This window comes from Neofelis nebulosa, chromosome 14, assembly GCF_028018385.1.
Source record: "Neofelis nebulosa isolate mNeoNeb1 chromosome 14, mNeoNeb1.pri, whole genome shotgun sequence".
Lineage (NCBI taxonomy): Eukaryota > Metazoa > Chordata > Mammalia > Carnivora > Felidae > Neofelis > Neofelis nebulosa.
Genome location: NC_080795.1, coordinates 36,143,580 through 36,215,668, shown reverse-complemented (window position 1 = coordinate 36,215,668; position 72,089 = coordinate 36,143,580).

Below are 72,089 nucleotides of genomic sequence, written 5' to 3'. Positions count from 1 at the left end.
ATTTATTTCTGAGAGAGAGAGACAGACAGAGTGTGAGCAGGGGAGAGGCAGACAGAGAGGGAGACACAGAATCCAAAGCAGGCTCCAGGCTCTGAACTGTCAGCACAGAGCCCGATGCAGGGCTTGAACCCACAAACTGTGAGATCATTACCTGAGCTGAAGTCGGACACTTAATTGACTGAGCCACCCAGGCACCCCCCCCCCCCCCGCCCCGCAACTTCACTTTCAATTTACAGTTGTCTAGGTCTGAAGTGAGTATCTTATAGGTTTTATACACACACACACACACACACACACACACACACACACACAGGTCTTGCTTTTTTTTTTAATCCGTTCCATCACTCTTGGTCTTTTCATTGGAGCATTTAGGCCATTTACAATCAAAGCAATTATTAATAATAAAGTATGTACTTACTGCTATTTTGTTACTCATTTTATGGTTGTTTTTGTAGTTCTTCTATGTTCCTTTCTTCTCTTGCTCTCTTCTCTCATGGTTAGTTGGCTTTCTTTAGTAATATACTTGGATTCCTTTCTCATTATTTTCATATCTATTACTGGTGTTCGATTTGTGGTTACCATTTGTCTTGTATGTAACATCTTCTGTATACAGCAGTCTATATTAAGTTGATGGTTGCTGTGTTTGAACCCATTTTTTACTCTTATCCTCAACTGATGTTTTAAGTATATATCATGCTTTACATTCTTTTATTTTGGGGGTCCCTTGTCTGATATTTATAGATATATTTATTTTTACTGCTTTTCTGCTCCCTACCTACTCCCACTTGTGGTCCATTCTTTCCATTCAAAGAGTACCTTTTAACATTTCTTCTAGGTCTAGTTTAGGGCTCATAAATTCCTTTAACTTTTGTTTGTCTGGGAAACTCTATCTCTTCTTCTATTCTGAATTATAGCCTTTTTGGATAGAGTATTGTTGGGTGTAGATTTTTCCCATGTAGCTCTTTGAATATATCATGCAACTCCCTTCTGGCTTGCAAAGTTTCTATTGAAAATTCTCCGGATAGCCTTATCAGTTTTTCCTTGTATGTTATTGACTTATTGTCTTCTTTTAAAATTGTTTATATATCACTATATTTTGGCAATTTGATTACAGTATGTCTTGGTTGTAGGTCTGCTTTTGTTGATTTTTATGGGAATTCTCTATGCTTTCTGGATCTGGATATCTGTTTCCTTCCCAAGATTAAGGAAGTTTTCAGCTGCGATTACTGCCCCTTTGTCTCTCTCTTCTTCTTCTGGGATTCCTATAATATGAATAGTATTGCATTTGATGGAGTCACTGAATTCCCTAAGTCTATTCTCATTTTACATAATTCTTTTTTCTCCTTTTTGTTCAGCTTGATTACTCTGTCTTCCAGGTCATTAATTCATTTCTCTGCTTCTTCCAGCTTGCTGTCCATGCGTAAAGAGTGTTTCCAATCTCCTTTATTGCACTCTTCATCTCTACTTGGTCCTTTTTTTTATCTCTGTGTTAAGGGTCTCACTGATGTCTTCCACTCTTTTCAAGGCCACTGAGAATCCTTATGATCATTGCTCTGAATACTTTACAGGCATGTGACTTATATCTGTTTCACTTAGATCTCTGGCCAAGGCTTTGTCCCATTCCTTAATTTGGGACAAATTTCTCTGTCTTCTTATTTTGTCTAAGTTTCTGTGCCTGTTTCTCTGTGTTAAGAAAGTCAGCTACACCTTCTGTTCTTGAGGGTAATGGCCTCTAAAGTGCCCTGTTGTGTAGATTCCCCTGTTCCCTAAGGCCTGATGCTTCTGAGACTATCTCCAGTGTGCTGCCTTTGCTCTACTATTTTGCCCTGGCTGCTTTACCCTTCAGGCCAGTTGTCTACAGAGGCTCTCATTGCCTGTTGTGGGCAATGTTTGGTCCCTGGACTGAAAGTGGCATATTTTAACTAGGTGCATTCTGGTATGCTCATGAAATGAGACCTGTTGCCACCACTGCTGGAAATAAGGCTCTACAAAACTCTTGGGTTGGGAGACATGGTGTTGGCAGGGGTTTGGGCCAGTTTTCTAGGGTAGGGGGCCTGCCTCACTGGGACTAAGGGAAGCGTGACTGTGAAAGGTGGTTCCACTTGGGTACTGTGGAGTGGGGCTTGGTAGAAGCAAGTTAAGTAATGAATATAGGTGCTGTGCTGGTGTCTGCAAGAGGCTCTGTTTATGCTGAGGGGTGGGGCCTGGAAATGGTGCCTGCCAGTTTCTTTGTTCCTGGAAGGGTCTTTTTATGAATGCTTCCTCTCTGGGACATGCTCCAAGATGAGCAAATAAGCTTCTCAATGTGTGTTCCAGGCACTCTTCAGATTACTGTTTCTATCCTATGTGTCTATGAATTGTTTGCCTGCTTTCTGTCCAAGAGCAGTGCAGTGCCCTCTAGTCTCTGTCTAAGCCAAGCTTACTGACCTTTAGAGCTCCAGGCTTTAAGCTCTACTGACTGCCACAACTCACAAAATTCATCCCTTCTTGCTTCCCAAGCCAATTGCTATGGGGATTTTTTTCTCTGTGTGCTGCCCCATGGTAATCTGTCTCTCACTCTTCTATGCAACCACAGCTCCCTCCCTGCTACAGCATCCATGATCCTTTTATCTCCCAAACCACATCTCTGCACTTCCTACCTTCTTCAGTGTGGCCTCTTCTTTACCTTTAGTTGTGGAGTTTGTTCTGCCAGTCTTCAGGTCATTTCTAGCGGATTTAGGATGATTTGATAGATTCCTAGTTGTACTCATGGGTGCGGTGAGCCTAGGGTCATCCTACTCCACTGCCGTCTTCTGAGAAGAATCCTCTCTCTTTGTTTCTTGTAAGTCTAGCTGAAAATTTGTCACTTTTTTATTTTATTCAAAAAAATAACTTTTGTTTCATTGGCTTTCTCTACTGTGTTTCAATTCTCTGTTTTCTTTATCTCCACACTAATTTTTTTCCTCCTTTTCTTAGACTTGGGATCTAGTCTATTCTTCTTTTTCTAATTTATTAAGGTATAAAGTTTGGTTATTGATTTGAGATTTATTTTTTTAATGTAGTCGTACACCACTATTTCAGTCTTTGAGTAAGCTACAAAGGAAGAAATACAAGAATATAAAAGATTTCAAGAATTTTAAAGGAAAATATTTTAGAGAGTTTTCTCAAAGAACACCATGTAATATCAAGCTATTTGTTATATTTTGAAAAAGTTGCTTTTCTGCTTGAATTTTCTGTAAGTATATCATTTTGAGTCACATTTATGGTTCATGAAGTTATTTTGAAAATAAAAATTTTGATAGTTCTAAAATCAACTAAGGAATATATTAAAATCATCATCATCATTACCCAATCAGTCAAAATGTTAAGAAATGTACCCTTTTTTGGGCTTAACATGCTGTAACATTGATTATAGTGAGTGAATGAAAATCAAGGCAAAGATGTGCCGATCACAGAAGTTAGAGTTTGAATGGATTGAATTATCACTACATAATGGTACTGAGAAATAACACTGGTGAAAGGATGAGATTTGGTTGTTGAAAAATATCAGGTTAGGGACTGAGTGGCTAATAGGATGATCCATATTCTAGGATGTCATCTTAATAAAAACTGGAATATGTTTATATATATTTTTTTTATTTTATTTTAGAGAGGGTGAGCAGGAAAGAGAGGCAGAGGGAGCGAGAGAACGAGAGTCTCATTCTCAGGGCAGAGCCTGATTCAGGGCTTGATCCCACGACCCTGGGATCATGACCTGAGCTGAAGTCAAGTTATATGCCCAACCATGTGACCCATCCAGACACCCCATATTTGGAACTATAACTAGTTCCATAAACTATTTGCCTGTTCATGTTTTACTGAGGCTCTGGTGAACTTTTCTGGAAAAAAAAAAGCATGATGCCAAAGAAACAAGTATGGTCCCCCCAAAAATATTGGAACCTTGCCAAAAATTAGCCATTTGACCCCATACAAAAATTAAACCTTAAAATTAATTAATGACTACTGTGACTATAGTCACTCATCTCAGGTATTTCTTTTTTCTTTGTCACTGACTACATCTTTTCCAAATAATTTAGTAAGTCAAAACCATAGGAGGTTTATGACACAGTGAAAAGGTCAGCTGCTCTTAGCCATAACCAATGTTCAGAGAACATTTACCTCTGTTTGCAAGATTAATAGCATGATACCCAGTTAAAATTATGTAAGATAGACTGTGTTATCACAGAATCCTGATGCCTGGTAAACATGCTAAGTCAGAAAAGTCATCAACATGAACTTATCTTCCTCATCCATGGTTGCCCAGTAACTTCTGATGTTAAAGAGTCATTGTTTAAAATCATCACTCATCTTTTCCAATTCCCAAGTACCTGTCTGCTAAAGAAATGTATTTTATAAACTGGTCATCTGTTTGTCATTTTCTTACTCAATATGGCAAAATGCCATCCTTGGTCAGAGCCAATTCATTAACCAAAGTTTCAGAAAGCCACGTGACATGTAAACATATTTAAATCCTCTACTCTTTGAAAGCTCTACATCTTAAAGAGAAACTTCATATACTTCTGCTACTTTGTCACCATCAAGCAACCACACAATGTATTGTTCCTCAGTTTCCTCCTCTATAAAATGAAGGGGTTAGACTTTATAACATTGTAGAACCCCTCAGGTCCTATATGTTGATGGTTCTTCTCTTTCTAGTTTCACTGAAGTTTTATTGTTGACTTTTTATTATTTTTTTTTTTTAATTTTTTTTTCAACGTTTTTTATTTATTTTTGGGACAGAGAGAGACAGAGCATGAACGGGGCAGGGGCAGAGAGAGGGAGACACAGAATCGGAAACAGGCTCCAGGCTCCGAGCCATCAGCCCAGAGCCTGACGCGGGGCTCGAACTCATGGACCACGAGATCGTGACCTGGCTGAAGTCGGACGCTTAACCGACTGCGCCACCCAGGCGCCCCTATTGTTGACTTTTTAAACTGAAAGAAAGTCATTAAGGACCTAGACAGCTGTTTTAATTGTTCATGTTCATTGAAGAAACTGGTTTCCTTAGGTACATACCATGGTTTGGACTTCCGCCTTCCAGTGTTGGTTGAAAAACAATATGTACTTAAATGTAGTATATTGTCAAGGCATCAGACTTACTGGTCATGATGCTCTTTTGGTATCAAATTATTATAAGGCTATTTAAAAAGATAATGCAATGGAATAATACTTTAGACTAATTTTGGAAGAAATAAAGACACTGTTTTTAATTAGAGTACTAGCAATTCAACTATGTCATTGACAAAATATAAGCATGGCTTATTGGAATGAGTGTGGATTTGGGTTTAAAATGGCTATGAAATTTATCTCCACCTCTTAACAGCTTTATAACCTTCGATTTTTTTTAATTTAGCTTCTCTGAGTCTTAAGTAACTCGTCTGTAAAAATATGTAATAATGGCTAAAATAATGTTGCACAGTTTAAATTAAATAATATATGTTTATCAAGGAGTTTTTTTGTGCAAAATCCCAAACAATTCTAAGATCACAACGACTTAGAAAAACAAACATATCTTGTTCAGATTACACGACGGATGCAGATTAGCTGGAGCTCTAGTGAATATTGTTGGGCTTCATGAGTAGCCACTAACTAGGCAGGTTTTTCTCATGGAGAGGGCAGAAGCAAGAGAGATAAAATCAACCACCCTTACTCCTTCTGGGTGTTGCCATATATTCTCCTGCCCACATTTATTGGCCAAAGCAAGTTACATAGCCAAGCATGAGGCAGGGAGGAGTAATCAACCTACACAGAAGCATGGCAAAGATAAAGAAGATTTAATAATTATTAACAAATAGTAAATTCTACCATAGGCTACACTCTTGATTACAAATATTTACCTTCTTCTCAGTCTCTCTCTCTCTCTCTCTCTCTCTCTCTATATATATATATATATATATATATATATATACACACACACACACACATATATATATACACATATATGTATATATATATTCATCTTCTTCACAAGACACCTCAAAAATGTTACCAAATCAAAGCTTGACCCTCAAAGTCTAGGATCTTGATCGACATAATTTTCATAAAATTCAGATCCTTCTAATTTATGGTGCCCTATATAACCAACATGTAATTGTAGAACAGTGACATAAAACAACAACAACAACAACGACAAAACACAAGCACTCCCATTCAGCAAGGGAAGTAATTGTTGGTCCTTAGACATTCTAAAATGCTACTGGTTAAAATGACTCTTTACTTTGGTTAAGGGATAATCCTTGATTACACCCCTGACAGCGCCTCCCCAGTTTATTGTTCCCTATGGATCCTGTCCTCCCTCTGAGAGGTCCTTCCTTTTCAACTAGCATCTTTGTCCACCTCTATAAAGATTTTTGGAGAATAGGCCCTCCTCAGTCACACAGTAGCTTTTTCAGCCTGCTTCTTGCCCTTAGAGAGTTGGATGTTCAAGTGTTGTTTTAAATCTCAGTTACTATATCTTTTAAATCCAAATTGACAGCACTTAGGCACTTTCGTAATATTAACCTAATTGATTCCAGTGACCTCAAGTTATCAATAGCTATACCAATAATTTCTGAGACATGTTTGTCTCTCTGGACTACGGTACATGTCTTTGAAACCTGCCAAACTTCAGTGAGATAACACCATTGTTCTTTTTATCTTGAGCCATTTTGTCTAACTAAAAGTATGTTCTGGAGCCACAATAATTCAATTTTAGACCTTCGTAAAGAACTTGGAGGACACATCCTAAATTGAATCGTTGTCCTCTAGAAATACCCATAGTTTGGATTTGTTCTGAGACTGTCACTGAAATTTTAATTGGGGATGAAAAATAGATGTACCTTTCAAGTTTGAAAAGTCACATAAGTTCTAGATTTTCTTTTTGTACTTCTATATTACTGCTTGTAAACAATTCTTATCTTACTAATATCTTGTAGAAGCATATCAAAAGCAACTAATGAGAACCAACTCATTCTAACATTTTGTTTCAAGAAAACTCTGTGTCAAAGGCTATAGTTTTGTTAGAGTTTTATTACCTTTATACAACATTTACCTCAATTCTCAGTCCAAATCTAGAGACTTGTATTTTAGATACTTTTGTTACATCATCATCCAACTTCAAGTATAAATTTCTGTTTTTTTAGCGTTTTTTTTTTTTTTTGGAACACTAATAAATCCAAATACCAGAGATTTAAAATAAATATGTATTTCTTGGTCGGTTCAGATGAGGTCTAGTGCTCATCAAATTTCAACTGAGCTCCATTCATCTTTTTACTTTAGAGCCCAGGCTTAATAAGTAGTTATTATCAAGGACATAATGTTCTCATGGTAGAGAATAGGAGCAAAAGAGTTGGAGAAAAACAACACAATTGCATCTAATTTTTCTGTTGGGACATGGAATATTATCATGTCTGTTCCTATTCAATTAGGCAAAGCAAGTCACAAGGCAAAGCCTAAGTCATTAGGAAGATATACTCCCCGTATAGGAAAACATAGCAGCAGAGAGGAAGAATTAATAATTTTGAGCAATCAAAACAATCTACCACAATGTGTGGTATAAACTGTTTTCTGGAAGACCAGATGCTAAGTGTCTAACAACGGTAGCTATTACTATATTATCATAACATTAAGTTTAAATTTTTGGTATGAATGTAGTATGCATACCAAATTCCCAACTACTTCCAAATTCCCAATTACTTAATAACCTTAAGTCTATTATGTGGAGGCTTTCAGTAAAATAATTCAGTACTAAATAAAACATGATTTGGAATGATATCTATCAGACTAAAGTACAATCTTTTTCTTTAAATGAATTCATCTGTAAAGGTGTGGAGCTTAAGAAGTTATACCTGTACTTTTTAAATTCAAATAATAGCATTCTGGTAACTGCTGGTAATACTTTATTTAGAGAGAATACAATAGAAGGAAGACAGCAAGAACTTTAGGGTTTTACATAAGGAATTGGGGCCTCTTTCCTTAAATGCATCAGTGGTCCCCCACGTTATATTTGTGTTTGAGAGATAAGCCAAATGCCATTACTCCGACCTATAGTAATTTGTATTTTTAGCAAAGATAAAATAACCAACACTTGCATTTTTACATCTATGATATGAACCAATAACCCCATGAAATTGGATGAGCACTAAACTTCTGTAAAAAAATGATTAGTCTCATGTTCTAAGAAAAAAAATAATAAAATATGCAAATATTTGAAGGAAAATATTTCTTTCTTCTAAGTTGTGAATTAAATTTCTTTGAGAAAATGTTGAAAGGCACACATTTTCCACAAAGATGAGAAACTGAAGTTGTCTTATTTATTGTTTTGAACTTAGTAGAGAGTGCTAAAAATGTTATTCCATATTTCCCCCTATAAACAATGTACTTCCTAGCATCTTATCCCAACCTATTTCATTTCTACATGCAAAGAGAGTAATAGTGTAGATAGAGTCTGAGTGTACCAATGGTGATGTCAACTACACAGTATGGGTTGATTTAGAAGTGTAACTCGCATACAAAAAAAAAAAAAAAAGGCGGGGGGAAGAATTGTAGCTGGCATGCAAGCCACTGCATTCTAAGAATTTTTGAAGCCCAAATCAAATCTGATTTTTCTGAAGCAGTATGTTTTCTTGCCTGAGGCATCAAGCATTACAGCATCACATTATTTCCAGAAAGAATATTTGAAGAGAAGTATTTTTGAACTTCAATAATGAGTACATGCTCAGAAATCTTAACGTAGAAATTCTAATCCTCATCTGTTGCTATATGTAGATGTAGTTTATAATTAAAAATGTTTATTCTCACCAAAAACATTAATGAATGCTATGACAACTCCTGTTTACTAATTATATGTTGATAAATACAAGACAAAGGTTTGCTACAATTTTAAAAAATCTATGTCTCCTATGTGATACACCTCCTCCGTTCTATTGCGGTAGCAGGTTATTACAATAAAAATGAGAATGATGTCATAAGTATTATGAGTTTAGAAATCCCCACTTCTAGAATTTATTTGGCCTCTTTCCTGCAAAAAAAAAAAATCACTGGAAAAAATGTGAAGAAATAATGATGCAAATCGAGATTATTCAAAATTACCCCTAGACTTAATAAATTTGGCAACTGTTGAGCGAAACTGCAAATAATATGGCAATAAGTGTTATATACTGTCTTTTTAAGAGCCAAAGTAAAATTTAGACAAATTAATTGCTTAATAAAGCATTTAAAATTTCCAATTAAATAGACTAAATACATGTAGTTTATTTATGATGATATAACTATATGGTTAAATGACAAGAATACTTCTTGAGGAACCAGCAATATAATTTAACTTTACCAACTCCAAAGTGTTGGTCTAAGAAGAGCTTAGGGCCTTATCTCTTATACCTTTTACTAGCTCAAAGATATCATTGAAGGCTAAGGTCAGCATTTCATCTGAGGGCTGGGGATGAATCCACATATGTATGAGGAACAAAGAAATCACAAGCTGTTGTGTATACGGGGTGGCACTTTCACAAGGCTTGCCTCAGTGGATTGAGTCTTTATAGAGAAATTTCCACACGATTAGTAATCTTGTGATAGGCTTTTACTTACTAGGATACTTTTTCCTGGGAAAACCAAAGTGGTACTAGAATGAAGCTGAGGGAGAAAGAGGCTTTGAGAGACATCATTGGTATGTTGTTCTAGAATTGGGGAAGAAAATGTATTTCCAGTTGGTATACTTCTTTTTTGGTACTGAAATTATAAGATGCTAAGGACTAATAGAAAAGGGTTGAGAAAACACAGAAAATCCCCATCTTCATGTGGTTCAAACAGATGCACCAGAGTAGGAGCTTACACAGGGCTTTGCAGGTAGAATGAGAAGAAAGCCTTGCAGTTCTTGTAGAAGTTAACATTTTCCCAAATGCTGTTGTATAACTTGATGCCTCAGGATGAAGGATGGTCCTACAGATTAAGTCCAAATATGCTATAGGGCCATAGAGTTAGGAGTAGAGCTTTATATACATTTTTATTTATTTGAGAAAGAGACAGTGTGAGTGGGGGAGGGGCAGGGAGAGGGGGAGACAGAGAGCAGCATGCTCCTTGCTGCCAGCACAGAGCTGGACGCGGGGCTCGAACCCACCAAACTGTGAGATCATGACTTGAACCTAAACCAAGAGTCGGACGCTTAACTGGATGAGCCACAAAGGCTCCCCAGGAGAGAACCTTAGGTGTGGAGTTATAACAACTGGAAGACTGATTACGAGTAGAGAGCTCTATTTTTGGATTTGCCTTCTTGGAATCATCTTCGCTCTGAATAGCCCAGTACAAAAAAAAAACTGTACAGAATCTTTTGGAAAATCTAATGTTTTGTTCCCCACTCATGCATTCCTTCTTATCTGAACTAGGTGGAGTCAAGTGGCACGGTGCCGTTATCTCCATTCAGTTGCTCATTATTTGCATGACTTTCCTACAATTGTGTTCTCTTGGTTGCCTCCGTTAATTGCTTTAAGTACTCCAGATACCTTTTATTATTTTTTTCTTACCGCTTTCTCATTTTATGTGTTTTTAAAACCATATTTTATTTTTAAAATGGTTTTAACTTCACAGCAAAAGTGAGTGTAAAGTATGGAGAGTTTCCATATGTTTGCCACTCCTGCAAGTGCAGCTACCAATATCCCATACCAGAGTAGTATATTTATTACAATCAATGAACCTACATTACCATGACATTGTCATGCAAAGTCCGTAGTTTACATTAGGGTTCAGTCTTGGCGTTTGACATTCTTTGAGTTTTGACAAATGTCAAATGTTCTTTTTATAGTAATCTAGCCACACTGATACATATAATGTAGGTATATGAATATTCCACATACGATTTTGAACACGGTGATAACAAAAATCACAGACATTCATAGAAGAACTTTCCTCTTGTCCTTTTCGAAGGGCTATTCCCAGGATGAGGGGGAGGGGAAGGAATTGGATGGATTCTGTGAAAGATATACAAACTTTCTGTGATAATTTACTCGAGTCAAGCTTGAATTATGGCATTGTTTGGCCCCCAAAACTAGTCACTGTGGTAGGTACTTTATAACTTCAAAAAGTTTAAGATGTTTTGAACCAAAAGCCTTTTGTTCCCTTTTGAGTTTCTCCAGACTTCTAGGAACAACAGTTACTGGGTGGATAAATCCTAGTATTGGTATCTTTCTTAAATCCCCTCCCTATTCGTTTCCTTATTCTCCTAAAATACTTCTATTCATTTTACAAAATTCAGTTCGTATATCACACTATTGAGGAAGCCTTCTCTTATTACTCTACCGTGACAGAGTTAATCACTCCTTGCTCTCTGCTGTATACATAATTACATTAGCACACCACATAGTAATTTCTTTGTTTATAGGAACATCTCCTATAATGAATTTCCTTAGTTGAAAGAAGGAGCTCTCATTCATCTCTGTATTACAGCACAAAGCACAATGTCCTGTCCACTGTATGTGCTCAATCAATATTATTTTTTTTATTTGAATTAGGTAATGTTTCCACCACAGCTTGTTTTTTCATTCCCTTTAGTTGACACTTATCTTTATTTTCCCATGTGGTTTTTCCATTATAGCAAATTGAATCACAGAATCATATACAAAGAAAACATTACTATTTGATCCAGTATTTATCACAATTATCCATTCAACTAAATAACTCAAGAAAATTAAATATGGTCCATTAGTTAACTTAGTCCAATTCATAATTTAACAACCCAGAACTACTTAAATGTCTCCACCAAATGTTAAGGCTTTGAGATTTTTACTATGCACTCATTTTCAAAATAGCATTTGATGGGGATATCTAGTGGGGCTTGGGATTTCAAGACTTCATGGTAATACGACCACACTCGTCTCTGCTCTAGAGGCAATAATCTGTTCTTTTCCTTGAACTAGTGACCAGTCTAAGTTAGTCTTATCAGGTTTGGGGGAGGCGAGAAATGAGTTAGAATTACTATTGTAACCTCTTTTTCTAAAAATTGGTCTCTATTATATCTTCGCTCATTTCTGCTTCATCATTGTGATCTAAGCCTTTTATCAAAATAAAATTTTCAATGAATTTATATGATTCTCATACACACACTGCAAATATATTCTTAGCGTGTTTTTTAAATGTCTTTCATTTATTAAACAAAGGAAACAGCAGCATGATAAACCTTGCTGAAAAGAAAATCCAAAGAATGCAGATTTATATAGACATTCACTTTTAAAATGGTGAAGTAAGTTTTCTTTGTTTCAATGTTTATTTCTTTTTGAGAGAGAGCATGCTCAAGTGGGGGAGGAGCAGAGAGAAAGGGAGACAGAGAATCCGAAGCAGGTTCTCTGCTGACAACAGACAACCTGATGCAGGGCTTGAACTCACGAACTGCAAGATCATGACCTGAGCCAAAGTCAGATGCTTAACCAGTGAAGCCACTCCGGCGCCTAAAATAACTTTTCTAGTAGATAAAAGTTGTTCACTCTTCCAAGCAGTAAAATCATAACCTCTGAGATTGTGTTTTCTACTAAAGAGAAATCTACAATTAAATATATAACCACACAGAATCTGGATCCTGATCAACAATAAATACGGTAACAAATACGGCATACTCAGAGAAGTAACCTTTGGGCGAGCATGTTGGACAGTACTTCAGTCTGACATGGAAAAGCATGCAGTTATCCTTTTGACTATTTCCATATTTCAGGTCATTTTCTTAATAGCTTTAATCCCTCTATGAGTCCATTCATTGGCTCACGACTGAACTTCTGGATTCCTAGCATGCCATGTACAGCTATAGGAAATAAAAAGGTATACAGTAGTCATTTTCCCAAAGTCATCTAACAGTGCCCTGACATGACTGCTGCTGTATTGCTTCTTAACATATTAAAGGCATTTGTTTGCAGTGTTTCCCCCAAGAGATTATAGCCTTCCTCTTTTAGATCTTATGGAACATACCATTAATCTTAGTTGTTTTTGTTTTTGTTTTTTTTTAATCTCTGCCTTCCACTATATCTATCTGCCTACTTCTACAATGCCTCTTGCACCTTACAGGATAAACTTGTTTGGGTTTGGTAATGAAAGGTGAGGAAGAAAATTCACTCAACTAATTTCTCCATTTTCCTCTATCCTGTGGCTAAGATGATACAGTTTTCAGGTTCCTTTTCCTTCCTCAATAGGATAGTCTCTCTGTAAAATCTACAATCAAGTACAGCAAGGTTGGCCATAGGTGTATCAGTGAAAGAGGTTTGGAAATTATTACCCTTAATTCTCATTCTCTTTCCAAACTCTACCTTTCAAAAATTTAGTCTTACCAAATAGAATAGAAACCAGTCTTGAGTTAACACTTCTTATTTTAAGACATCTACATCTTTAAAACTTTAAACCATTGCCCCACCCCTTTTTTGATGCTTTCATGATCAATTCTTACCTTCTCATTAAGACAAAAATGTTGTTTTACTCTGGTCTCTTTCTAGGCATCTTTTGCCACTTTCCTCATTTGCTATTCTCTAATCAAAGTGAAATCTTGCATTTCTTTCCAAATTTAGCATGCTGATTTTTTTTCTCCCAAAAACTATCTTCCCCTAGCAATTCTGGCTAAACCTTGGTCTTGTTTCTTGTTCAGCTTAAGAACGACTTCCAGAATGTCTCTTGTCTCTTGTGTGCTTCACACAGTGTGGCAAATACCATTTTTCAAGTTGTCAAAACATTTTAAAATTTCTGTTAACAAACAACTCAAAATTTGGTCTTAAAACAACCTGGGCCCCATTGAATAAGATTGAATCATGACTTCAATCTTATTCCTTTGATCCAAGAAGTCACATAGCTCACCAGTATTTAAGAGGTCACACAGACCCCACCATATAAGGGAGGAATATAAGGAATTTATGGTCATGTTTATAAGGATTTTGTAGTCATATTTAATAAACTACAATCTTAATATCATCAGTTGCCTATTGGGTTTTTTGTGCCTTCCACCAGAACATACACTATTTTAGAAGTCGTCGTATTTCAGATTGGGACATCTCTATTGTGTAACCTTCAAGCTAATTCTCTCCTGGTTCATGAATAGTCTAGTCATAAGCCCATTGAAGGCATTCTGCATTTCTTTTAAAATGATTTTGATTTCTAGCATTTCTTTTTGTTTCTCAGAGTTTTCATCTCTCTTTTGATATTACCCAACTGTTTTTGCATGTTGCCTACATTTTTCCATTAGAGCCTTTAATATATTAATCATAGTTATTTAAAAATTATTTATTTAATAATTTCAACATCTGTATAATATCTGCCTTTTCTCTTCAGACTACTTTTTAGTATGCCTTGGAATTTTTTTGTTGTTGAACACTACACATGATGGGGCACCTGGGTGGCTCAGTTAAGAGTCCTACTCTTGATCTTGGCTCAGGTCACGATCTCATGGTTTGTGTGTTTGAGCCCTGCATCAGGCTCTGCACTGACAGCATGGAGCCTGCTTGGGATTCTCTCTCTCTCTCTCTCTCTCTCTCTCTCTCTCTCTCCCCCTCTCCCTCTCCCTCCCCATCTCCCTCTCTGCCCCTCCTTCATTTGTGCCCTCCCTCTCAAAATAAATAAAGTTAAAAAATAAAACTACACATGATGTGTTGGTTAAGAGAACTGAAGAAAATAGTGCTTTTGTGTTGGGAACGTGTTAACTTAGCTAGAAATTGAATTGCCCTTACTATTTTCTGAAATCAGGGCCTTTATATTCCTTTAGAATCACTTTTATTACCTCTTTGACTTTGGACTTTCCTAAGTATACCTCTTCAGAGATAGACTGTCTTTCAGTCCTTTCAGCTGTAATCCACTCTTAATGTTTTAGAACCCTGCCGGTGAGAAGGTGTGGGAGTCTATAGTCTTTCAATTAAATCTCGAATTTTTTAGTTTCTTGAATTTTGCAATGTATCTTCTTTTATACAAACTCCCTTAAGTAAAACAAGAAGGCTTGGGGTGCCTGGGTGGCTTATTTGGTTAAGCCCCTGACTTCAGCTCAGATCATGATCTCGTGGTTCCTGAGCTTCAGCCCTGCATTGAGCTCTGTGCTGACAGCTCAGAGCCTGGAGCCTTCTTCAAATTCTGTGTCTCCCTCTCTGTCCTACCCCTGCTTGTGCTCACTCTCTCAAAAATAAACAAACATTAAAAAAAAACCCAGCAAGGCTAGAAGGGGCTGAAGTAAGATGAAGGCCCTTTCCTCACAATTCTCACACCTCTAAAACAAGGTGCTGCGGAGGATGCTATTGTTAAGGTAAGGAGAATGTCTTATGTGTATTTGATAAGGACTACTCTTGTCTTCCAGTGCCAGAGTGCAAAGATCTTTTTCCTTGAGAATCTGGTGGGATTACTGGAAACCGTGCTTCTCCCAGGACCGCAACCACCGGGAGTTTCTCACTGTCACACTAGTCCAGCTTAATCTCTGGTGATTCATCAAAATTATTATATTTGTGTCCTTACCACTTTATACCTACAGAAGCTTCTATTTTAGAAAAGCAAATCTTTGCTTTGGCTCTCCGGATTCATCTCTCTTTCCAGATTTAGGGGTAGGTTTTTGCCCTGAAAACTTTATGCTCTGATGCATTGAAAAAAAGTCATTGATTTCTCCGTTTGTCCAGCTTTTCGCCTTCTGTAAGAATGGGATTGACAACTTCTAAGCTCTTTACAGACATGAGCTGAAGCCAGAAGTCACTGCAAAACACTTTTTTGAAAATTTAAAAATAACACTTTATATTTTTTAGTAACACATGTATATCTGAAATAATATTTGGAAGAATATACATTAGATGTACTAGGGTGCATATTATTGCAGTAAGGAACACAGATTGAGATGATGCAGTATGAAGAGGGAAAATAATCAAAGGATTCCAAATATTTTTTTTTTAATTTTTTTCAACGTTTTTTATTTATTTTTGGGACAGAGAGAGACAGAGCATGAACGGGGGAGGGGCAGAGAGAGAGAGGGAGACACAGAATCGGAAACAGGCTCTAGGCTCCGAGCCATCAGCCCAGAGCCTGACGCGGGGCTCGAACTCACGGACCGCGAGATCGTGACCTGGCTGAAGTCGGACGCTTAACCAACTGGGCCACCCAGGCGCCCCAAAGGATTCCAAATATTTAAAAAAAAAAACTGTGGGCTTTATAAATGTGGAATTGTGATATTTTTTGAATTATGATCTTATAAGCATATATTGGGGGTGGTTGATACATGAATTCTATAGAGTTATTAAATTTATGCCATCTCAGGTCTTTCTGCCATCCTCAGTTTTGGCTCCATACAAAGGCTGGCTTGAGCTCTTTCTTATTATAAAATATTGCCATTAGCCCTACACACATTCTCAGAAACACACAGAACACCTCTGCTTGGTTTTCTTGGCCAGATTTGGGTCCCCTGGAAATACACGATACTGAATTATGCAGAAAGAAAAAATAATCAACCTTAATAATTCCCTTAGTGTGTAGCACACAAAAGACATGTACAGAAAAACCTGGGGGACTTTATGTAGAGCATGCTTACTTTCATGCTGTGCTCTAAACTCAAACTCAGCCTGTCAAGTCTAAACTTATCATCTGACTCCTTAACAAGGTACCCACGGTCCAGTACTTATTTCCGGCACTACCTATTTTTCGATCTGTCATATCATTGGGTTATGGGGGGGGGGATTCTATACTGTTTCCACTTTTTTTCTCATCTTCTATATCCAAAATGTATACCTTTTTAATATTTCCTTCAGTTTTCCCCCTGCTTTTACCTTTTCATCTTTCTACACCACACCAGTTCTGCTTAATCTTAATCATAGACCACCAATGCAGTCTCCTAGTAGGTCTGGCTTCACAAACATGTCACCCTATAATTTCGTCTTTAATTTATCGTTTCCTTCTCAAGAGCCTAAAACAACCTCTGATTGCCCCAGCAGCTGGCAGAAAGTCCTTTCCTAGGTTTCGGACTAACTTTTCTATGCTTTTTCAACATGTAACCCCATTCCATCCCACTGTATTTGAAGGCATCTTGCTTAATACTACATTCTTTTCCAGGGTCTTTTGGTCTTTTGGCCCCAAAAGTGTAGTAATCATGTTTTCATTTTTATTAATCAAAAGCCTATTTCTGTTACAAAAAATAAAAATCCAAATCTTATCTACTTATAAGGATATTTTTGGTAGTTCATTATCCTTCTCTGCAGCTCCCATCTCCTCTTTGTTTACACATAATTGTATTTATAGCCATGAGAAGAACTGAGATGGGGAGGGGATGAATTTTTATGGATCACAGTGCTAGAATTTACATATTATCTTATTTAGTCTTAAAAACAGCCTGACATGATAATATGATTATTTGGTATAGGAACAAACTGCATGATTGTATAGGAAGTAAATATCACAGCCAGAATGCAAATTGTGATCTGACAGAGTCTAAAATATCGTTTTGAAAAAAAAAAAAAAGAAAAGAAAAGAAAGGAAGGAAAAACTTCTTAGCATATCTTTTGCTTTTTAAATTCATTTTGGTTAATATATTGTGTGGTATTGGTTTCAGGAAGAGATTTTAGTGATTCATCACTTACATATAACACCCACGGCTCATCCCAACAAGTGCCCTCCTTAATACCCATCAGCCATTTAGCCCATCCCTCACTCCCTCACCCCTGCCACCTCCCCTCCAGCAGCCCTCAGTTTGTTCTCTGTATTTAAGAGTCTCTTATGGTTTGCCTCCCTCTCTGTTTTTATCTTATTTTTTCTTCCCTTCCCCTATGTTTATCTGTTGTTTCTTAAATTCCACATAGAGTGAAGTCATAGGGTATTCTTCTTTCTCTTATTCCACTTAGTATAATACACTCTAATTCCACCCACCTTGTTGCAAATAGCAAGATTTCATGCTCTTTGGTCACCAAGTAATATTTCCATATTTATCCATTCATCAGTCAAGGGACATTTGTGTTCGTTTCATAATTTAGCTATTGTTGATAGCACTGCTATAAACATTGGGGTGCATGTGCCCCTTCCAATCAGCATTTTTATATTCTTGGATAAAGACCTAGTAGTACAATTGCTGGGTCATAGGGTAGTTCTATTTTTAAACTTTTGAGGAACCTCCATACTGTTTTCCAGAGTGGCTGCACCAGTTTGCATTCCCACCAACAGTGCAAAACTGTTCCCCTTTCTCCACAACCTCACCAAAATCTGTTGTTTCCTGAGTTGCTAATTTTAGCCATTCTGACAGTTACAAGGTAGTTTTGAGTTGTATTTCCCTCATGATGAGTGATGCTGAACATCTTTTCATATGTCTGTTAGCCATATGGATGTCTTTTTTAGAAAAGCGTCTATTCGTTTCTTCTTCCCATGTCTTCACTGGATTCTTTGTTTTTCGGAGGTTGAATTTGATACGTTCTTTCTAAATTTTGGACACTAACCCTTTATCCAATATGTCATTTGCAAATATCTTCTCCCATTCCAGAGGTTGCTTTTTAGTTTAGTTGATAGTTTCCTTTGCTGTAGAGAAGCTTTTTATCCTGATAAGGTTCTAATAGTTCATTTTTGCTTTTGTTTCCCTTGCTTCTGGAGACATGTCTAGTAAGAAGCTGCTGTAGCCTAGGACAAAGAGGTTGCCTGTTTACTCCTCTAGGATTTTGATGGTTTCCTATCTTACATTAAGTCTTTCATCATTTTGGTGTGTGTGTGTGTGTGCGCGCGCGTGTGTGGTGTAAGAAAGTGGTCCAGGGTCATTCTTTTGCATGTCACGGTCTAGTTTTCCTAACACCATTGGCTGAAGAGACTGTCTTTTTTCCACTGGATATTCTTACCTGCTTTGTTGAAGATTAGTTGGCCGTACATTTGTGGGTCCATTTCTGGCTTCTCTATTCTTTTCCATTGATCTATATGTCTGTTTTTGTGTCTTGATGACTACAGCTTTGTAATCCAGCTTGAAGTCCGGAATTGTGATGCCTCCAGGTTCGGTTTTCTTTTTCAACATTACTTTGGCTATTCAGGGTCTTTTCTGGTTCCATATGCATATGTTTCTTTCTCTCAAAAATCTGGTTTCACTTTTAGGTGTTCTCAGGCACTGTCTTCATTTAGTCTTATGTCTTCAACTAGATTAGGAGGAAGTACATGAAGAACATATCTGATTAACTGTACATATATGATTAGTATTCATTTGCTCTGTTTGACAACCAGTTACTTAAATGTCGTTTCCTCTTCTTGATAGTGATTTCCTTAATAAATAAACAAAAAAATGAATATTTTCTCTTTCTCCACTAGTTATATAAATGAATGAATGCATTTAAGCAAATATTTAAATAAGCAATGAAGGATATAATCTTAGCAAAGTAGATTTTAGAAAAGTGCTTCTTGACCCAATATTAGGTAATAAATACCAATTGATAATGACTTGGTAGATAAAAATGTAAAATAAAATTAGGTCATTTAAACCAGATGAATTTTTTTGCACTTCAAAGAATGTTGGTAATATTTAAAAACAAAATTCCTATTTTACAATGTGTCCTTGTATGTACTTCATTCACTTTTCTAACTCCTTTTGTCTTAACATATTTCTGCTATAGAAAATTTATTTGATAAATCTCATGTCATAAAGCTATACTGAATTTACCAGTAGCTCACTTAAGAATAATAGCTTATTTTCCGGACTTCAAGCTGTATTACAAAGCTGTAATCATCAAGACAGTATGGTACTGGCACAAGAACAGACACTCAGATCAATGGAACAGAATAGAGAACCCAGAAATGGACCCACAAACTTAAGGCCAACTAATCTTTGACAAAGCAGGAAAGAATATCCAATGGAATAAAGACAGTCTCTTCAGTAAGTGGTGCTGGGAAAACTGGTCAGCGACATGCAGAAAAATGAACCTGGACCACTTTCTTACACCAGACACAAAAATAAACTCAAAGTGGATGAAAGACCTAACTGTAAGACAGGAAGCCATCCAAATCCTTAAGGAAAAAGCAGGCAAAAACCTCTGTGACCTCAGCCACAGCAACTTCTTACTCAACATGTCTCTGGAGGCAAGGGAAACAAAACCAAAATGAACTATTGGGACCTCACCAAAATAAAAAGCTTCTGCACAGCAAAGGAAACAATCAGCAAAACTAAAAGGCAACTAACGGAATGGGAGAAGATATTTGCAAATGACATATCAGATAAAGGGTTAGTATCCAAAATCTATAAAGAACTTCTCAAACTCAACACCCAAAACATAAATAATCCAGTGAAGAAATAGACACTTCTCCCAAGAAGACATCCAGATGGCCAACCGACACATGAAAAAATGCTCAACATCACTCATCATCAGGGAAATACAAATCAAAACCACCATGAGAAAATACTGTCAGAATGGCTAACATTAACAACTCAGGCAACAACAGATGTTGGCGAGGATGCGGAGAAAGAGGATCTCTTTTGCACTGCTGGTGGGAATGCAAACTGGTGCAGCCACTCTGGAAAACAGTATGGAGGTTTCTCAAAAAATTAAAATTGGAGGTACCCTATGAGCCAGCAATTGTACTACTAGGCATTTATCCATGGGATACAGGTGTGCTGTTTCGAAGGGACACATGCACCCCCATGTTTATAGCAGCACTATCAACAATAGCCAAAGTATGGAAAGAGCTCAAATGTCTATCAATGGATGAATGGATAAAGAAGATGTGGTATGTGTGTGTGTATGTATACACATATACATATATACATGTATGTGTGTATATATATGTATATGTATACATATACATATGTATACCGTGTGTATACACACATATGTGTATACATATGTATATGTATATATATGTATATGTGGATATATATATATATATATATATATACACACACATACACACATATACACAGACTGGAGTATTACTTGGCAATCAAAAAGAACGAAATCTTGCCATTTGCAACTATATGGAACTAGAGGGTATAATGCTAAGTGAAATTAGAGGAAGACAAATATCATACAACTTCACTCATATGAGGACTTTAAGAAACAAATCAGATGAACATAAGGGAAGGGAAGCAAAAATAATATAAAAACAGAGAGGGGGACAAAAACATAAGAGACTCAAATATAGAGAACAAACAGAGGGTTACTGGAGGGGTTGTGGGAGGGGGGACTGGGCTAAATAGGTAAGGGGCACTAAGGAACATACTCCTGGAATCATTGTTGCACTATATGCTAACTAAATTGGATGTAAATTTAAAAAATAAATTAAATAAAAAAAATGGCTTATTTTTCTCTTCATTATTGCCTTTACATACCAGTAGCATGTATAAATATTAGCCCTTTTAAATCAGATTCATCCTATCTCATTGACTGATGACAGTGTAGCATAATATTTCTTACCCCAAACATTTAAAAATAAGCCAAAGACAAAAGTCTCAATTTTGTTTTCAGAAAAACTGGAAGGGTCAAATTATGGTAAACTCTTCTCAGTTGGAGTTTTGGTTTTAAATCTCCATATTTAGTGAATGGCCACGGTGACTTACAGTGGATGTTTCTCTGTATGATCTAAATCCACTAGTGAAATATGGTATTGCAAAATGTTAAGACTATGCAGAAAGGATTAATTCTCTAAAATTATGTACTTCCATTACTAGTAATAATGTAATAAAATAAGGTTTATTGCAATAGTATGGTTAATATAATTGCATACCGAGGGAAATTAATGACTAATTTTCAAAATGTGTTTTGTTTTTTTTAACATAAAGAAGATTTAAAATTGTTCTTAACTTTAAATACCACTTGTGAAGCTGAGTGATAAAATAATAGTGAAATTACATAACATACATAATCTTTATAACTCTTCCTGAGGCTCAAGGTGACCACCAACCAGCTGTTATTTTGTAAAAAAGAAAAACACTCTACAATAAAAACAAAAACACAAACTTTGTTTTATGCCAGGGAATGTATCTGTGTTGTCTTTTGTGACGACTGAATCAAGGAAACAATGTGTAATTCTGCATATAATATCTAAAGGCCAACATAAATTGTATCATGTATCCCAGAGAGGGAAACTGTGTAATTTCAGTCTTATAAAGTCAAGCTTCTTTAGGATTTGAGTAATTTGTGAAGTGAAAAAATATTCTTGAATCCTTAATGTTACTTGTTGACATTTAAAGAATCGATATGACTGAAGATGATAAGGCATATATGTTAAGTGGAGAATGTGAGTCTAGGTAGCATTTTATCAGTATTAAAGAATAAAAAGTAAAAATTGGCTTGGGTAGGACTTTTGGTATTTCACTGGGAATATACCAGTCTGGAAATAGCATTGTTCTCACTTTAACAAAGAAGAAAGCAAATAATCTCCAAAGTATAACTTTTCCTGAACCCAATATAGGACAGGAAACTATGGAATTGTGACCAAAAAATTTTTTTGAAGTAAATAGGACAAGTAACATTTGTCAAAGCTGGAAGGTAGGAATATGAATATTTGTTCAATCATTTGCTATTCTTTTTATATATTTAAAATAGTTCATGAATAAATAAAAGTCCTAGGGTCCATTAGGACCAGGAGAGATTAACACTAGACCCAGAGATGGGAGGTTTTTGTCCAGAGTCTGTTATGAGTGGGACCTTAGACGTCTGACTTTATTTGTACCACCTTTTGTTAGTTCCTTCTTAACTCAGGTCTCCTTGCTTTAGTCAGTTTTCCATGCTTTTTCTAACTTTTCCCATTGTTTGATGATGGCTGTTCTAGAAGTAATGTTACCTTGGAATTTGATTTTTACCTTTTTTGTGTACATGTTAATATAATCCTAATTATGCTTACATCTGAGTGCAGTATATTCCAATTTGAATAACTACTGAATAAGAGGTTTTGGATTGTATAACATTGTGTTGTATTTGAGGCTTATGTAGAAAATGGACACCTATACATCTTTGTCCAAGTTATACGGACTACATACTATATGAGAAAGTTATCGTAATTAGTAATTAATTTGGTAGGATCAGCCCATATATGAGTATGCATTTGAGCTTACTCAAATGATTCTTCACTGATTTTCACAGAACACTAGGCATATGAAAAGTTCCATTGCATGCCATTTTGAAAAGGAAGCAAAGGAAAAAAAAAAAGGAATATGAGTAAAAGTATTGAGCATTTCCTTAAGAGGAGCAAGGAAATAGCAATCTGATTAGGAACTATGATGTAGTATACAGCTGCTAGATAATCTGACTTCCTTAAAACACTTTGACAGCTCTTTTGACTATTCCTATAATGAAGACATGGGTTTTAGCAACTTAAATATTTCTTGAAGTTTGCAGACAGTTTGCCTCACTAGGCAAAGCTTAAATAATCCTTTTATTTTCTTAAATTCCAGGCTTGCTGGAGGCAAATACCTTTTCTTCAGAACTTGTTTCCTTCTAATAGCTACAAAATATTTGTAGAATTTCACCATTTGCTGTTTGTTCAATAACATTAACCAAAAAGAAAGAAAGTGAAACAAGCAGTGTCTAAATGCCATTTTTATGTTTGTAGCCAACATTTGCAACACTATCACAAACTGCAATTCCAAAAACAGCAATCTTTTAAAATAATGCTGCAAACCACTGGGTCAATTGCTGCTTTTATAAATTAAAAATGAATAGGAATTCTAGTTTATTTGGGAATTTTCATATTAGAACATAGGACAGAGGCTGAAATTATTGCAAAAGGTAAATTCTACAAAATGTGGATAAAACCATGTATTTTTTGCATTCCTCCAACCAGCCAGCTATTTCCTGAAGTGAGAATATTTTATAAAATCTTTTTCAAATACTCAGTCAACTCCCAATTATTCCAGCAGTGATAATTTGAGGGACCACTGAAAACTCTGAAAATCACCTTTGCCTCCTACCCCCAATAGTTTGACCTTTTAACCATTATTCCTTTAGAGAATTTATATGGAACACTGTGTCGGCTTGTTTATACATGTAAAATATAACAGGGCAGGTAAAAATTTCTGAAACAAAACTCATAAGGCACAAATTATAACGAAATGATTGAAAAAATTGCCTATACCAGAATCAAAATTTGGGGCATAAAAAAAAAAAACACATAGGAGAACATGTTGCAATACATTAAAATGTCAGATTATTTGTTTTAGAATTTAATTGCAAAGCCATACTTCTCCCTCCTAGCGTTTTGGCAGAAGGCTTTAACTAGCACTTCATCCCACCCCACATTAAGTGTTCCTATTGTAAAGGCTGGTGTTAAATTTAAAAATAATACTGCCAGTTATTTTAACAGGAAAATTCGGTTTATTCAGGGATAGCACAGAATTATAATCTGGGTCAAGCAAGCGATGGCAAAAAAAAAAAAAAAAAAAAAGGCAAATCCATAGAACAAAGGACAGATGAAACAAAGGATAGATGAAAGTGAAGTTGGGAAGGCTGTTGGGGACAAAAAGTCCATTGGAGTAAACTAGGAGTTTTACTTATAGTGGCTTTCCATTGGTTGAGTTGTGGCTGTCTCTCATTGGCTGGGCTGTTGCCTGGGAGATGAGGAAAGACTTTCTTCCTCCTGCTGGGGTAGCAAAATAGTATCCATGTGCAAGGTCCCGCTGTTCCTTTTGGATTTGCAAATGAGGAGTGGTAGGGCACCAGAACTCTCCCTGTTGAACCCCCTGACTCCATTTTAATGAGATTTCTCTTTATTATTTTCATACCGGCCTTCAACCAGCAATTCACAGTGCTTTTCTTTTGCTTTTATTAAGGACATCACAGATTCCCAAACCTGTAGCTGTCTTAACCTAGGTCTGTCTTCAAAGATATGTTTGCTCCTTCCAGCACATGACCCTACATAATTGAGAACAGCTTTAAGGTCCACCCAATCTCCCAGATTATAGCACTGAGCCTGATTTCAGCTCACGGTTTTGAGAGGAGTGTGTGTGTGTATACAGGAGGTCATTTTTAATTTTCATTACCTCTGCAGCAGTTGCATTCCACGATTAGATGGTGGCCCAACTTTTTGTTTTAAATGTTTATCTCTTTTGAGAGAAACAGAGCAGGGAAAGGGCAAAGAGAGGGACAGAGAAAGAATCCCAAGCAGGTTCTGTGCTGTCAGCGCGGATCCCCATGCATGGCTCGAAATCACAAACTGTGAGATCATGAGCCAAAACCAAGAGTTAGACCTGCCTGTGGCTTAACCACCTGAGCCACCCAGGTGCCCCCATAGTGTTCAACTTTTGATAAAGAAACTTACTTAGTTGTTGAGTGTGGTTATAGCATTTATCTTTTAAGTTTTTCTTTTTAATATTTTATCTTTGTTATATATTTTCATATATATGTTTTACTCTGTACATTTAGAATTTTCTCAAAGGATATATTTATCACTTACAAGTTGTTTACTAAAAATTCAGTCTTTTTTTTTCCTCAAACTATTTCATGTCTTCCAGAAATCATGTCATTATTATTTAAAACATGAAAGATGTTAGTGAAAAAACTAACCCTTAATTACAATATTCATTTAAACTAATATTGAAACAGAAAATTTCAAGTCTTACCCTCCTTCATTGTCTTCATTTTTCTGAATAAGCATTTGTAGTACTCAGCAAGAGTTGGCATTTAAAGTGAATAATTCTACTGGATGTTATGATTCTGCTGCTATTTAAAGTAAATGATTCTTTGTAATTTTAGTGACAGTTGTGTCAATGGAATGCCTGCAGGCCAGAAACCCGTTTGATATTTCTAACAGGAAGCGCTATAGGAAATTTAACATAAAATAATTGAATAGTTTTAAAAACAGAAAAGCTTTAAGAAACAGAAAGGTCTTGGCTTATTGATTCTGCCTCTTCTCCCATTATACTGTACCAATAATTTTAATTCTCTATCTGCCTTTGGAACATTTACAGTAAAAACATTTTAAAATGTGCTCATATTTATCACTATTTAGAATCAATAGCATATTCTTACTAATATCTGTGAGTGTGCTGGAGAGTTTCATTTCCATCACTAAATAATATGTAGGGATAGAGACAATACAACACACTGGTAAAAACTCGGAATTTAAATCCTGCTTTTATCAATAACTATCTGTGTGGCTTGAGCAAATAAAATTATCCTTCCTAGAACTATATCAGAGGATTACATAAGAGAGATGAAGGTAAAACACTAGAAAAATATCTTACACATAGCATGGGCTTTATACATAATACCATTATTTTTATGGGAATTATATCTTATTATCTTTAAATCCCCAAATTATCTATTGTACTCCCATACATATAATTGTTGATTAGATTTTCTCTCATTAGATCTTTTAATTTAACTTTTTGAGAGGGAGAGCTTTAAGCAGGCTTCATACCCAGTATGGAGCTTGACATGGGGTTCAGTATCACGACCATGAGATCATGACCTGAGTCAAAATCAGGAGCCGGATGCTTAAACAACTGAGCCAACCAGGCTGTTTTTAAACAAATTTTTTTAAAACAAATTTTTAAACAAACATGTTAGCTCTTTTTAAACAAATTTTACAACTTTAGAATTTTTATTTATGGGTTCTCAAAAATATTTCAAATGAAAACTAGAGTAAGACATAATCATTAAGATGATAATATGAAAAGGATACCAATTATGTTGGCATAGACCATCTTTTAAAGATGGTGATACTATGACTGCAGGGTGTACAAGAGGTGATAGTTAACATATCCAAAAGTGTGAGCAGCGAATGTCTCTCTTTTGCATTATGTGCATTTAAAACATTTTGGTGCTGTTGATTTTGAAATAAGGTTTCAGTGGTTTGCCTGATTCCTTGATCGTTTCTAAGACTTAATATTAGCTAGGATGAATATTTTTTTCTAAGTAGTGAAATAGGGTGACTGTATTTAGTTCACTCTTTAAAGAACTCTTTCAACTTCAGAACAGTACACAGAGAAACAAAGTTTAAGTAACCGGACAGCTAGCCCCATGGAGAACATTACTACTTCTGTTTTTTTTTGCATGAATACAAAAATGTGCAGTCCCTCTACGGAAGAAAATGATTTCTTCTTAAAATAGATACAAATTTCCAAGAACATTAGAATCACAGTCTATACTTTGCTCTTATCTTGTATACTTCACCTGAAATTTCAACATTTTAAAAGGAGGTTAATAGGTTTATTTTCCTGTTTTCTTGACCATACTTTCTATAGATATTTTCAGAAACAACTCATTACTTCTTAAGGCTGATTATTTGGAAACTAAATTACTTTCACCTGTGGGGTACTGATTTTTCGTATTATAGTCATGATAGTTTTGAAGAAATCATCTTTCAAATCCCTACTGTGTATATGTATTCTTTCCAAAGATCACTCCATTTATGAATATACTTGAAGTCTCCTATTTTCTTTGCATGGCTCCATTCATCATTATCTTACCTCACTTTGTAAAAGCCATATGTATGTTTCACCTTCCACAGGCCTAAGGAAAATATAATCTTCTATTGGGATATACAATCGTGTCACTAACAAAAGCACAGATTGGGATAGGTCATGCTTGAGAGAGTTGCACAAGAACTGAAAACCAGGAGGGCTTTTATTGTGAATGAGGGGCAACCTGTCTTTCCAATCCATCTCTTTGTTTGTATATATATCTTGCCATTCCTCAGTGCACATATGTTAAAATTAGATTTCATAAGTGAAATGCCTGTCCTGGTGACTCATGAACATGCTTTTTGCATAAAGAATAGTAAGCTCGATTTTCCTGAATATTCTGACAATGAGAAATGGCCTTGCCTATTAGTTACATGGTAGGATGTTCTTTAAATTGTGGGAGTTAAACCCACAATTCCAAAGTCCTAAGGAATATATATATATATATAATGTGTATATGTATGTATATAATTTCTCATTTATATATTGATATATATTTATTTTGATCTTTTTAAGGTGGTATATATTAGAAAAATACAGTATTTCTTATTTATGGTAAATTAGGCCATGTTTCTTTCTTTTTTCTTTTTTTTTTTTTTTGCTATAAAACAAGTCGCCATAAACACCCTTGTATATATCACCCTGTGTACAAATTAAATATAGGGAGTACACTTGAAAGAATGCTGCATCATAGTGTTTGAACTTTTCCAACTTTATACTACATGTTTCAAAATTGTTTTCAAGCAGGGTTATTATCAAGTTACATTGCAGACTCTACCAGCGTTTAAGAGTTTCTATTTATTCACGTCCGTTTGATGTTTAGTATGCCGTCATTAAGTTACGTGTTTTTAGCTCTGAGTCCACCTTGTGATGCTGTAGCTGGGACTAACATCTCATTTCTGCTTTGGCTGATAGATCCCTGTTAGACTCTGCAGGCAGCACTTACTAGAAGTAACTGCAAGGATGGAGAAGGAAAAAGCTCTTGCTCCTTGTATGCTACTTATTTATGTCAACATCAAAAAACAGTTCACCCTGGTGGCAGCAATTTGTTCCCATTTTAATGTTTATATCCTAGTCCCCAAACCAGCTGTATCATGCTTCCTCAGCAATAGCAGTGCATCGAGAACCTAAATCCCAACTGCTCAGAACCTACCTCTGAGTTCCTCAGGTCCAGCATCCGCCAGCCTCCTCCCCTGGGGGCCTAGGTTCTAGTGCTACAGGGTCCGCTTCTTTGGGCACCAACAGGAGGCAATTCCTCTTCAGATATTATTCCAGTGTTTTGGAAATGCCTGCTTCAAATAGGTTGTAATACCCCAGAAGTGTTCCGTTGGTTTTTCAAGCCCTGGAGTGCCAACTTCTTCCAGAAGTTGTTACTTCTATGAAAACTTAATATTTTCCATTTGCCTTTTAAGCCCTCCGGTATCTAATTAAACAACCCTTTATATTAAAATGTCTCTAGGGCTGCCTCAGTCATTCGAGCATCCAACTCTTGACTTTGGCTCAGGTCATGATCTCGTGGTTCACGTGATGGAGGCTCATGTTGGCACGGAGACTGCTTGGGATTCTCTCCCTCCTTCTCTCTCTCTGCCCCTCCCGTGCTCTTGCACACACACTCTCTCTCTCAATAAATAAGTTAATAAAAAATAAATAAGTAAATAAATAGATAATGTCTCTATTAAAATAATCAACATATTTTTCTGGGCTTATGACTGGAACCTGACTGATAGAAATGATATATTAAACAGTACCCTAATTTTGTTTAAAATTGCATTTCTTAAATAATGCAGTTGAGGAACATCTCATATGAGAATTGCTTAATTTTGCTTCCTTTTGTATGCATCTCTTGACCAGTTCCTTGCTCATGTTTCCTGCTGATTTGTTGATCATCTTTATTTGATAGGCTGTGCGAAGCCTTTTTTTTTTTTTTTTTTCTTGTATAAATGCTTCAAATGCTGCTTGTGTTTTGAGGCATTATGAGGAGAGGGCATTCTCTGTTTTCATTTTGATGTAGTCAAATTATGTGTTACTTTCTTTTATAATTTCTGCTTATTCTTTCTTTCAATATCCTTCCTGAAAATGAATGGTTCCAGTGGGATGGCAGGCCAAGATAATGTAAAAATTCTGGTGGTATAAACATACAAGTGCTAAATAATCTTTAACAAAAATTATTTTCAATGCATGGCTGAGTCCACAAAAAAGAAAGCAAAGTCCCCAGAGTCAGTAACATAAAAGAAACAGCAGGCAGAGAGCTAAGAATGTGAGTTGAAGCTGGGTCCCAAAACAGGCTGTTGTTGTTAAACCTGAAAGGATTGTTTTTATATTTTCATTTAAAACATTATAAAGTATTTTTAAATTAAATAAGTATAAAGAACACAATGAATCCCTATGTTCGTATCACCCAGATGAAGAATTGTTAGATTTTTTTTTCACTTTTATTTAATGTCTCCGCTGTTTTTAAGTGCAGGCTCTAGACATAATGTCATTTAATCCTTCATTCCTCAATGATGCTCTCCAAAAAAAGGACACGCATCTTGACAGCAAGTGTAGAGGCAAAATAGGTGAAGATGAATAAGAGGTACAAACTTGCAGTTGTAAATTAAGTCACAGGGATGAAAAAGCGCAGCAGAGAGAATATAGTTGGTAATATTTTGTGATGTAAGATGGTGACTATACTTATCCAGGTAAGCACAGCATAATGTATAGAATTATTGAATCACTATGTTGTATACCTGAAACTAATATAACTTTGTATATCAACTATACTTCAAAAATTGTTTTAAAAAGAAACACAATGGAAACATATAACTCCGGAGAGACTATAACTATCAGTCTAGCATTTTACAATCAGATTAGCAATTATTTAAGAAAAAGTGAGAAATAAAGACATTTTCAGACATATTTAACCCTAAACTACTAATAGACCCTTACTAATAGTAATTCTATTAAACAATATATGTCAGGAAGAAAACAGAGTCAAATCTTGTTATTTGTGGTAGTTTATATTCCATAAATTGCCAGGAACACTGGACTACCAAATACTAAACTTTTGCTCTCAGGAGAAATAGAGACTTGGGTTCTTTCAGGCCTCTGGGCACATTATTTTTTGTCAGTCAAAATGCTATTTGTGTTCTAGAGGTTTGTTTGTCAAAGTTCTTATAAAACAAGCCACCTCGTGTGTGCCTTCCATACAGCCCTTTCCTGTATAACACTTAGCAGCTATTTTTAAAATTCTTCTGCAGTTTCCTCATCTGTAGAAATTGCCTTATCTGCATGTTTCACATTTTTCATGCTTTCCCATCTTTTGAAACAAGAAATGTTTAACGTTTTTTACCCCAAGTAATGTGGACCTGAATTTTTGGGGGTTTCAACCTTATAACAGTGCTGTCTACCATGTTTTTTTCATCATCCATCATCTCATGAAACTACACAACGAGTTGCTTTTCCATCTTTCCCCTAGCTTTATTATGCACTCTGCACATTATGTTAGCACTTTCCCTAGTGGCCTCACATACAGATGGGCAAACATCCTCTTCCTGTTTCTGGTTGGACAGTATTGTTGATTTATTACCATTGAACTCACAGCCATTGGCACGATCATTCGTGCCTAAAGGAAGCTTATCTAACGCAAGTATTTTATCCATGAGGCACATCACAGCCTCCTTAGGTGAACGGACACCAGCATTAGCGCTACACTTAGGGACTACTTTAAACAGTAACATCACCCAAATAATTGCATTAAAATGTTAAAAACAGATCACAAAAAGGCAGGCACGAGAGCAGAAGTAAGAAGGCAGGGCATCCTCTTGTCTAGCCTCACCTGGGAATGCATATGCTGGCATTTTTTTTTTTTTTTTTACCAATGTGAAATGCTCTATTACTTTTGGTATTACAAGTGAATTTCAACCTGGAGGCAAATAGTGATGATAAATTTGTTCGAAGGAAGGAGGGAGATGCAAGCTGTTAACTGAACAAGGCATTAGCTACGTTAAACCATAATAACTATAATAATTTTATTAAAAAGAAAAAGTTGTAATTAAGTTATTGTGAAACAGCATATAGATGTAATAGGGGAAATCAAAATTAACATATCTTTTCTAGTAGGGTAGTGACACTTAAATAAGAATGATGAAGTATTATAATTACTAAAACAAAGGATATAGACTTACATCCAAACAATATAGGAAAGAAAAGGAAAATAAAACCTAATGATAGAAGAAAAAACATGGCAAAGAGAAAGCATAAATAACAAGCTAAAAACAAATACAAACATATATAATGACAAAAATGTTTAAAACAAATATAAGTATATGAAAAGTAATGAAATATAAAAAACGTATAATAGAACAACTTGTGCTGTTTATAAATAAATGGCACAAAAGTTAAGAAATAAGGCAAAAATTACAATTGTACTCAAGTACAAGGGCCTGAGACAAAAGGTCTTAAAACTTCTTATATTGTTCTTTAACCTCAATCTTTTTCTTGTGTACTGGATTTCCAAAAAGCTTTCAAACATGCTTTAACTTCTATCCTGTTAAATTACCACCATCACTACCCACATACTCTCAGAGCAATGTTTTTCAAATTTAGCTGCACATTAGCAACATTTAGGAAGTTTTAAAAATGCTGATGTCTGGGCACCACCCAAGACCCATTAAGTCAATATCTCTGGAGGAGGAGCCTTTACACTGCTATTCACATTATTCTAATTTACGGCTAAGGTTGAGAAATACTGCCTTATAGCTACAACCTTATCTGTTTCCCTCGGTGAACAAGCTTTTTTAAAAAGATGTTTACACATTGCGCACACTTATGTGATACCCTGAAAAGGACACAATGTGGCTGAGAATATATAAGCTCAATATAATCATACAAAATCATGAGACAAATTCAAAATGTAGAAAATTCTATGAAATGAGGGGCACCTGGGTAGTTCAGTCAGTTGAGTCTCTGACTCATGATTTCTGCTCAGGTCACGATCCCAGGGTGGTGGGATCAAGCCCAGCACTGAAAAACTGTGGACATGTTAGAGATGAAAGAAATTAAAACAATATAACAATTACATGTAATACCTCCCCCTAAACTTGATTTTGTACTCTGTAGAGAAAAGGAAAACAGTCCATGAAGGACATTTTTAGATCAACCAACACAATTGTCATATGCACAGGGGGTTAAATAAAGGTGTCAATGTAGAAAAAGAAAAAGGAAGGAAGGAAGGAGGCAAAAATTATATCAGATAAATTCTAATAAAATAAAGTTGGACAATATTAATATCAAGAAAAATGGAATGTATAAGTTATAAATAATAAAATTCACCAAGATGATTAATCATGCACTTGTATTCACTTAATATAATCTCAGAAATTTTTAATTGCCAATGAAAAGTCCTTTATCACAAGCTATTGAACGTTTAAAGACAGCAGTGGTTTACGGAAGTAAATGATCTAACCATACAGTGATTATTTGGTTCAATTGAAGAGGTGTTACCTTACATAAAAGATTATTACTAAGTTCATTAAAAAATAGTTATTGTGTATCTGTAGATTTTTAACAGACCAATAACAGCAATTAAATATTTTGGGTTCAAATGTTACAAACATTTAGTTGTGGCCACGGTGTTTTAAAATAGGGCTAATAGTTTTAAAACTCTCATTATAAAGACATGTATGTGATTATAGGTAATAATGTGTGTGTGCATGGGGAATAGAGGAACTAGTAGGAAGAAAGCAAATTATTTTAAAATTTTCATTGAGATATAACTGACATATAACAGTTTCAGGTATGCCACGCAATGATTCAACATTTGTATACATTGCAAAATGACCATTACAAGTCTAGGTAACATTCATCACCGCACAGTTAAAAATCTTTTTCTTGTGCTGAGGACTTCTAAGATTTACTCCCTTAGCAACGTTCAAAGATGCAGTGCAGTTTTATAATCTATAGTCCCCATGTTGTACATTACACCCATGACATCTCTTTCATAACTGGAAGTTTGTACTTCTGACTCCATCCGTCTTGCTCCCCTCAATTTGTTCTTTGTATCAAGGAGTTCTTTTTGTTTTAAATTCCACATGTAAGTGAGATCATATGGTATTTGTCTTTCTCTGACTTACATCATTTAGCATAATGCCCTCAAGGTCCATCCGATTGTTGCAAATGACAGGATTTCATCTTATATGACTGCACAATATTCCACTATATATATGTACCACTTTTTCTCTACTCATTTACCCACTGATGGACAGTTAGATTGCTTCTCAATCTTGTCTATAATAAATAACACTTCACTGAATATGGGAGTGCATATATCTTTTCAAGTTATTGTTTGTGTTTCCGATAATCTCAGAATTTACATAGCAAAATAACAGAATTTCAAGGGAAAAACAGCAATCTTTAATACTTTTATCAGAAACTGAACTAGCAAGCACACCAAAATCTTGTAGTAAATAGAAGATATGGATAACATGCTAAAAAAGCCATATAATGGGGCGCCTGGGTGGCGCAGTCGGTTAAGCGTCCGACTTCAGCCAGGTCACGATCTCGCGGTCCGTGAGTTCGAGCCCCGCGTCAGGCTCTGGGCTGATGGCTCGGAGCTTGGAGCCTGTTTCCGATTCTGTGTCTCCCTCTCTCTCTGCCCCTCCCCCGTTCATGCTCTGTCTCTCTCTGTCCCAAAAATAAATAAAAAACGTTGAAAAAAAATTAAAAAAAAAAAAAAAAGCCATATAAAATGTTATATGAAGACCTCTTTACATGACAATAACTCAGTATTCATTGTGCTCAAACACACGTGGAACTTTTATAACTAACCATATTTCAATTAGAATTAATAGCAAAAAGCTAACAAATCTTTTTTCTGCAAGTTTTATTCTAAATTTCACTATTTTACACTTATGGAAAAAATTACAAAGACGTTATAAAAACCCTTTTTCCAATTTTTCTTGTAACATTTGAGAGCAAGTTGCCAATCTGATGCCACATCACACATGTATATTTTAGGGTGTATTTCCTGCAAAGAAGAACGAATGATCTCTTAAAATACAACCATGGAAATCATGAGTTTACGTTAGTGCCTCGGTTGTTACAATAATCTTCTTTATAGGAAAGAGATCAGGTCTGGAATTATACCTAGCATTTAGTCATCGTCTCATGACAGTTTTTTTTTCAATTTGTAATGGTTATTTTGGGACTTTGGCAGTTTTGAGGATTTTAGATTAATTACTTTGTACACTGTCTCTCGGTTTGGTATGTCTGATGTTTCCTCATAATTAGATACAGGCTATAAATATTTGGCATGAATATCACAACAATGATGCTATGTGCTTGTCACAAACTACTGGGTGGCTCACAATTTTGATTGATCACATTGCTAACAATCACCGAGATCACTTGATCAATGTGGTGTCAACTAGTCTTCTCTCCTGTGAAGCTGCTTTTTCACCCTTTCATCATTAATAAGCATTTTGTAGGGAAGTAATTTAAAAGTCAGAAGTACCTCATTCCTATTCAAACATTCAATTTATTCAGATGCTAATTTATATTAACATGAACTTGTATTCCTACCTTTTCAGTAGACTGTTAGTGTCATTGTTTATTTGGATGCTTCAATTCCCTGCAGTTTGGTCTGTGGAAGCCCATTCCAGCTGGCTCTTATGCCCTTTTGACATGACCCCATCGCTCCTTAAACACTTCCTTGCTTTCTGGTACAGCAAGATGCTCCAGGCCAATCTGACTTTTCCCTGATATTGGCTTGAATTCAGTCATTTCTGAAAGAAACCTAGTTGGTTTTGGAGGAGAATCATATTTATAAGCCTTGCCTTGGGCACTTGTTGCTTATTGGTACTGGTAATTTGCTCCTATGAGGCATTCTTTATGGACAAAGCTGGGAAAGATGTGTGTGTGTGTGTGTGTGTGTGTGTATGCATATACAGTTGTACAGTGAACAAGACTGAACTGTGCAGGTCCACTAATTTGTGGATTTTTTAAAATAAATCCAGTACAGCACTGTAAATATATTTACCCTACGTTTTCTTTAGCTTGTAAGAATACCAGTATAACATAAAAACATGTGTTAACTATGTCAGTAAGTCTTTCAGTCAGTAGGTTATAAGTAGTTAACTTTTGGGGAGTCACAAGTTATTAATGGATTTTTGACTGCATGCGGAGGCTGGTGCCCCCACCTATTATTCAAGGATCAACTGCGTATATTTAAATCTGTATTTCCCAACTTGTTTACCTAGCATCCACGTCTCCAATTCCAAGCCAACATAAGAGGGTTTATTTTACTTTTTTATACATTTGTAAATACCTTCTTCAAAGTTGTTCGATTCGCATGTTACCTTGTGTAACTACTGATCTAATCAACCACTCTCTATGCAACCAATCTCTGATTGCAACTGCCTCTTCCTCCTGCTGCCTCTCTTAGGTGGACATTCTGCTAGGCTCCCACACCTGTGCCTGGCTGCCGGGAAGCATAGGCACGCTCTCGTGTCTCTGGAGCACTGATTGTTTACATCAGATCACCATCATGCAAAATTGCACCTTCTTGGACTCTTATGCCCTGTGGTACGTATCCTGAGATGGTTCCAATTGATTGGTGCCCCCTGGTACGTACAGATTTATGTAATCTCTAGTGACATTATACCAGTGTGACAAGATATGATGCAGAAGTGATGGAATGCCACTTCTAATACTAGCTTATAAAAAATTGGAGCGTTTGCTCTTGGGAGTAGTTGTTCTAGATTTATTAGACTATTCGGGGAGAAAAGATGTTCCATGTTGGGAGTAGCTATATGCAGATAGGAGGGGACTAAAGCCTCTGGCCAAGACGCAGTGAAAAACAACCACACCAGTTGAATCTCCAGCTCCAGATTCTCCAAGTGAGAGGACCCAATATCAATTGCACGATTGACCCTAAGTGACAGACACCCACGTAAGTTGCTCCAGATTCCTGACTCTCAGAAACTACCTGAGGTAGTAAGTATTTGTAGTCTTAAAATGTAAGTTTTTGGGCTAATTTTTTACACAGGAATGGATACCTGATCAGCATCCGTGTTGGGTGCTACCCTCCAGCCTCCACATGACACCATTTCAAACCTGTCTGGACTCTGAAACATTACAGCAATCATTAACCCATTATGGGTTTTCCTTGGCAGTGAAAACGCTATCTTATCAACTTTTAAGTATACAGTGCAATATATTTAACTGTAGTCACCATGCTGTATACTAGATCCCCAGGAATTATTCATTTCATAAGTGGAAGTCTGTACCTGTGGACCAACATACCCTCATTTCCGCTAACCCCCAGGCCCCAGCAGCCACTATTCTACTCTCTTACTGTGAGTTTGGCTTTTTTTCTTTACATCTTATATGTGAGTGAATCATACAGTATTTATCTTTCTCTGACTTATTTCACTTATGTCATATGTCCCCAAGCCTCATCCATGCCGTCCCAACGGTTTCCAGAATACTATTTCAGGCTTAATACTATTACATTGTGTGGTGTGTGTGTGTGTGTGTGTGTGTGTGTGTGTGTGTGTATACACACATCAAAGTTTTTCCACCATAAATCCATCAATGGACATGTGGGTTTTTTCCATATCTTTACTGTTGTGATGCTGCAATGAACAGGAGAGTGTAAATATCTATTCTAGATACGGATTTCTCTTTCTGTAGATATAGACACAGAGGTGGAATTGACAGACCATAAGGTAGTCCTATTGATCCATTCCGGTTGCTGTAACAATATACCACAGACAGGTATTTTACAAACAGGAAATATTTATTTCTCACAGTTCTGAAGCCTGGAGGTCTCAGATTAGAATCCCAACATGATCAGGCGAGAGCCCTCTTTGGGGATGTAGACTATTTTAATGTTTGTTTTTGAGAGAGAGAGAGAGAGAGAGAGAGAGAGAGAGAACAGAAGAGGGGCAGAGAGAGAGAGAGGGAGACAGAATCTGAAACAGGCTCCAGGCTCTGAGCTGTCAGCACAGAGCCCGACACGGGACTCGAACTCACGGACCGCGAGATCATGACCTGAGCCGAAGTCGGCCGCTTAACCGACTGAGCCACCCAGGGGCCCCTAAAAAAGTTTTTTAATGTTTATTTATTTTTGAGAGAGAGAGATACACAGAGTGTGAGCAGGGGAGGGTCAGAGAGAGAGGGAGACACAGAATCTAAATCAGGCTTCAGGCTCTGAGCTGTCAGCACAGAGCCTGATGCAGGGCTTGAACTCACAAACTGTGAGAACATGACCTGAGCCCAAGTAGGATGCTTAACTGACTGAGTCACTCTGCTGTCCCTGGGGATGTAGACTTCTTGTTGTAGGCACACAAGGCAGAAGGGGCTAGGGAAGTCTGCAGGGTCTCTTTTATTAGAATACGAATTACCTTCATGAGGGTTCCACCCTCATGACTTACATACCTCCCAAAGGCCCCACGTCTGAATATCATCACTTTAGAATTAGGATGGATTTAAACATACGAATACAGGGTGGGAGACACAAATCTTCACAAAATAGCAGTTCCATTTTTAATATTTTGAGGAATCCCCATATTTTCTATAATGCCTATAACAATTTATATTCCTTCCAACATTGTACAAAGACTCTCTTTTCTCCATGTCCTCCCTGACATTTGTTATTTCTTGATTTTTGATAACTGCAATCCTAACTGGTGTCAGGTAATACCTTATGATGGCTTTGATTTATATTTCCCTGATGAATATTGATATTGATACCAATTCTTGGGCCTTAGACATTTGGAGGTCTTCTTTGGAAAAATGTTTATTCAGGTCCTCTGTCCATTTTTAATTGGATTATGTATCTTCTCCTTTCTATACTTTGGATAATAATCTCTTCTCAGATGTAGTTTGCAATTCTTTTCCGCCATTCCATAGAGTGCCTTTATGCTGTTATCTCCGTCTTTGTGCAGAAGCTTTTCAGTTCTATGTAGTCCTACTTGTCCTTTGCTTTTGTTGCTCATGCTTTTGGTTTCATATCCAGAAAATCATTGTGCAACTAATGGCAAAGGGTTTTTTTTTTTTTCCTGTATTTTCTTCTAGGAGTTTTATGGTTTTAGGTCTTTCATTTGAGTCTTTAATCCATTTTTTAATTAATTTTTGTTAATGGTTTAAAGACAGAGGTCCAGATTCATTCCTTTGTACATGGATGTCCAGTTTTCCCAACACAACTTACTGACGACACTATCCTCTCTCCACCGTATGTTCTTGCACTCTTGCCAAAGATTAGTTCACCATAGATGTGTGGATTCATTTCTTGGTTTTGTGTTGTGTTCCATTTGTCCCTATGTCTGTTTTTATACCAGTACATGCTATTTTCATGACTATAGCTTTTGATACAGTTTGCAGTTAGGGCTTATGATGTCTCTAGCTTTCTTCTTTCTCAAAATCTCTTTGGCTATTTGGGGTCTTTTGTGGTATCATACAGTTTTAGCATTGTTTTTTCTATTTATCAAAAAAAATACCACTGAAAAATTTTTTTAAGTTTATTTATTTTGAGGGAGAGAGAAAGAGAGCATGAGTGGGGGAGAGGCAGAGAGTGAGAGAGAGTGAGAGAGAGAGAGACAGAATATCCCAAGCAGGCTCCCCACTGTCATCACAGAGCCCAGTGCAGGGCTCAATCTCCTGACCATGAGATCATGACCTGAGCCCAAATCAAGAGTCAGACACTTAATCGACTGTGACACCCAGGCACCCCTACCACTGAAATTTTAATAAAAATTGAAATGAATCTATACATTGCCTCAGTTAGTATGGAGATTTTAACAGTACTTCTTCCAATATATGAACATGGAATATCTATCCATTCATTTGTGTCTTAACCAATAGCTTACTTTTCTTAGTGTACAGGTCTTTAACCTCATTAGTTATCAATAGTCTTAAGTATTGAATTGTTTTTGATGGTATTGTACATGGGATTGTTTCCTTAATTTCTCTTCCAAATAGTCTGTTATTAGTGTATAAAAATGCAATTGATTCCTGTGTACTGATTTTGCATCCTACAACTTTTTGAATTTTGAGTTCTAACAGGTTTTTGTTTGTTTTTTGGTAGACTCTTGGGGTTTTTCTATATAATATCATCTACAAACAGAAAATTCTACTTCCTTTGTTATTTGGATACTTTTAATTTATTTTTCTTGCCTAATTTCTCTGGCTGGGACTTCCCATACTATGTTGAACAAAAGTGGCAACAATGGGCCCTCTTCTTGTTTCTGATCTTAGAGTAAAATCTTTCAGATTTTCAATGTTGAGTATGATGTTAGTTGTAGGCTGTCATATATTGTCTTTATTATGTTCAGGTACGTTGTATATTTGTTGAGAGTTTTTATGAAAGTATATTGAATTTTGATAAATGCTCTCTCGGCATCTATGCAAATAATTATGTAACTTTTATTTTTTTATTCTTTTACTGTGATATATTACATCAGTTGATGTGCATATGTTGAACCATCCTTGTATGCCAGGGGGATATTCTCACTTGGTCGTGGGGTATGATCTTTTTAATGTGTTATTAATTTCAGTTTGCTCACATTTTATTGAAGATTTTTCTGGGAAAAATATAGGGAAAATGGCCTATTATTTTCTTACAATGTCCTTGTCTGCCTTTGGTATCAGGGGTAATGCTGCCCTCATAAAATGAGTTTGGAAATGTTAGGATTCTAGTAACCTCCCCATTACTTTAAGCATTCAACTTACCGGCATATTGTTTATAGTAGTCTTATGATCCTTTGTTTTTCTGCAACATTAGCTGTAATGTCATCTTTCTGATTTATGATTTTATTTGAATCTTATTATTAGTCTAATATTTATCATTTGTTTTTTTTAAAACAAGCTTTTAGTTATATTGATCTTTTCTATTGTTTTCTAGTCTAAATTTATTTCTTCTTTCATCTTTGTTATTTCCTTCAGTTCTATAGGTATATCTAGGTGATTTACCTGAAATCTGTCTTTTTTCCCCCCCCGATATATGCATTATCCTTATAAACTTCCATCGTAGCACAGTTTTTGCTCTTATAAATTTTGGTATGTGTGTTTCCTTTTTCATTTGTCTCAAAATACTTTTTGTTTCTCCTCTGATTTCTTTTTTGACCTATTGGTTGTTCAGCAGTGTGTTGTTTTATTTCAGCATATTCCTACAGGAATTGTTTTCTAGTTTTAGAACATTATAGTTGAAAAAGATATTGAGATATCACTTTAATTTATTAAGACTTGTTTTGGGGCCAAATATATGATCTACCTGGAGAATGTTCCCATTGCACTAGAGAAGAATGGGTTTTCTGCTGCTGTTGAATTAAATGATCTGCACATGTTTGGTAAGTACATTTGTTCTTTAATGTTATTCCAGTCTGTTATTTCCTAGATAGGAAATATCTAGGAAATATTCCTAGATTAGATAATCTATCTGTCGTTGAAAGAGGGATATTAAAATCCCCTATTATTATATATTTCTCCCTCCTTATTTGTTAATATTAGTTTAATATTTTTAGGTGCACCAATATTTGGTTCATATATACTTATAACTATTATATCCTCTTGATGAATTGACCCCTCTATCATTATGTAATGACCTTAGTTTTCTCCTGCTACAGTTTTGACTTAAATTCTTTTTTTTCTTGTATAACTACTCCTGCTCTGTTGATTTCAATTTACATAGGATAATAGGATATCTTTTTCCTTATTTCACTTTCAACTTATGTGTGTCCTTAAAGCTGAAGTGAATCTCTTGTAGGCAGAGTATAGTTGGGCCTTGTTTTTTAATCCATTCAGCCATTATGTTTTTTGATTAGATAAATTAATACATTTATATTAAAGTAATTGTTGCTAGGTGAGGGCATACTATTGCCATATTAGTTGGCTTTTCAAAACTTTTTCATTTTTCTTCTCTTCCTCTTTTGCTATCCTTCTTGGTAATTTGACGATTTCTAATAGTGATATGCTTTGATTCTTTTTTTTATCTGCTGTGTACCTTCCTATATTATTTCTGATTATTATGAGACTTACATAAAACATTTTGTAGTTATAACAGTCTTTTTGAAGCTGACAATTTCAATTACAGACAAAATATTCTTGAACCCACATTTTATTTTTTTTGATGTCACAATTTACATCTTTCATACAGTTTATTAACACATTATTGTAAATATAATTATTTTTAGTAATTTTGTGTTTTAGCAATCTATTAGAATTAAATCATGGACACACCACCATTACAGTATTATTTTATTTTGACTATATACTTAGCTCTGTATGTGAGTTTTAAAACTGCTTATATTTTTATTTTACTAATTAGTGTCCTTTTATTTCAAGTTAAAGAATTCCTATTAGGGTTTCTTGTAAGGCAGTTTTAGTGATGTTAAATTCTCTCTGTTTTCTTTGGAAAAGGATCTCTCCATTTCTGAAGGACAGCTTTGCCAGAAAAAGTATTCTTGGTTGGCAGGGTATTTTTCCAGCACTTTGAAAATATTATCTCACCTTTTCTTGGCCTGCAAGGTTTCTGCCGAAAACACTCCACATATAGCATTATGAGGGTTCTCATATGTGGTATGTTATGTGATAAGTCTCATGTATGTGATAAGCTTCTCTCATTGTTTTCAAAATTATCTCTTTGATTTTTATCTTGGGTTAAATCTGTTTAGAGACTTATGTGCTTCATATACCTGGATGATCATATTTCCTCCAGATTTGAGAAATTAGTCATTATTTTTTAAAATACGCTTTCTGTCCCTTTCTCTTTCTCTCTTGTCCTTTGAGGAGTTCCATAATACATCTGTTATATAGTTTGGGCTGTCTTATAATTCACCCTAAGTTTTGCTCTTTTTCTTCTTTTCACCTTTGATTGGATACTTTTAATGATGTATTCAAGTTTACAAACTCTTTTCCTGCTTCATCAAGTCTATTCTCATTGCTCTCTATTGCGGTTTTTATTTCATTCATTGTATTCTTCAACTCTAGAATTTCTGTTGGGTTCTTTTTTGTTTTTTAATGATTTCTATTTCTCTGTTGAAACTCTCATTTGGTTCATATATAGTTTCCTAATTTCATTGAATAGCCTGTGTTCCCTTGTAGTTCAGTGGACTTCATTATAAGAATTATTTTTAATTATTTTTTCAAACAATTTATAGATCTCCATTTTGAGGTCTGGCTACTAGAAAATTATCGTGTTCCTTTGGTGGTATCATTTCCTTGAATTTTTATGTTCCTTCAAGTCTTGCCTTCAAAATGCTACATTTGCATTTGAAAAAGAAAAGGCACCGACTCCAATCTTTGCTGTTTTGGGAAGAAAAATACCTCTCTGGAGAGTCTGAAATTTGTTCAGACCTGTTCATGGATGTACTCAGTCCACACTTCTTATTCCCTTTTTGTGATGAATTCTTATAATGTTATGCTTTCCCCCCTCAATTCTATAAAGACAGGCCAGATGCTAAGAACTTCCCATTTGTTTTCCCTAGCATGGTGCCCTGAAATGTTTAAATTTATAAGCTTTCTCTTCGTTCTACAGATTCGGGTCGGCTTTCTAAACCCACTAGCCATTGCAAAGGCTTCTGCTTAATGTCTCTGGGAGTGGGGATTTAGGCATATGGAGCATTGGGTGCCCATAGGCCAGTTGGAAAAATGCACAGGAAAGGCTTCTCAGGCAGTTTGTGGGTGATCTTCCTGATGGATTCCACAAAGCAATTAATAGTATGAACTGCAAAATATTTAGTAATATCCCTTTGATGAGTTCTGAGTACTGGTTACTGTGTTCCCCAACTCTGCTAACCCTCAACTGTTCAGATAACCTAAGTATTCTTGGTGGAATAGGAAAGAAGTGGGCTTATTGATTTTCTTGATCTTTGAAAGAGGACAGTTTTGGTTTTATTAATTGTCTCTACTGTTTTTCTATTTCTCTTTGATTAGTTCCTACTATTTCTTCTTCTTCTCCTTTTTTTTGCTAACTTTCCTTTTTCTAATTTCTAAAGATGAAAAGATAAATATTGATTCTGCATATTTTTCTCTAATATAAGCACTGATTTGGTAGTACCCCATAATTTTTTTCATGTTAGATTTTTGTTATTTAGGCTATTTTCCAATTTCTTTGATGATTCTTCTACACTCCATAGAATATAAGTATATTGTTTAACATAATTTAACTCTTCCGTGTTTTTCTACCCACTTCAGCATTTTTATGCTTACTGTTGGCTCGTATAATAGTTTGTTAGGGCTGCCATTACCAAGTACTCCAGACTTGTGGCTTAAACAACAGAAATTGATTTTTCTTACAGTGCTAGAGGCTGGAAGTCCAAGACAAACATTTTAGAAGGGTTGATTTCCTTTACAACCTCCTTCTTTGGCTTGTAGATGGCTACCCTCTTGCTGCCTCTTCACTTGGTCTTTAATCTGTGCATTCATTTCTTTAGTACCTTTTCCTCTTCTTACAAGGACACCAGTTACATAGGATTAAGTCCCTACCCTAACAACATCATTTTAAATGAATCCCCTGTTTGAAGATCTTATCCCTAAATAGAGTTACATTTTTAGGTAGTGGATGTTAGAATTTCAACATAGGAATTTGGAAGGATACAATTCAGTAGATAACACATTATATGCTTTTTTACACATTTACTTTGAACCTAAGTAGGTCTTGATAGTTTAATTGCCTCTCTTGCAAACACCATAAATTCATCTTTTTTAATCCATTGTATTTTTAACTTTTAATTGAAGTGGTTGTTTCCAATTAACGCAATCCCTGATATGGTTAAATTTAATCTTCACCTTTATTAGTTTTTCACCTTTGTGTTATTTGATCTTGTATTCCACTATTTCTGATTTTGTATGAGTTTTGGGATTCCAGTTTGTATTTTTCTCTTTTATTAGCTATACATTGTTTTTTGTTTGTTTAGTGATTGTCTTTGGGAATGTAATATACATCTGTAACTTTTCAGAATTTACATACAGTTCATATATTATGGAAATCTAGGAAAAGTACAGAGTATAGCTTTATGTGTTCCTATTCTTTATGGAGTTGATATAAACTACAAAATTTGGTTTTAAAGAATTATATAGTTTATAAGGAGAGTAAAACAAAAAGTTAGCATTTATATTAATTAGATATTTATTATTTCTGATGTTATTATTGTTTTTGGAGAATCTGAGCTTCCAGTTGTGTCATTTCTCTTGAGCCTGAAGAATTGTCTTCCTTATTACTCATGTATATCTGATAAGAAGAAATTCTTCCAGTTTTCTTTCATCTGAAAATATTTTTATTACACTTTCATTTTCGGAGAATACTTTTCCTGGATAGCAATTCTGGTTTTACATTTTCATCCATTCTCAGCACTCTACGGATGGTACATTTTATTCTGTTCTTTATGGCTTTTGATAAAAAATCCCAGATGTTAATTTTTCTTCTCCTTCCTATAATGTGTCACTTTTCTCTTTCAACTTTCAAGATTAGCTCATAATATTTAGCTTTCAACAATTTGACTTGGTGAGGATTTGTTGTTATTGTACTTGTGTTCATTAAGTATCTTTTATCCTTAAAATTCTGTTTTTATTATATTTAGAAGATTACTAAATAGTACAACAAATATTTTTCCCCATTCTTTCTCTCATCTACTTCCCTACTACTTCCAATCATGTGTATGTTAAAGCATGGGATACTATGTAACAGGCCCTGAAGTTTCTGTTCATTTTCTTATAATACTATCATTTACTTCCCTTCATTTTGTATTTCTTCTAATGACACATATTCAAGTTCACTAATTCTTTCTTCTATTTTGCAGTTCGGTCAAGGGAATTTGTTTTTCATGTTTTTAATAAACTTATATTCTGGTTCTAAGATTTAATTGGGATCTTTTTACTTGTTTGCAACACTGTAAGGAAATCTCCTATCTTTATTTACTGCGAGCATATCTTACCTAGTTTATTCAATCATAATTACCATTTGAAAATTCTATTTTGGAGGCCTATCATTTAACTGATAGCTATGTTCAATTTATTTTTGAGAATGTGTCCATTTATATTACTCAAATACTGTGTAAATTTGGATTAAGTTTTGGACATTAGCCTGTGAATGGTTGAATTCTGTTTGTTTCTTTGTTTACTGAGCACTGTTTCTTTAGTTTTAGTTTGGCTGGACTTAATTGCAAAACTGTTTCATAGACAGCAACTCCATTCTCAGATCCTTTGTCTTTTGCTGAGTTTCTCTGGGTCTTTTTAGCTTCTGCATCTCTATCTCTGATTCATTTCTATTTTGTCTCAGAGGTGAATCAGAGATTAAAAATACAATTTAGAGATGTGTTTTCTGTATCTTTCCCTCGTGGAATTCTACTGCTCTCTTCTGCAATCACGGTATCTTTGGCTTCAGTTTTCTGGTTCCTCAGGATGGAAAGATTACTGTTCACTCACCACCATTTCGGACATGTTTTTCATCATTGCCATTCCCGTCACTGATATGCCATGCCAACTGTGATTGGTTCAGGTTAAAAACTGTCAGGGTGAGAAGTTACTTGTCCTTTCTCCAAGAGTGTCTGAACTTCCCACCAGAATTTGTCAGTTTCTACTCACTCTCTAGTACCTTTAGATAATTGATTTACATGCAAAAATTGTTTTGTAGTTTTTTACTGCAAATTGAATGGTTGTTTTTAACAGCTGAGTCTGTCATTCTCAAGAATAGGTGTTTAGTATCTTTAGAACTTTATTTTCTATTGTCCCTTATTTTGCCATTATTCTCCTTTAACTATAAGCTAAAAATTTTATAGTTACTACTAAAAAATTAAAAAATATATGACAAGCATCTTTGCATGCTTTAATCATTCACTGAATTACACAATCATCTAATCCTGATTATTTGATAATGCATAGTTATTGAGATTTGCCAAAACTTTTGCTCACTTTTTTTGTTGTTGTTGTTGTCATATTATCTTCTTTTCACCTGTGTTAATTTCTCCCAGTGGAAGTTTATTCTTTAGGAATTATTTCATTGAAATGGTAAATTCCCTTAGATTTATTTCCTCATTCTAGGCTTCAATAGTTACACTATTTCCCATAAGCTCTTCAATGATATCAGATAGTTTTTGGACTTTTTTAATTAAAAGGAGTTGAATACGTATTTCTGAATTTACACCATATTTCAATCCCTACTTTGAAACTGGGAACTTATAGGGCTATTTCATAGAGATGTTTTATTTTCACTAGAGCTCTAGGTTTGTATTTATCTTAAAACTGAGAAGTGAGTTTGAAGCATGACTACATAGGGAATTCTTGACTCAAAATGATCTTTGCAAGTCTGCTTTAATTATCTACATAGGGAGACCATATGGGCATTTATGGAATTTACTTTTTCTAGTGGTTTTCAGACCCTCTGTCTCAGCTGACTTGGTTTCTCAGTGGAGTTGCTCTGGCCCAGTACATAATCAATTCCCTTCCCACTTTTCCTGCCCTAGTTATGCCTTTGTACCCAGTGTAACACATGAGAGAGGGTAGGAAATGGTATTGAGAATAGAAAGGAGCTATGCCTACATGGGCTTTCTAAGCTCCAATGTACCTAATTGACAGAACCTTCACTCACAGTTCCCAAATAAAAGGCTTCAATCACGCATTCAGACCCAAGAGTCACCATCCCAAAAGGTGGTTAACATTAGATTTAATATGTAAAATTTCCTTGACTAAAATGAGCTATCATGGATTTAGTGGCCAGATAGACTTTATAAAATCATATATATGTATTTGGAAATACAAAGATATTAGAAATGTTATATTTCACATAATCCAAAAGGCTATTAGCACCCAACATTTAAAAACAGTATTATTATCTGGACCAAATTTGAATTTAACATACTAAAGACATTTTAATGAAGGTGAGTATTTTATTCATAGTATTTTTATTGAACAAACTTTTCATAATACATAATGGAAATAGCTACAAAAAAAGGGAAATGTTGTTTCCCTTTTTCTGTCATGAAGAATGACACCCACACCTTACTTAACATGTACATTAGCACCTGCATTGGCAAAAACCTAAAAAATAAAATATTTGCTTAGCACAGAAACATATTTGCAGGAGTTTTACTTTCCTAAATATTATTTTATTTGAAGACACTTGTTTTGGTGTCAAACACTACCTAAATTAAAATGTTTATTTTAATCATGACTACAAACAAATGTTTGTTTTTGGCCCAGTCTAAATGCACAAATGTTCATGCAAATGTTCCATAGGCCAGCTGCTACTAACAGTCCTTTGTAAACTTTTTTCACCAGGAATTTTGTCTACATTGGTTACATATTTGAAGACATTTGTAAAATGTATAATAATCTTTACATTTGTATTTCTATGCGTATAAATTTTATGTGTAGGAGACATGATTATTGGGTGAAAGTATTTAAAAGTAAAGGCAAAGAGGTATAATGTTACCAATTCCTTAAATAAGAATGAAAATGAAATGGAGTAAAATTATTTATTTGATAATAGCAGTAAGAAGACTGGCATGTAAACCACACATCATTTCCTGTAGTAGTTGGTAATCTAAGTAGATATATCAATCAGAATTATATGTGTATTTATATCATTAATATCTCTACATATATATGTATATAACATATATATGTATAAAATGATTAAAACTAATGTACTAGGAAAGAGATTTAATATAGATTATTAGATACTTACAAATACTTTGGAATGGCTGGGGATAAAAGCTCTAAACTGAATTTCTTGAACCGATTCCCAGAAACACCAGAGAGCCATCCTTCCATCCAAAAGCCAGGAATACAGATGCTGTGATACTAACTACTCATTCCAGCTCTACCAAGGATTAGGAAACACAACTATAATCTCTAAAATGGCAAGTCCTCAGTCTTGCAATTGCCAGCAACATTTATGTTCAATGCTCACTAATCTAGGGACTGAACACTAGATCTCCTGTTACCACTTCTACTGAAATACCACACGCATCCATGACAATGCTTGCAAATAAAAATGAAATCTCTGTGTAATTCCCACCTTTAACATCTCAGGAAGGTTAATCAGCCTGACAAAGAAATACGGCATATACAGAACATAAACTGTAAATTGTAGTCTGTAGAATGCAGTAAGACCTGAAATAAAGGGGTTGGAATTACATTGAATAAGCCAATCAATTGAAATATTTGCCAGAGGATTCATATAAAATAACACCACTTGTCAACTATATAATTTCAGTTTTAGAACAGCATTTGTCAGTAAGTGCAAATCTATCAGCTAATGATGCAGGTTTAAATTTTGAATTGCCAAGTGCCCAATATTCTAGCAAAACATTTATCATGTTGATTTAAAGGGTCTTGCTTTCGATGAGAACTTAAATCACTGCTTATGTACTACATCATCTTCTTTTTAGCAAATATTTGACTTGTTTTTAATTATAAAATGTTTACAGCATATAAGATCAGTATGGAAGCATGCACAATTGTAACCATTACTATTCTTTATATGGACTCTTTGTTGGAATGAGGCCATACTGTTTCTTCTACCTGAAGAAACTGTTTCTTATTCAGAAACTGGCAACTTTATCATTAGTTTTTGTCCTTATAAAAACTGCGTATTTTTTTATCTGACCACCTCAAATTGTGTTACCTACATTCTTCATCCCTGTGTCAAAATATTCATACTCCCATCCTCCTTGGCATCCCACTGATTCACGATAGAGATAGATAGGCCTTGTAGAGCAGGAAACAGTGGGACATAAGCCTCACAAAATCAGGGGTGCTACTTCATCGAAGTATTCAGGGATGCCACTTATCTGGCGCATACTGTAATACTCTCTTCAAAGTGAAAAATAAGTTGTCGTAACCTCTATCCCCTTCAACTAAAACACAGTTAATGCTTGGGAGGCCTTGTTGTAGATTTGGTGTGTTGTTGAGGTCTATGACCCCGAGCTTGAGAACATTTTCTACCTAGTTCAGCATACCATGCAAAGGAATCTGTCTCTGTTTTTATGACCCAGATGGTCTAATAGGACCTATTGAGCCTTGGCAAATAAAGATGCTCTGCGGAAGTAGTTTAAAAGCCTATAGAAAAATGACACCCTTACTCTTTCAAAGCAAACAATTGTCCTCTGTGACAGAAGCTCATGTTAAGAAATCATTCCTGGTTTCTCCTGGGCAGTAATAGCTCCCCGTGAAAAACTGAACCAGTATTCCCTATGACCAAATCATCTGAACTCCTGTGAAAAAAATGAATATCAAGTGATCAATGTTTACTTTTGGGTGATTACTCAGCCACATTTCAGCATCTCCTGAAAGGATGTATGAATTAGATTAAGTGTCTGACTTGATTTCAGTTCAGGTCGTGATGTAGTGGTCCATGAGATCAAGCCCCTCATCAGGCTCTGAACTGATAGTGCAGAGCCTTCTTGGGATTCTCTCTCTCTCTCTCTCTCTCTCTCAAACATGAAAAACAAAAACAAAAGAGTTGCTAAATCTGGTGGCTCATACTCCCAAGGTATCTCGCAAGGCACCAAAGTCTGCTGCCTACCACCTCTTCCTCGCCTACTCTTCCGCAGGCAATCCTTATGGACCAGATGGTCAAGTTAAGGCAGATTTGTACATGTTACTATATAATTTGCTAACACCAGCCTAAGTGGTTCTGTGGCATCATTTTAGACTCACATGAAGCTGTGAGGTCACTGGGGAATTAAAACATTTCCAAATTCGATATCTACTTGTCTACTTTCCCCAGAAGTTAAAAGGCACTAAGGTATGAATCAATCATGATTCATGAGCAGTGGCTAATAGTTTGGTCAGCAGCTTTCAAGACACAGGTCAGAACACTGGTTTCAAGAAGGTCTGAAGGAAGTATATGGATGAAATTCTAAAATCCAGAATGTGAGAATACTTGTGGGCCATGTGTATAATCACCAAAGGGCTTCCACTGTAGAGTAATTCCTATACAGTAAGGTAGATAAGATCTTCTATCTACTACTTCTTGCTCAAAAAGCTAATGACTAAAGTGGCTATCTAAATAGGGATGGAAATGATGCATGGATTCAACAACTATGGACATAAATAGGGATGGAAATGATGCATGGATTCAACAACTATGGACATAAATAGGGATGGAAATGATGCATGGATTCAACAACTATGGACATAAATAGGGATGGAAATGATGCATGGATTCAACAACGATGGACATAAATAGGGATGGAAATGATGCATGGATTCAACAACGATGGACATTAATTCATGATACTGATGTAGTTACTAATAGGTTATTTAGCTGTATATGCCAACAGAAAACTCCAATACGGTATTTCTGAATGATCCCATAACTGAATGGGTACAGCCAGAAAACTAAATACAATTGATAATACTCTCCATCAGATATTGGATGGTGACAACACTACATACTTTTCCTAGCCTGTATTAAATTACACTTTGAATGTCAATCATTTATATTGATATACTATATACAATTTCACAACCTCCAAGAAGAATGTATTACACAAAAGAAACATTAATACTGAGTATTATTCCTATCTAGCAAATTCACTCCTTTCGAATTCTCTAAAATTATTATAAATTCTGACCTTGGCTTAAAACAGTTGTAACTACAAAAACATTGATTAAAAAATGAATTCTGGGGGGCCAATTAACTATGGTAACATAGAGAGATCTTGAACTCCACTCTTTCTGCTGACACATCAAATCCATAGCTGCATATGAAACAATTTTTTCTAAAAAAAAAAAAAGACAAAAATTATCTGAGCAATTGCTACTCATTAGGCAAATGGGGGAAAAAAACCTAAATCAAAGTATGTCAGAGAGGCTAAGACACAATCTTGCTATAAACCCTACCCCTTGTAGAGAGAATGTTACTCTCCAAAGAGCAAAGGTTTTGATCCCCACAGTGGGCACCCCAAATTTTAAGATCTGAAACTGTGAGACAAGCCCTCAAAACATGTAGGTCATGGATGCTCAGGTCACGAGACCCTTAGGCTATTGCAAAATGGGAAATAGTAAAGGGCTTATGCACACACATGGCCCCAGGACCCAGCACAGAGATAGCCATTTCAAAAACATTCAGACTTTCTGTCAAACAGGCTTTATTTGTTTATATGCTTACCCCTAAGGCTCACATTCTAACATAATTTAACACATATCTAGGAGCTTGCTGGAAGGCTAGTGGGCATCATATTTGTACTCTCCCTCTGCCACACTATGGAATGCCAGTATCTCCCACAGGGGAGCTTTTACAAGTGTCTGGGCCCACCATATTTATGTCTAGTGATCTCATTATTATGGCTGCCACACAAGGGACATCCATTGATCATCTGAGTCTGGTGGCCAGCAGGGCTTGCATCCCTGGGTCCCCTAGTTCTTCATTTCTTCCCACCACCACAGCATTGCACAGAAAACAGACCGAAACATAACCTAGTCTTTCTGTGAAAAAGAACTATTTGCTTACTCTGGAGCTTCAGCCTAAGGAACATACATCTAAAGGCAATGAAGGTGCTATCAGGGAACAGAGGTCAATGAATGCAATCTTTGCACTCTCCGTCTACCTTACTATAATTTACCAATATATCACAGAAAGGTACTTATGTTGACCATCTGGTGTACTAATTTTGGTGGCTGTTTCAGGGGACAATTCCAGATCACTTGGCACTGGCCGCCAGTGGGACATAGGCTAATGGGTCCCACTAGAACATAATCAAAAAAGAAAGACTTCTTATCTGGTTACCACCCCCAGGGCATAACAACTGGTAACTTACCTGCGAATGGAAAGATTTCCAGAACCAGAAACAATAAAGTTCCAAATAAGAAGAACCAAAAGAGATTCATATCAAAACATATAATTAAAATGTCAAAGTTAAAGACAAGAACAGGATCTTAAAATCAGCAAGAGAGAAACAACTTTGCAGGCCATCAGGAAGCGATACAATATATTTAAAATGCTGAAAGAAACAGAAATTCCAACCAAGAATATTTTATGCAGAAGAGATGTCACTCAGAATTGAAGGAGGATAAGTTTTCCAGAGAAGCAAATTCTAAGGAATTCTTCACTACAGTCTGTCCTTATAAGAAAAGTTAAAGGGACTTGTTTCAGTTGAAATGAAAATCACTAGTTTAGTACAGAAAAATATTTTAAAGTATATATCTCACAGACAAAAGTAAACATATGGTAAATATCAGAACAATGTAATGTTGTAAAGAAGGAAAATCTATCACTTATAAAGCCAGTATAAAGTTTGTAAAACAAAATTAGTGTGTGTATATATATATATTATATATATTACGTACATATAATATATATATAGTAACATCTAAAACACAAATCATGCTTTGGAATGCATTTAAGTTCATTATCAACTTGAAATACACTCTATAAATATGAGTTTTTATATGTATGCTTCATGATAACTAGAAACCAAACCCAAAAGTAGATACACAAAATATAAAGACAAAGAAATTGAAACATACCACTATAGAAAATTATCAATTATAAGATATGAAAAGAATAAAAACAAAGGACTACAACACACCCAGAAAATAATTAAATAATTAACAAAATGAATACGAGTACACGCTAATTACTTTAATCATAAAATAACTAAATTCTCCAAGAAAAAGACAGGCTGAATGTATTTTAAAACATGATTTTAAAACTTCAGATATAAAGACACACAGAGACTGAAAGTGAAAAGATGAGGAAAATAGTCCATGCAATTGAAAATGGAAAAAAAAAAAGCTGGGGTAGCAATAAGTATACCAGACAAAATTGACTTTGAAACAAAATATAACAAGAGACAAAGAAGATTATTGCATAATCATAAAGGGATGAATTCAACAAAAAGTTATAATAATTGTAAATATCTCTGCACTCATTGTGGAGCACCTACATATATAAAGCACATGTTATCAGACCTAAAGACAGAAGTAGGCCATAATACAATAATACAATAATATTTAGGGACTTCACTATCCTACTTTCATCAGGGGATATATCATCCAGACAGAAAATCAATAAGGAAATAGAGGCCTTAAATGACACATTAAATGAAATGGTCTTAACAGAAATGTAGAGACAATTCCATCCAAAAGCAACAAAATATACATTTTTCTCCAGCACACATGAAATATTATCCAGGATAGATCATATGTTAGACAACAAAAAAGTCAATAAATTTAAGAAGACTGAAATAATAGAAGAAAAAAACCGAAAATTTACAAATATGTGCAGATCAGTATGCTACTAAACCACCAATGGATCAAAGGAGAAACTGAGAGACATTAAAAAATACCTTACATCAAATAGAAATACAATATTCTAAGATGGAAGTATAGAGCAAAATATTCCTACCTCAAGAAACAACAATCTCAAACTTTTTATTTCAAGGAAATAGAAAAGAACTCTAAATGTAGCCCAAAATTATTAGAAGGAAGGAAATAACATATCAGAGTGGGAATAAATGAAATAGAGAATAAAAAGATGATAGGATATATCAATGAAACTAAGAGCTGACTTTTGAAAACATATAATTTACAAACCTTTAGCTAGATGCCAAGAAAAAAAATGACTCAAACTAAAATCAGAAATGAAAGAACAGGTGTACAAATGATACCAAAGAAATACAATGGCTCATAAGAGACTACCACCACCATTATACACCAACAAATTGAACAACCTCGAAACAAACATACAGCTTACCAGATCTTAGGAAATCACAACATACCAGTTAGTAGTAAGGGATTAAAAGAGTTTAAAAACAAAATTTGGGGGGCACTTGAGTGGCTATTGGTTAAGCATTCAACTCTTGATTTTGGCTCATGTCATGATCTCACAAGTTGTGGGATCCAGCCTCACATCAGGCTCCACACTAAGCATGGAGCCTCCTTGGGATTCTTTCTCTTTTCCTCTCTCTCTGCCTCTCCCACACTCTCTGTCAAAATAAACATTTAGAAACACAACAAAACAAACAAACAAAAGTTCAAGACCACACCATCTCACAGGCAAAGTTGACCAAATACTTAAAGAATTATTAACACCAATCCTTCTCTAACACTTCCAAAAAATAAAAGACCTCATTTTTCAAAGCCAGCATTACTCTGATACCAAAACCAAACAAGGACACCACAAGAAAATTATAGGCCAATATCACGGATAAACATAGCTCAAAAAGTCCTTCATAAAATGTTAGCTAACTAAAAGGATTATACATCATGATTAGTGAGGTTCAGTTCAGCGATGTATGGATAGTGCAACATCCACAAATAAATCAGTGTAATACACCACGTTAACAAAATGAAGAATAAATTATATAGTCATCTTTTCTTTTTAAGAGAGAAAGAGCATGGGAGGGGCAGAGAAGAGGGAGAGAAAGAATCCCAAGCAGTCGTCCCAATGTGGGGAGTGAACTCATAACCATGAACTGAAATCAAGTCATATGCTTACCAACTGAGCCACCCAGGCGCCCCAAACTATATAGTCATCTTAATAGATGCAAGTGAAACACTTAACTAAAGTGAGCATACATTAATGGTAAAAAGTCACAACAAAGTGGATATATAGAGAATACAGTTCAACATACTAAAGGCCAATATAACAAGCCCACAACTAAAATTAGACTCAACACAGATAAACTGAAAGCTTTCCCTTTATGATCATGAAAGAAGCTAAGGATGTCCACTCTTGTTGCTTTTATTCAACATGGTATTGGGAATCCTAGTTAGAGCAACTAGGCAGGCAAAATAAATAACTGACATCAAATCAGAAAGGAAGAAGTAAAATGTTAAGTCCTTCCTGAAGTCATAAAACTCCTAGGAGAAAATATAGGTGGTAAGCTCCTTGACATCAGTCTTGGTGATGGCTTTTTGGATTTGTCACCCAAAGTAAAAAGCAACAAAAACAAAAATACAAAAGTAGAACTACATCAAACTAAAACCTCTGCACAACAAAGTAACCCTTCAACAAAATGAAAAGGCAACTTAACAAATGGGTAAGATAATTGCAAACCATATCTAATAAGGGGTTAATATCCAAAATATATAAAGATCTCAAAACTTAATAGCACAAAAGCCAATCTAATTTAAAAGAGAATGGGGGAAGGATCTGAATAGACGTTTTTCCCAAAAAAAACATAAAAGTGGCCAACAGGTATATGAAAAAGGTGTTCAACATCACTAATCATCAGGTAAATGCAAATCAAAACCACAAATGAGGTATTACCTCATACCTGTTGTAATCACTATCATCAAAAAGATAGGTAAAAAAATTGGTGAGGAAGTGGAGAAAGGGAAAACTTGTGTCCTGTTGGTGGGAATGTAAGTTGGTATAGCTAATATGGAAAACAATATAAAGTTTCCTCAAAAAATAGAACTATTGTATAACCCACTAACTCCACTTCTGGGCATTTACCAAAAGAAAATGAAAACATCAACTTGTAAAGATATTGTACCCCCATATTCACTGAAGAATTATATCAAATATCCAAATATGGGCACAAACTAAATATCCATCAATGGATAAAGGGATAAAGAAAGTATAGAATATAATTCAGCCATGAAAAGAAGGAAATCTTGCCACTTGGACAACATGGATTTGCCTTATGGACATTATGTTAAGTGAAATAAGACAGAAAAAGACAACTGCTATATGATCTCTCACTGCTATATGTTATCTTAAAAAATGAGCTCATGGATATGGAGAACTGATGGGAGGTTGCCAGAGGTCAGAATGGGGTGTGGGAAGGAAGATAGGAGAAATGGCAGGAGGGGGTTAAAAATTATAAAAATTTAGCTATAAATCATGACGATGTAATATACTCCATGGTCAATACTCAACATATCAATACTGTTTTGTTGTTTTGCTTGAATGTTGATAAGAGAGATCTTAAAAGTTCTCATCATAAGACAAAAAATTGTGACTACATATACTGATGCAAGTTAACTAGTCTTGTGGTGATCATTTCACAATATATACAAATATGGAATCACTATGTCATACAACTGACACTATAATTTTATGTCAATTATATCTTAGTAAAACAATAACTGTGTATTTGTCTATTACTCTTTGAGGGAATAAAATACGCCCTTCTCATCATTCACATTATTAGTGAGATACATTTAATTGATATTGAACGAATGCGGTCCATAATGGCTAAAGTCCAAGTTCTAGGTTTGAGTTTGGATTTGATATAGTTTATACCTGGGCAATTAAACCCTAGTTTCATCATCTACATAATGGGGATGATAATAATTGTCTCATTCAAGCCTAGAGAATATCTGGGTTGGAAAGTCAATGGGACTGATGTTCAGGGTCTCAAAGTACTATAGGAAACTATATAGGAGATTCCTTTTTTTGGAGGCTTTACCTTCAGTCTTGCTCAACCTAAGACCCAGTGAAGAAACAGCAGTTTGAAAAGCATGTAACTGCAACCCCCAAGCAAGAAGAATGTCACAGTCAATGAGGTCCTAAGGAATGAGGGTTCAAGCCCCACAGTGGGTATTCTTACACTGGGGAACTGCACTCAAAAGATAAGGCCACATAACATCTGGCTTTAAAAAACAGTAGGGCTCACCCTGGGAGCTATGAAAATCAGTGATGCTTATCTCTGGGAGTAACATAGGGCTATAGGAAACTGAGACTCTGCTCTTAAAGGGCCCTCACACAGTATCTCTTGGTCTGAGACCCATCAAATAAGCAGCGGTTATTAAAGCACGTGGGCCATAAATGAAGGAGACTTATTGACTAATTTTAGGGCATATGCCAGAGGGATCTGTAGGAACTGTCTCCATGAACAAAAGCACTCATGGGTGCCATTTTTCTTGCCTACCTGATCTGACATTGGAGGACACCAATTCTGATACTCTTATCTACCTTGTTAGCATTGCTCACCCTTCCCTAGTGCTCCCTGTGAATCCATCCTTCCCAACCTGCCCACTAGGGCAGGTATCCCTCCAAGGTGACTCCTTCCCCAGGGAGGGGAGACTTGCCCCACCAACCAGCACACTGGTAACATGCACACCAACCCTCATAACTAGCCATGCCAGTGGCTAACACCACCCACCAATACACCCCAACAGGTATAGCCAGACCCAACAATCAAACCCATGGGTTGGACTAACCCACATACCAGGATTCCCACAGTAGCTACAGCTGGGCCTCTCAGCCAACTGGGTAGGGGGCCAGCCCCACCCACCACCATATCTACAGGGGTCCTGGCCTAGTCTCAACAGAAAGTTGGGCACAGTCCACATAATGGACTTCCATGAAATGCTTGGTTCTGGTGACCAGGGAGAATTATGCTTCTGGGTCCACTCGGGATGCCTTTCACATAAGACCACTATGTTTAAGACCAGAAGATATAGCTGATCACAGAGAGTCAGACAAAATAAGGAAAGAGAAGTATGTTCCAAATAAAAGATAAAACCTCAGAAAAGAACTACATGAAATAGAGGTAAGCAATATATCTGGTAAAGAGATCAAAGTAATGGTCATGAAATGCTCACTGAATATGGGAGAATAATAGATAAACTTAGTATGAACTTCAACAAAGAGATTGAAAAAATGAAAAAAAAAGCCAATCAGAACTGAATAAATACAACTGAAATGAAAAATACACTAGATGGAAGTGACAGATTAGAGGATACGGAAGAATGGATGAGTGATGTAGAAGACAGAGTAGTAGAAATCCAAACTGAACAGAAAAATGGAAAAAGATTTTTAAAAAATTAAAACAGATTAAAGGACCTCTAGGATAACATCAAGCATAGTACATTCACATTATAGAGGTCCCAGAAGAAGAAGAGAGAGAGAAAGGGGCAGAAAACTTATTTGAAGAAATAATAGTTGAAAACGTTCCTAAAAGGGGGAAGGAAGCAGGCATCTAGGTCCAGGAAGCACAGAGAAGCCCCAAAAAGAACCTAAACAGGTCAAGACACATAATTAAAATAGAAAAAATTAAAGACAAAAAGAATTTTAAAAGCAGCAAGAGAAAAGTAACTAGTTACATACAAGGGAATACCCAAAAGTCTATTAGTTGATTTTTCAGCAGCAACTTTGCAGGCCATAATGGAAGGGCATAATATATTTAAAGCGCTGAAAGGAAAAAAAATGCAACCAAGAATAATTTACCAAGCAATATTATCACTCAGAATTGAAGGACACAGTTTGCCAGATAAATAAAAAGTTAAGGTGTTCATCATCACTAAACTGTCCTTACAAGAATGTTAAAAGAACTTCTTTACGTACAAAAGAAAAGGCCATAAGAAAATATTCAAAGAAAAAAATGTATTAGTAAAAACACAATCATATAATAAAGGTAATAAATCAATTTCTTTTAAAGTTAGTATGAAGGGTAAAAGAGAAAAAATCAACTTTATCTACAATAATTAGTTAATGGATAAACAAAATGAAAACAATAAAGTATGACATCAAATATATAAATGCGGGTGAAGTAAAATACATAATGCTTGAACTTAAATGACCATCAACTTAAAAAAGACTTCTATATACATGTAGTCTTATATGTGAACCTCATCGTAACAACCAAAAGCCTAAAATCGATACATAAAAATTAAAGCGAAAGTAATCCAAGCTAACATAATGTCATCAAATTACAATGGAAAGGAACAAAAGAAGAAAGGAACGGAGAACTAAAAAAACACTAGAAAACAATTTAAAAATGGCAATACATACATACTGGTCAATAGTTACTTTAAATTTAAATAGACTAAACACTTCAATCAAAAAACATAAAGTGATGGAATAGATTTAAAAGAAAAGACCCATCTTTATGCTACCTACAAGAGACTCACTTCAAACTTAAAGACACATATAAAGTGAGAAGATGGAAAACATATACCATGCAAACAGAAGAGGGGAAAAAAAAAGCCAAGGTAGCAATATTTAGGCAAAATATACTTTGAAACAAAGGTGGCAGTAAGAGACCAAGAAGGGTACTATATAAGGGTAAATGGATCAATCCAATAAGAGAATATAACAATTATAAACACTCAACAAACAAGCACCTAAAAACAAAGAAAATATTAACAGACATAAAGGGAAAAATTTACAATAATACAATAATAGTAGGGAAACTATAACACCCCACTTACATCAATAGGTAGAGCCTCCAGACAGAAAGTCAATAAGGCAATGGTGACTTTGAACGATACATTCGATCAGATGGACTCAACAGATATATGCGAACATTTCATCCCCTAATAGCAGAACACACATTCTTTCCAAGTGCACTTGAAGCATTCTCCAGAATAAGTCCCATGAGGACTGAAATCATTTTAAGTATCTTTTTGGATAAAAATGGTATGAAAATTATAAGAAAATACTGGTAAAAAAAAAAACACATGAACACATAGAGGCTAGACAACATGCTTCTAAACAACCAATGGGTCAACAAAGAAATTGAAGAGGAAATATTTTGAGACAAATAAAAATGAAAACACAACATTTCAACATCATCAAGACACTGCAAAAACAGTTCTAAGAGATAAATTTATGCTTAAACAGGCTCACCTCAAAAAACAAGAACAACTTCAAAGTCTAACCTTATACCTAAAGCAACTAGAAAACAAAGTGCATTGTTATTGGAAATAAGAAAATAACAAAGATCAGAACAGGAAAAAGAATGAAATAGAGGCAAAGGGAAAAAACATGAAAAAGACCAATGAGGGGCACCTTGGTGGTTCAGTTAGTTAAATGTCCAACTCTTGATTTCAGATCAGGTGTTGATTTCATGGTTGTGAGATCGAGCTCCACATCAGGCTCTGCGCTTGACAGCATGGAGTCTGCTTGGGATTCTCTCTCTTTCTCTCTCTCTGCCCTTTCCGTGACTACAGGCATGTGTGCACTAGCTCTCTCTCTCTCAAAATACATAAATTTTAAAAATAAATGTCAGTGAAGCTAAGCTCATTCCATAAAAAGATAAACAAAATTGATATATCTTTAACCAGTCTCATCAAGGAAACGAAGACAGAGGACTCAAATGAAATAAAAAATGAAAGAGTAGCTACAACTGACTCCACAGAAATAAAAAGGATAGCGAAACTACTACAAAAAAATTCTATGACAATAAATTGGACAACCGAAAAATTGGATAAGTTCCTAGAAACATAATCTTCCAGGACTGAATAAAGAAGAAATAGAAAATCTGAATCCTGGTTACTAGTAATAACTAAAGAATGAACTGGTCAACCATGCAATTAGAGAATAAATTTTAAAATATATGGAAACAAAGGAAAATGAAAATACAACAATCCAAACACTTTGGGATGCAGCGAAGACCATCCTGAGAGGAAAATACATTGCAATTCAGACCTATCTCAAGAAACAAGAAAAATCCCAAATACAAAATATAATAGCACACCTAAAGGAAATAGAAGCAGAACAGCAAAGACACCCCAAACCCAGAAGAAGAAGAGAAATAATAAAGATCACAGCAGAAATAAACAATATAGAATCCAAAAAAACTGTAGAGCAGATCAATGAAACCAAGAGTTGGTTCTTTGAAAAAATAAACAAAATTGATAAACGTCTAGCAACGCTTCTCAAAAAGGAAAGAGAGAGGACCCAAATAGATAAAATCATGAATAAAAATGGAATTATTATAACCAATCCCTTAGAAATACAAGCAATTATCAGGGAATACTATGAATAATTATATGCCAACAAACTGGACAACCTGAAAGAAATGGACAAATTCCTAAACACCCACCCACTCCCAAAACTCAAACAGGAAGAAATAGAAAACTTGAACAGACCCATAACCAGTGAAGAAATTGAATAAGTTGTCAAAAATCTCCCAACAAATAAGAGTCCAGGACCAGATGGCTTCCCTAGGGAATTCTACCAGACATTTAAAGCAGAGATAATACCTATCCTTCTCAACCTGTTCCAAAAAATAGAAAGGAAAGGAAAACTTCCAGACTCATTCTATAAAGCCAGAATTACTTTGATTCCTAAACCAGACAGAGACCCAGCAAAAAAAGAGAACTACAGGCCAATATCCCTGATGAATATGGATGCAAAGATTCTCAACAAGATACTAGCAAATCGAATTCAATAGCATATAAAAAGAATTATTCACCATGATCAAGTGGGATTCATTCCTGGGATGCAGGGCTGGTTCAATATTCACAAATCAATCAAAGTGATACATCACATTTATAAAAGAAAAGGTAAGAACCATGTGATCCTGTCAATCGATGCAGAAAAAGCATTTGACAAAAAACAGCATCTTAATAAAAACCCTCGAAAGAGTCAGGATAGAAGGAACATACTTAAACATCTTAAAAGCCATTTATGAAAACTCCACAGCTAATATCATCCTCAATGGGGAAAAACTGAGAGCTTTCCCCCCTGAGATCAGGAACACGACAGGGATGTCCACTCTCACTGTTGTTGTTTAACATAGTATTGGAAGTCCTATCCTCAGCAATCAGACAACAAAATGAAATCAAAGGCATCAAAATTGGCAAAGATGAAGTTAAGCTTTCACTTTTTGCAGATGACATGATACTCTACATGGAAAACCCAATAGACTCCACCAAAAGTCTGCTAGAACTGATACATGAATTCAGCAAAGTCGCAGGAACAAAATTAATGTACAGAAATTAGTTGCAATTTTTATACACCAATAATGAAGCAACAGAAAGAAATAAAGAAACTGATCCCATTCACAATTGCACCAAGAATAAAAAATACCTAGGAATAAACCTAACCAAAGATGTAAAAGATGTGTATGCTGAAAACTATAGAAATCTTATGAAGGAAATTGAAGAAGACACAAAGAAATAGAAAATAACATTCCATGCTCATGGATTGGAAGAGTAAATATTGGTAAAATGTCAATGCTACCCAAAGCTACCTACACATTCAATGCAATCCCAATCAAAATTGCACCAGCATTCTTCTCAAAGATAGAACCAACAATCCTAAAATTTGTATGGAACCACAAAAGACACCAAATACCAAAGGAATATTGAAGAAGACCAAAGCGGGAGGCATCACAATCCCAGACTTTAGCCTCTACTACAAAGCTGTAATCAGCAAGACAGCATGGTATTGGCACAAAAACAGACACATAGACCAATGGAATAGAGACTCCAGAATTGGACCCCAAATGTATGGCCAACTAATCTTTGACAAAGCAGGAAAGACTATCCAATGGAAAAAAAAAAAAGACAGTCTCTTTAACAAATGGTGCTGGGAGAACTGGACAGCAACATGCAGAAGAATGAAACTAGACCACTTTCTTACAGCATTCCAAAAATAAACTCAAAATGGATGAAGGACCTGAATGTGAGACAGGAAACCATCAAAACCCTAGAGGAGAAAGCAGGAAAAAACCTCTCTGATCTCAGCCGCAGCAATTTCTTACTTGACACAGCTCCAAAGGCAAGAGATTTAAAAGCAAAAATGAACTATTGGGACCTCATGAAGATAAAAATCTTCTGCACTTCAAAGGAAACAATCAACAAAACTAAAAGGCAACCGACAGAGTGGAAAAAGATATTTGCAAATGACATATTGGACAAAGGGCTAGTATCCAAAATCGATAAAGAACTCACCAGAAACACCCCACACCTGAAAAACAAATAATCCAATGAAGAAATGGGCAGAAAACATGAATAGACACTTTTCTAAAAAAGACATCCAGATGGCCAACAGGCACAAGAAAAGATGCTCAGCGTCACTCCTCATTAGGGAAATGCAAATCAAAACCACCATGAGATACCACCTCATGCTGGTCAGAGTGGCTAAAATGAACAAATCAGGAGACTATAGATGCTGGTGAGGATGTGGAGAAATGGGAACCCTCTTGCACTGTTGGTGGGAATGCAAACTGGTGCAGCCACTCTGGAAAACAGTGTGGAGGTTCCTCAAAAAATTAAAAATAGATCTACCCTATGACCCAGCAATAGCACTATTAGGAATTTACCCAAGGGATACAGGAGTGCTGATGCATAGGGGCACTTGCAACCCAATGTTTACAGCAGCACTTTCAACAATAGCCAAATTATGGAAAGAGCCTAAATGTCCATCAACTGACGAATAAAGAAATTGTGGTTTATATATACAATGGAGTACTACGTGGCAATGAGAAAGAATGAAATCTGGCATTTGCAGCAACGTGGATGGAACTGGAGGGTATTATGCTAAGTGCAATATGTCAGTCAGAGAAAGACAGATACCATATGTTTTCACTCATATGTGGATCCTGAGAAACTTAACAGAAGACCATGGGGGAGAGGAAGGGAGAAAAAAGTTACAGAGAGGGAAGGAGGCAAACCATGAGAGACTCTTAAATACTGAGAACAAACTGAGGGTCGATGGGGGGTGAGGGAGAGGGGAAAGTGGGTGATGGGCATTGAGGAGGGCACCTGTTGGGATGAGCACTGGGTGTTGTATGGAAACCAATTTGACAATAAATTATATATAAAAATAAATAAATAAACAATTGAGATTAAATGTAAAAATTCCTTTGGAGAAAACACAAATTGCTAAAAGATATAAGTTAGAGAATTTGAATATCCCAATATCTGTGTGAATTTATAAATAAAATCCTTTCCTTTGAGAAAAAAAATTCATTCTACAAAGCCTGCACTACTCTAATACCAAACCAGATAAGACACTTGGAAAAAAAGAGCTATAGGCCAATATCCCTGATCAACATGGATGCGAATATCATCAATATTAGCAAGCTGAATTTAATAATACGTTAAAAGGATCATTTACCATGTTCCAGTGAGATTTATTCCAGGGATATAACTATGGTTCAATATTCACAAATCAATCAACGTGATATACCACATTAATAAAATAAGATAAAAATCATATTATCATTTCAATAGATGCAGAAAAAGTATTTGACAAAGGACATATGGCAAATTCACAGCTAGCATCATACCTAATAATGAAAGCTGAAAGCTTTTCCTCAATGATCAAGAATAAGAATAGGATGTCCACTCCTGCCACTTTTATTCAATATAAACCTGGAAATCCTAGGCACCGCAAACAGACAACAAGAAGAAATAATAGGTATCTGAAGTGATAAGGAAGAAGAAAAACTCACTATTTGCAGATGGCATAGCACAATATAGAAAAAACCCTAAAGGCCACCAAAAAACTATTGGAATAAATAAATACATTTTCAGGATATAAAATTAACACAAATCTATTGTGTTTCTATATACTAATAACCTACAGTCAGAAAATTAAGAATATGATCTACAATTATATCAAATAGAATACCTAGGAATAAATTTAACCAAGGAGGTGAAATATCTATCTGTACCTTGAAAACCATAAGAATTGATGAAGGAAATTAAAGATGACACAAATAAATGGAAAGATATGCCAGGTTTATGGATTAGAATATTGTTAAAATGTCCATGCTACCCAAAACAAACTACAAATTCAGTGCAATCCCTATTAAAATACCAGTAACATTTTCACAGACCTAGAACAAATAGTCCTAAAATTTGTATGGAACCATGAAAGATTCCAAATAACCAAAGCAATATTTTTAAAGTTTATTTATTTATTTTTGAGAGAGAGAGAGAGAGAGAGAGAGAGAGAGAGAGAGAGAGTGAGTGTGTGTGTGTGTGTGCGCACAACAGGGAGGGGCAGAGAGAGAGGGAGAGAGAATCCCAAGCAGGTTCCATGTTATCAGTGCAGAGTCTAATATGGGGCTCAAATTCACAAACTGTGAGATCATGACCTGAGCTGAAACTGAGAGTTGGATGCCTAACTGACTGAGCCACCCAGGCGCCCCTAGCCAGAACAATCTTAAGAAAAAAGAACAAAATTGAAGGTATCACAATCCCAGATTTCAAACCACTAACGAAGCTATAATAATCAAAACAGTATGATGCTGGCACAAAAATATATAGATCAATGTAAGTAACAATAGAAAGCTCACTTATATGGTCACTTAATCTAGGACAAAGAAGGCAAGAACACACAATGGGGAAAAATCATCTTTTCAATAAATGATCTCAGGAAATTTGGACAAAAACAAAACTCAATCACTTTCTCACACTCTATATAAACATAAACTCAAAATGGGTTAAAAACTTAAGTGTAAAACATAAAACTCTTGAAAGGAAAAAAAAATAGGCAGTAAACTCTTGGACATCAGTCTTTTTTGGATCTGTGTCCTCAGGCAAGGGCAATAAAAGCAAACAACTGGGACTACATCAAACTAAAAAGCTTTTTCACAGCAAAGGAAATCATCAACAAAACAAAAAGGCAACCTACAGAATGTGAGAAAATATGTGCAAATGATATATTCAATAAGGAGTTAGTATCCAAAATATATCATGAACTAATATAACTTAACACTGATCAATTACCAACCAACCTGCTTAAATAATGGGAAAAATGGGAAGAGAACATGAATAGACATTTTCCCAAAGAGTTGTATGATATCAGAAAGACACATGAAAAATTCTCAATATCATTATCATGGAAAGGCAAATCAAAACCATTATATCACCTCACACCTGTCAAAATGGGTACTATTAAAAAAAAACAAGAAATAAACTGTTGGGGAAAATATAGCAAAAAGGGAATCCTTATTTACTGTTAGTGGGAACACTAATTGTTACAGCAAATATGGAAAAAATATAGTTTCTTTAAAAAATTAAAAATAGCAATACCACATGATCCATCAATTGCATTTCTGGGTATTTATCCAATGAAAACTAAAACACTACTTTTAAAGATGTATGCACCCCTATGATCATTGCAGCAATATCTACAATAGTATGGAAGCAATCCAAGTATCCATCAAAAAATGAATGGTAAAGAAGATGTGTTACATATATGCAATGGAATATTAGCCATAATAACAAATGAAATGTTGGCATTTGTGACAACATGGATGGATCTAGAGATTATTATGCTAAATCAAATAAGTCAGAGAAAGACACATACCAGATGATTTCACCTAGAAGTGGAACCTAAAAAAGCAAAACAAATGAGTAAACGTACTACCCAGAAACAGACTCACAAATACAGAGAAAAACTGGTGGTTGCTAGAGGGGAAAGGAGTGAGGTGATAGGCAAAATACATAAAGGGGATTGAAAGGTATAAATTTCCAATTATAAAACAAGTAAGTTGACATTGGATGTCAGATATAGCATAGGGAATATAATCAATAATAGGGTAATAATTTTGTATGGTGACAGATGGTACTATACTTATGGTTAGCAGTTTATTATGTATATAAATGTTGAATCGTTGTATATTCGCATTAAAAATAATAAGAAATAATTGTCTCACAGATTTTAAAGATAGCAACAGAAAAGTTTCTAACGCTTTTGCTTTCACATAGTAGGCCCTTAATTTTTTCTTCTAGCTATATGAATGATCCTTTTGCACTAACCACAGTTTATTTTATTTTTGTTTTGATACTTAAAAGTTATGTTCAGGGCATTGGGATGATAGGTAGACTCTCACTCCAGTGCTTTGAGTACAACTTGCAGTAACTTTCTAAGAACTATCACCCCTAGTGTCCCCCTTCAGTGCTTTGGTCTTACTTTCTGTATCAAATTGCTTGTGTAACCTCTCAGTATGGCTTCCTACTAACTCCTGGTTGGCAGGCGAAGAATTATCCAGTTTCAATTTTACTTCAAATCCCCAACCACTATGAAAAACAAAAACTACTTATAAGTTGTGCCCAATTTTCTAACATTTTTAAAGGTTTATTTACAGTAAAACCTTGGTTTGTGAGAATTTGTTCCAGAAACATGCTTGTAATCCAAAGCACTTGTATATCAAAGCAAGTTTCCCTATAAGAAACAGTGGAAACTCAGATGATTCATTCCACAGCCCAAAATTATTCACATGAAAATGATTACAATACTCTAATATAATACAAAATGATAAAGAAAATATGAAATATAAAGAAAAATAAATTAATCAGCACTTACCTTTGAAAACCTTCATGGCAGGTGTGAGGGAGACAAGAGAGGAGGGTTATTGTGTAGGACAACTTTCACTATCACTAACAGATGTTGACTACAATACAGTATGAATAAACTCTTGTCATCTACTGTATTTAATGTAACTGGCAATAAGGCAGCGGAGGAAAGGATCTCTATCTGCAGGCAGCCTGACCTAGAACAAAGCAAAGCATTCCTAAGTTCACTAGAGTACGGAAAAGTAAAGGACTGTCCATAGGTGCTTGAAGTGACAAAAAATACACTAGTGCCAGTTGTGGGCACCTTCCAATGTTCTGAAAAATTACTGATTTCTGCCAAACACCTTGGCGTGAGACTGAGCATTCAAGCATGGGAGATGATCACCCACAATCCCACAGAGAGAGAGAGAGAGAGGGAGAGGGAGAGGGAGAGAACCATTGGTTCAGTTGTGATTATGTGATGTTTGGCATCATGTAATATTCCCTGTACTTGTAGTACTACTAGGTCACGTACTGCAAGACATCACTCGGTTATCAAGTTAAAATTTATTAGAAATGTTTGTCTTATGGAACACTCGCAGAACAAGGTACTCGCAGTCCAAAGTTTTACTCTATTTTGAGAGAGAGAGAGAGAGAGAGAGAGAGAGAGAGAATCCCAAGCAGGCTCTGTGGTGTCAGTGCAGAACCCCACACAGGGTCTGATCTCATGAACTGTGCGATCATGACCTGAGCTGAAATCAAGAATCAGATGCTTAACCCACTGAGCCAACCAGGTGCTCTCCAATTTTCTAATTTCTAATGAATTGTTACCTACATTTGAAAAATCTTCAAAAGACTGTTATAGCTGTTATTTTTCTCCAACCACTTTATATTTTTTTGTGCAGAAGAACAATGTCAGTCAATTACACTAGCAAGCAACTGTAGCTTAGACTTTCCCGTGACTGTCATAAATGAGAAATGTTCTAGGAAATGAATAGTTGTAAGGACTGAGTCTTCTGATGGGAGCTGTCTATTACCTGTCTGACATTTGTGGGGACTTGATTAACTACCTCGGTTCATCTGAGATAACTATGCAGACAGTCTTGAGCTGTTTTTTTCACTTACGAAATGAATTTAAGTTACTTCCTGGTTGTGTCCTAATTACACATGGCATTTCCAAGTTTGTTTCAAATGACAACTATGACTCAAAAGTGTCTTAAAAGTGGAAATATCCTTGACATGAGTTTAAAAGTAGCATTTTATAATTTTTTCATGCCTTGGAATTAGATGCAACTTTTATTTTCACACTTAATTGTGAAGTAGGCTACTTTAGTGTATTAGTTCTTTCTCTCTCTCCCCCCCGCCCAATCCCTAAAGTATTTGCCCAGAATTCACAATTTAGAAAGAATATTAAAACAAGTTAAGTATGTACCAATACAATAGAGCACAGATTCAACAAATTACTGTCTATGTATTTAATGGAGTATTATAGGGCAGTGAAAGTAATATATTGATATGAAATGCTCTCCAAGTACATTCAGTACAAAAAAATATAGTATAAAATATGCTCTAGGTATAGATCTTGTATATATACCCCTACACTTTTACCCCTATACTAGTGCACCTAGACACATTCTTTGTACTACATTTTTATAATTAATATTTATATATATATTCCTTTTCTATTAGTTTATTAATATTTTATCATATTATATGCTTATAACTGCAGTGACTTTCTGGGAAGATACATAAGAAATTTATAATTAGCTACCTCTTTGAAGAAGAACTGAGTGACTTTGGAACAGAGATTAGGGCAGTTCAGTTAGAACAAGAAAACTGACAAACTTGCATACTTCACCTTTTTCACTTAATTGCTTATTAATTTGGAGTGTTGAGTGAGCTATATTATGGAATGTTAAAAGTCGTTCCTCAAGCTTTCCCTTAATGCCGTGAATGTGGCAAAAGTGTTTTTATTTTCCTCTCCTCCTCTAACACTCACTGATAATAACCAAATAGAGAAGTAAATATCCTCAACTTCAAATCGCAATTAACAAACAGTATCTGCCAAATAAAATAACATTTTTGTCAAAATCAAGATGTGTATATAGAACTGCAACATACCTTCTTGGCCTCAGGCAGCGTGCAGATTTTTCTAAAACATAGTCTTAAAAGGCTCATCAAATGTGATGAGTCTTTATCTAAATGCTGTAACAAGCTATACAAGAAGCCAGGCAGGAATATCTTTTCATGGCTTCAATTCAGTATAGCAAAAAATGAAGAAAAGCCGAAGGAGGTAAAATAAATAATATACGTTCTATCAGTGATGCGCAGAGACAGATGAGCAAGTATAGATGACAAATCACATAAGCAGATTATATAAAGGCTTCCCCTTGAGCCACACCAATCTTTTATTGCCCCAATGAGCATTAATCCCCATCTCTATTCTTCTGCAAAGTATTGGCTTGGATGGACCTGTCCTCATTTAAAAAGAAATAATAACCTGAAAAGAACCAGCATTATACCAACCCCAAAATATATTTTTAACTGAGTTATAAACATTAGAGGTGGAATTAACTTCCCCAAATCTTCAGACATACAGTTCTCCATACTCCCAGTAATTAATGATTGCAAGTCAGTTTTGTGGAAAAAAAATTGTTTTCAAAGGCACAGTGAGGGATATTAAAGAGAAATTGATAAGCAAAATGAGATTGGATGTACTCTGACAAAATTACTAGACAGAAAAATAGAATCATTAATGAAACCAAAATAAGAGCAATATTACCAAAGACATGCAGACAGTCTTTTAAAAAGTTCTACAAAATGGGGCACCTGGGTGCCTCAGTTGGTTAAGTGTCCGACTTTGGCTCAGGTCATGAGCTCACAGTTCACGAATTTGAGCCCCCACTTCGGGCTCTGTGCGAACAGTTCAGAGCCTGGAGTCTGCTTCGTACACTGTGTCTCCCTCTCTTTCTGCCCATCCCTGCTCACACTCTGTCTTTCTCTCAAAAATAAATATTTTTTAAAAAGTTCTACAAAACAGATTGAAATTTAAGCAACAGATAAAGAAGATCAGAAAAATGATGCTAGATATGGAATAAAGAGAGATTCAATTAAGTACAGTTTACATTCCTAAAAAACAAATAGAACCAAGAACAGAGATGAAAACTATAATTTATATATACATAGAAATACACATATACATATATAAATAAATGATATTACAGATTAAAAAACCTGTGTCCTAGGAAAAACTGATGAAAATAATTTACTACTAAACATATCATTGATAACAATTATTACACTTAAAATATAATTAAAGAATCCTCTGGAAATTGTCATTACTCAGTAAAAATCATTCCAAACTCAGACTTTTCAGTATCTAAAATTCAATGTCAAAAATGAAGTGAACTGTTACACAAACATTATTTATTTATTTATTTATTTATTTTTTTAAATGTTTTTTTATTTATTTTTGAGACAAAGAGAGACAGAGCATGAGCAGGGGAGGGGCAGAGAGAGAGGGAGACACAGAATTGGAAGCAGGCTCCAGGCTCTGAGCTGTCAGCACAGAGCCTGATGCGGGGCTCAAACCCATGGACTGTGAGATCATGACCTGAGCCGAAGTCAGATACCTGACTGAGCCACCCAGGCGCCCCAACAAACATTTTTAATACTATGACATGTGATCAAGAAAACTGTCATTCATACATAAAAAAACATATAATGTCATGTATTCAAGAACTCAGATAAAATATGGGGTGACCCTATTTCACAGTTTACCCAATTTCATTTATGCCTATAGTTCAATATTGGTATTAAGAGTTCTCTTTTCATTGCTAAACATATCTTGATTTGGACAAAAGATTTTGTATTCATACTAACAAGCCCTACTTGAAAGAAAGAAAACACTTGATGATAAAATTTAACCATTTACAATATATATACAAATAAAAAATTCAGAAATGGCAACAATGAAACATGTTTCCACACTGACATGTAAAGAACTTTGAGGTCCTCACCTGAATCCTAAGAAAAATTTTACGCAAATTGAAAACTGGATTTTCTCGAACTCATCAGAGAATTGTGCTTACAAAGCAAACTACCTGTACAGACAAGTGCTCTGTACAGACAAGTGAATACAATGAAACATAGCAGCTTCTCTGGAACAGAGCTGCTGAAGCCTAAAATTGGTGGGCACACTTAAATAGTAACTTGGGTGAACTGTGGAAGGCAGAGTACGAGCATGAGAGGGAGAACCCTGGGTGCAGGGCCTGTAGTTTTCATGGGGCCCCCATATTTTTATGCATTTTGCCTCCAGAAATGCCCACCAAGTTCTCAATCTGAAAAGTCAAGATAAATCCTATTTTGGTAGGAGTGTGAGAATAGTGATTTTTAAAGAAATAATCCTAGAATCTTCACTAAAATAAAGGCTTATTTAGGGGACAAGACCTTCTAAAGGCTTCTCCAAAATAGAGAAAGGAAATGACCCATCCCCATCTGTCTCTGGTCTTCCTGTCTCACCTAAGGGAGAAATGAAAGCTGAGAAACTTTTGTGGAGGTCACAGTCCAGGGACAGAGAATCACTGAAAGATTGAAATTTAATCACGAGATTACAGATTTCATTTACCTGTCACAACCTCACCAGGGCTCCAGACTACAATAATGGATTACAGCTGAAAGGACTGCAAGGTGCAGATTCCATTTTAGACTTTTAGGGAAACTCAAAAATAATAAAGAAGAAAAAAATAAGGACATTAGAGAAAGTTAACATATAAAGCTATAGCAAACATTAAACACTTCCCTACTCTAACTCAATTAACATGAAACCACGCTAAAGGCCTATTTCTCACATTTCTCATTACCT